This window comes from Trachypithecus francoisi, unplaced genomic scaffold (assembly GCF_009764315.1).
Source record: "Trachypithecus francoisi isolate TF-2019V2 unplaced genomic scaffold, Tfra_2.0 Contig01461, whole genome shotgun sequence".
NCBI lineage: Eukaryota > Metazoa > Chordata > Mammalia > Primates > Cercopithecidae > Trachypithecus > Trachypithecus francoisi.
In genome coordinates, this window is record NW_022681433.1 from 5,320,679 (window position 1) to 5,392,767 (window position 72,089).

The 72,089-nt window shown below is 36.3% G+C and overlaps 1 long non-coding RNA gene across 1 annotated transcript; it reads left to right on the forward strand.

The window, feature by feature from the left end:
- Positions 1 to 4,612: 4,612 nt before the first annotated feature.
- LOC117096450 lies at positions 4,613 to 26,586 on the forward strand. Its single transcript, XR_004442489.1, has 3 exons — positions 4,613 to 4,746; positions 13,697 to 13,819; positions 26,446 to 26,586. It is a non-coding gene; the product is annotated as an uncharacterized LOC117096450 (long non-coding RNA).
- Positions 26,587 to 72,089: the final 45,503 nt, after the last annotated feature.

The window sequence follows — 72,089 nt, forward strand, 5'->3', positions numbered from 1 at the left end:
GATTTTGATTTTGTGAATTTGCTGAGAATTGCTTTATGGTCAAGCATGTGGTGAGTTTTAGAGTATGTGCCATGTGCAGATGAGAATAATGGATATTCTGGTTTTGTTTGGAGAATTCTGTACATGTTTGTTTAGTCATTTTGGTCAAATGTTGAGTTTAGATCCCAAATATCTTGGTTAGTTATCTGCCTCATTGATCTATCTAACACTGTTAGTAGGGAATTTAAGTCTTCCACTATTATTAAGCAGTTATCTACGTGTATGCACAGGTCTCTAGAAACTTGTTTTATGAATATGGGTGTTTCAGTGTTGGATACACATACATTTAGAATAGTTAAGTCTTCTTGTTAAATTTAACCCTTTATTCAAAAAGGAAAGCATTGTTGATTTAAAGCATGTTTTGTCTGAAATAAGGATAGCAGCCCTGCTATTTTTGGCCTTTGCTTTGAGCCTATGAGTATCTTTGCATGTGAGATGGGTGTCTTGAAGATAGCATACCATTGGGTTTTGCTTCTTCATCCAGTGTGTCAGTCTGTGTCTTTCAAATGGGGCATTGATCTCATTTATGTTCAAGGTTTATACTGATGTGTGCAGATTTAACCTTGTCATTATCTTGTTAGCCAGTTGTTATGCAGACTTGTTTATGTGGTTGCTTCATAATCTTTGGTCCCAGATGGTTTCATAAAGAGCTGTGTGAAATTAACACCAGTTTTATCTATTCTACAAAGTAGAAGAGATGGTCTATGTACTATCTCTATGTCAATGGTCTATGTACTAAATTGCATTTTTGTCATGGCTGGCTACAGTCTCTTGTTTCCATGTTTACTATTCCCTTAAGGACCTCTTCTGAAGCAGGTCTCGTGGTAACAAATTCTGTTAGCATTTGCTTCTCTAAAACAAGTTTATTTCTCCTTCACTTATGAAGCTTATTTTGGCTGGATATGAAATTCTTGGTTGAAATTTATTTTCTTTCAGGATGCTGAACATAGGCACTCATTCTCTTCTGGCTTGTAGACTGCTGAAAGGCCCACTGTTAGCCTGATGGGGTTCCCTTTGTACATGACCTTTCCCCTTCTCTCTAGCTACCTTAAATATTTTTTCTTACTTACTGACCTTTAAGAATCTGATGACTATTTGTCTTGGGAATGGTCATTTTGTATAGTATCTCCCAGAGCTTTGCTGAATTTCTTCAATTTGAATGTTGACCTCTCTAGGGAGTTTTGGGAAGTTTTCTTGGACAATATCCTCAAATATTTTTTCCAAGTTGATTGCTCTCTTTCCTCTTTCAGGGATGCCACTGAGTTGTAGGTTTTGTTTGTTTACATAATCTCATATTTCTTGAAGGTTTTGTTAATGTTTTTTAAATGTTTTCTTTATTTTGGTCTGAGTTTATTCAAAGAACTGATCTTTGAGTTCTGAGATTCTTTCCTCAGCTTGGTCTATTATGATTTTATACTTATGATTGTATTATGAAATTCTTTTAGTGAGTTTTCAGCTCTATCAGATCAGTTTAGGTTCTTTCTTAAAAATGGCTATTGTGTCTTTCAGTTCTTATATTGTTTTCCTAGCTTCCTTAGATTTCTTGGGTTGGGTTTTAAGTTTCTCTTGAATCTTGATGATTTTCATTTCCATCCAGATTCTGGAAGTTCTGTCATTTCAGTGTGTTTGAGAACTATTTCTGGGGAAGTAGTGCAATCATTTGGAGGTAAGAACACACTCTGGTTTTTTAAGTTGCCAGAGTTCTTGCATTGGTTCTTTATCATCTGTGTGGGCTAATGATCCTGTAATCTTTCAAGTTGCTATACTTTGGATGGGGCTTATTGGTTTTATATTCTGTGATGCCCTTGTGCATTTGATTCTGGTATAAATTGGATTCAGTTGACTGGATTCATTTCTGGACAGTTTCACAGGGGGCTAAGGCTCAGATCAGCACTCTTGGGCTGCATGCTCTAACCCTGGGGACTGGAACCAGGCCCACAGCTTTGTTCTTTGACTCCTCAGGCATCCTGTTTCACCAGAGGGGCTGAAGTATTCCCAGTCCACTGGTAACAACCCTCTTAAGGTGTCATTCCGGCACAAGTACTTCACTGGGGAAGTGGCAGTGAGGCCTATGCTTTCAATCACCAATGAAGTGGTACAAGAAGGCTGTGAGCAAAAGCACACTGGAGAAGCAGTGTGAGGTGCTGTCAGCAGGTGCATGCTGGGAGTGGCTCATCTGCAGAAGCTCTCTGATGATTTAGTGGTATCTGCCAGTGAAGATATTATGGCAATGGCCACTGGGAAATGCCACAGTTGGAGATCTCAGACTGCACAACTGGGAGAGGCCAGCAGACAGGGGTCTGTCAGATCAGACTGTCCCCATCCCATGAGCAGACAGTCCTGTTCCACCCATGTCTTATAGGCAACAAAGGCCCAAGCTACCTAAAGGAGCATGGTATGGGTGTCCCCAGCCATGTTCCACTGCTGCCATTTCCATGCCACACCCCGTAGGCTCTACACCACTTAGAGTCCTGTCCCTGTCAACTCTCTAAGCAGCTCTCTCTGCCAACTCAAATGTTCATGTGGGTCATCAGTTCCCCTTCAGCTAGGATTCCAGAGGTCTGTGGTGATATTTGGCCACTCACGCCTATTTGACTCATACTTTCCCTAGGAGCTGCCCAGGGCACCAAGCACATCCTGGCACTCAGCAATCTTGTGCAGAGTTCCCAGCCTTCTCCCCTTTCAGGGCAGGATCTGTGGCCTTCCTCTATTTATTCCCAATGCCTTCCTTCTGAAAATCTGCTTGGAGTGTGCCAGTCTTCTTCATGGTCTGGTCTCTCAATAGGTTGGAGGAGCTATTCTTAGCAGCATGCAGTCAGCCATCTTGGCTCTTGTCCCAGTATTAATTTCTATTTTAAAAAATATTTCATGAAATATTATTTTGCTCTTTATCACTGATTTTGTTGGATTATGTGACATGTCTCACCTAAATCCTGCCTGTGTCTGAAAGTTTGGACAGGTAGAAGTTCCAGGAAAGAGATCTGGACAGCTAGTGACTTGCAGGATCACTGAAGGGTAGCAGCTTACGATAGTGGCCTTTGATGTACATGAATATAAATATATATTTTGACAACTGCTATGACCTCATGTATGCACTAGCAAAATTATAAAAATGTCCAATTCAAAAAAGTAGAAAAAGCCTAGCAGATTAAGCCTGAAGTATAAGAATGGTAATAATACACAAATGTAACAGGTGACACAGGTACAATAAAGATTAAGAAAATCCAAAATTGGTTCCTTAAGAACTCCTAAAATAGACATATCTAAGATTTAATTAACACAACTTCAAATTTCTTACAAAAAATACTAGTAAGTTGACTTCAGTAAAAATGTGTGTGTTTATATGTGATACATTCTGACCACGTATGATTATCCCCCAAAATACAAAAATGTAAAGATGACTTGACTTTTTAAAATGTTTGATATAATTTACTATAATGATGGAACAAAATAGAGTAATTCATCCTTTAGAGAATTGTCTCAAAAATATAATGAGATTTTTAATCTATCAGAATTAATAATAGAATCTAGCAATGCAAATTATAGTTAGAAATCATTACTATTGCAAATACTAGTTTTATATTTTTAAATTACAAATACATATTACAGATTGTGAAAATATATGTTGCAAATATTTAAATATCATATTCATTTTTAAAGCCCTTTCCCCATGATATTTTGTTTACAACTATTATCACTCTTCTTATTATAATATAGTTTATCAAGTTACAAATATTTCCTCCTACAGTATTATATGCTTCTTGAAACCAGGGAAAATGTAAAATTTATTGAATGTCTCCTGAGTCAGTTTTGTTTCCAATGCATTCTACATGTTCAATCAATGTTTCCTAAATGGAAATAAAATAGGAAACACACAGCAGTTCTGGAGTAAATGAAATATCCTTCAATAAAATAAGAAAGAATCTTATTCCTAGATTTGACACCTTAGCTTGAATCTTGGCCATTTATGGAGTGGACACACAGAGGAAGTGGACGTAGAGTAATAGATTTTGATGAAGAAGAAGAGAGGGTGAAATGATGATGTTGATTCTATTGGCTGCTAGACCAATAGTCTTTCAGTGGAGGGAACTCTCCACTGAAAGAATGCAGGAATGGAATAGACAGTAGCCAAGAAAAATACCATTTGTATCACAATTTAAACTACAATTTAGCCTGTTGGTTCCAGGGCAAAGCTATTGAAGGATAACTGCTACTTTGCTTTTACCTCCTTGGAGTTGATCTCAAAGGAAAAATGCTAATAAATGTTTACAGCTTTCAATATCAGTGAATCATTCAGTGTTAATCATAGCCAGGGAAAAATCAGTTATGTCTGAGGACACTGTCACATTAATTTGATAGCCAGCAATTGCTATTTATATAAGGTAACATTAAATATGAGAAGTGACATAAGTGGAATCAAAAGGAAATGAAACAATTTTTGAACAAGACTATGACTCAGTAGTGAACTAAAATCAATGAAGAGAAAGTAGAGGGTTTTTTTTGCCCCAGAGTAAATCTGATAAAATGAATATACTGTGAATTTTTCCTATTTTCCCATTTTATAGTGAGGTTTAGCTTATGTGACAGCAGCCCAGCACCAAATGTTCTCTGACACACTAAGGATTTTCTTGCCACAACACTGGACATTTTGAAGCCTAAGAACAAGGAAGTCTTATGAATGACTTTGTCACTACTCTTGACCACACAGTAAGATCCTTCCCTTCTTTTAAAATTTGTCTCAAACCTCTTTATTTTATGAAGGCTTTTATAATTGATTCCATAATCTCTCAGATTTTCATCTTTATGATAAAACTTCTTTCACGTTAGCACTGAATTGTCTACTTTTATATATCTCAGTCACTTTGTACTTACATATAGGTTTCTTTTTCTGGCTTTCCCACTGTATGATAGGGATTAAAACCTGTGTTTCCTTTAATAATGAGATACTAAAATAGAAAAGAGCAATAACTCACAGTACCCTAACAGCCTAAACAACTACTGTTACCATTTCTCTGATTCTGTGTGCTATCTATATGAACATCAGAGATACAGCTATCCACTCTCTTTTTCTCACTTAAGTACTTTGACCTGCTGTTAAATAGTCTGAATTTGTAAAATGATATTTAACAGATGCATCAGTATAGTTTGGATGTTTGTTTCCTCCAGATCTCATATTGAAATGTAATCCCCAGTGTTGAAAGTGCAGCCTAGTGGGAGGTAATTGGATCATGGGGTCAATTCCTCATGAATGGCCTAGTCCTCTCTCAGTGGTAATAAGTTCATAGTAATGAGTTCACTCAAGATCTGGTTGTTAAAAAGAGTCTGGGACCTCTCTCACTCTCTCTTGCTCCCTCTCTCACCATATAATACAATGGCTCCTCTCCGCCTTCCACCATGGGTAAAAGTTTCCTGAGGCCCCACTAGAAGCAGAACTGGCACCATGCTCCTTGTACAGTCCACAGAACTGTGAGCCAAATAAACCTCTTTTCTTTGTAAATTACCCAGCCTCAGGTATTCTTTTATAGCAACACAAAATGGAAGCAATGGAAATAAACAATGGAAATAACAAGTTTCTAGAATCTTCAAGTCAATATCCCAAAAGGCTAGAATCAGAGGAGAACTGATGGTAAAAAGAAACAAAGGGTGTAAGGAATCAGCACTGAATATACATTTGATATGCCAGTTTCTATTATAGGTGTTTTACAGATAGGATACCAGTTATATCATTGCAACAATCCCACTCAGTGAGCACTGTTGCTCACATTTTATACATGAAGCTGTGAGTACAAGTGGCCAAGTGTTTTGGACAGAGTCAGGCTGCTTGTAGCTGGCAGAGCCAGGAATTGCACCCACTATCATGTAGTTAGACTAAAAATGCTCATTTCCTTTCAAAACACTGTGTATCTCACAAAGGGAAATATTTTAATTTGTATTATAACTGAGAGAATATAATTGAGACTTTTGGAAGAGAGAGAATTAAAAATTAAGCTTTGGGGTTTGTTTGTAGTTATAAATACCACTTTCAGATTTTTTTTCACTTTATATTTCCTACTCAAAGATTTGTTAAAATATAAACTTTACCAAACACATACCCAATTCTTCCACTGGTAACGTTTTTATTTTTGTGTCGTTCCTGGTTTACATTTTCATGAAAATATATTTCATTCAAAACAAATATTGCTGTAAACCTGCATCATAATTAATAACTAATTTTCTTTACAGACTGTCATAATTTTAGAATCTGGCTTGATTTTCACTCGTTTTGCTCTTCTTTTTGCAAATCACCAGGAAAAAATACAGAAAATCAAATTGAATCAACATTGCTTTTATGTCTGCCACATTAACTACACTACAACTTTTTGAAGAGAACTCAGCAAAAAGATAACATGAAGATTAACACCAGAGTGTTACATACAGAAGATAGATCTTAGAGCCAACAGGCAACATTTGTTATTTCCATAAATACTTACATTTATCTAAATTCTAGAAAGAAAAAATGCAAATTAATGCAATAACTCTTGTCTCTTAGGAAGATATTTTCAAATGTGTTGTTACACTATCATTTATTCAGTGCTAACTTATTCACTAAATAAACTTCAGTGTTAACAAGCATAAATTAAATCAAGGTCTCTGACCTAGGATCTACCTATCAAGTCAAACTGTAACAAATCATAAAATGTAATCACATCTAAACTCTTCATTGTTATAGGAGTAAATGAAGTGGAGTAAATTAAGAGCAATGTGATTTATGTTTTCATTAAACAGAGCACTGGGGCAATTTGAGACAGTACTTTAGATAACTTTTTAATAGATTGTTAAATTTCATCACTGAAAAGAAATTGGAGATTATCTAATCTAATATCCTCGTTTCTTTGTGACTGTTGTTTTTACAGATGAGGAAAATGTCTGGAGAAGTTTATTATTTGCCTGAAGTTACAAAGACTTTTCTGTTAGGGATGGGACTATAATAAAAATCAGACCTTTTTTTCATTATAGGTATTTCTTTCATTAAATATATATAATATGCATTATGTAATGCATATTAAGGAAAATAGAAGTATCTGTATAATTTTTAGTTCTAATATGTTCTATCTTTTTTCGTTTTGTTTTTAAATTATGTGAAAAAATAGGATAAAATTAAAGTAAAAGTTACTCTGACCTTTAGTGCTGAGCCATGCCTCAATGAGGATATCACTGTAAGGCTGGAGTATAGATTAGGAATCAATGAGGCCAAGTTTAACCAAAGGTTTCCTGGACTATTTTGCATATTTCTCAACCAAGGGAAAGGAGGACAATATCAAAATTCGGAAGCCACATTGATAAGTCACTGTGTTTGGACAAACTGGAGAGAGTTGACATAAATGTGACTGGAGAGTAGATTTGGCTCAAGTAGTAAGGCTGGTATGGTAGGAAACTAACACAGTTATCTGCCTTACCTCAAATGTGTCTCCCTAGTTTATTAATCAGTAAGATTTACAGCAAACCTAAATATTTGTCACTGGTAAATACAGTGAAAGACTGGGATATGGTTTGGGTATTTGCCCCCTCCAGATCCCATGTTGAAATGCAATCACCAATGTTGGAAGTGGGGATGTGATTAGATCATGGGAATGGATGCCTCATGAATGGTTTAGCATCATTCCCATGGTGATAAGTGAGTTCTTGCTCAGTTAGTTCAGGCAAGTTCTGGTTGTTTAAAAGTGCATGGCATCTCCCTGCTCTCTCTCTTGGTCCAGCTTTCGCCACATACTATACTGGCTCCGTCTTTACCTTCCACCATGATTGTAAGTTTCCTGAGGCCTCAGCAGAAGCAGACACCTAAAGCATGCTTCCTGTACAGCCTAAAGAACCAATTAAACCTCTTTTCTTTTAAAAGTATTCAGTCTCAAGTATTTTTTTAATAGCAACACAAAATCAGCCTAGTGCAGACTGAGACAGGAGTTTTTGTCTTCCTCCAAAATATAAAGACTACAGCAACCACTACTACAGTTAATAATATAGCAGTAACAATATGAGTAATATTACATCAACAACAGGCTCTGAACTTGGAGCTTTCCTAAGGAGTTCTCATTTCCACAGTAGTGTTTTCAACATGTTTTTGACCATGGCTGCCTCTACCCATGTTTTCTGAGAACTAATGTGTTAATTTCATTCCTCAAAAACTCTGTTTTTTTTTATTTTCTTATCTTTATATTCTTTCTTTTTATTTTTTTAATAGTATTTTATAAAAACTATATTTTTTTAAAATAGACACATTTGTGTGTCTGACATTGTTCTAGGCCCTTCATAAATATTTAAGCTATAATTTATGTAATAACATTATAAAATAGGTCCTACTATTATTCTCATTTTGCAAGTGAGAAGAAAAACAGCATCCTGGAGATATAAAGAGATTTTTATCATGGTCCTCTAACTGGTGAGTGAGACCATTAAGATTTTAACCTAGGTTTAAAGTCATAGAAAGTTCACTAAAAGCACATCTTATTAAGCCAAAGTGGTTTTCTATTCTAGAACTGATACATCTTATAACTATTCTATAACTGATATATCTTTCTATTCTATGATTATTCTATATTCTATAACTCTTCTGCAACTGATATGTGTTTTGTATTCTTCACCTGATATATCTTAGTTTCTCATAAAAAAATTAAAAAGCACCAGACTTATAAAAAATTAGTATATATAATTTTAAGAGTGGTCCGTTGAGGGTTAAAAGTGGAACTTGTCAATCAAGAAAAATGACGAGACAAGTCTTAATCATTTTAGGAGGTTTATATGCCAAAGTTAAGGATGCATTCCCTCTAGACAGATCTATGCCTTTCTCCAAAGATGATTTTGAGGGCTCCAAATTTAAAGGGGAAAGGGCAAGATATTGAGAAGTACACAATTTTCATGTAAGATGGGGGTAGAAAAAAAATAGTCATTCGTGTGGCTCAGTGAATCTGAAACTTTTTACATAAAATGATGTATTAAGGTTCCTAGAGGGACAGAACAAATATATATGTGTATATATGTATATATATACACACATATATATAAAATCTTAATAAATTAACATGTATGGAGTTTGTTTATATATATATATATATATACACATATATAGGAGTTTATTAAGTAGTATTAACTCACAAGATCACAAAGTCCCACAATAGGCCATCTGCAAGCTGAGGAGCAAGGATGCCAGTCCGAGTCCCAAAGCTGAAGAACTTGGGAGTCCAAGGTTCAAGGGCAGGAAGCATCCAGCACGAGAGAAAAATGTAGGCTGGGAGGCTAAGACAGACTAGCCTTTTCACGTTTTTCTGTCCGTTTTATATTCTGGCCACCCTGGCAGCTGATTAGATTGTGCCCACGCAGATTAAGGATAGGTCTGCCTTTCCCAGCCTGCTGACGGAAAGGTTAATCTCCTTTGGCAACACCCTCACAGACGCACCTAGGATCAATATTTCGCATCCTTCGATCCAGTCAAGTTGAAACTCAGTACTAACCATCAGAGATGACATGGACAAATGAGACAGTAGAAAAATGTGAGGAATGTGTATTTTACGTAAGACAACATAGACAAAATGGGGCAGGGAAACAATCGGATATGCGTTTGTGTCTGGTGGGCAGAGGGGTGACTGCTCTCGTAAAGATAAACTATAAATTTACATTGCCATGGTGAAATTTTAATAGAAATACTTTAGAGTAAAGATCTTGCAGCTCGCTAAAAATTTCCTTGTGTACAAAACATGCGGGAGGCGTGGAGCTTTCCATCTTGTAGCCATCTTATTTACAAACAAATAAAGGGGGAGTTAGGTTTGTATGAGCCAGTTCCCAGCTTGACTTTTCCGTTTGGCTTAATGAATTTGGGGTCCTAAGATTTAATTTTCTTTCACAAACTCTAGATTATGTAATTAGTTCAGGAACACTGCATTTGGTTGTTGCATGAGGTTGCCAGAAGAGTAGATCATGCAGAAAATTGAATTTTACTATTTATTATGATAATTCTTTTATAAAAAGGCTGAATAAATTTCTTGATCTACTAGGGGAACTTGATAGGACTGGTTCATTCTTCAAGTTTGGGAATAAGAGTAGAGGAGGACTACATTGTTTTACAAAGTAGAGAGAAAAATGTGCAATTTCATGGGATATGTCAGAGTGAAGGTGTAAGAGATCAAACATACATCTCAGTCCTGGGCCCAGTACAAACACATTCCTCCATATATCTCAGTCCTGGGCCCAGTGCAAACATTCCTCCATTTGTCTCAACTTCCTGGGCCCAGTGCAAACACTCCTCCATTTGTCTCAACTTCCTGGGCCCAGTGCAAACATTCCTCCATTTGTCTCAACTTTAGAAAAACACCACCTGGAGAGTCCCCGATAAGGTCACAACCGTTTGTGGAGTGGTTTTACTGAAAGCACGGGAACCAATAAAAAACTGCTAAATGTATAACTTAAAATGTTAACCAATTGTAATGCTGTAACCCAAAGAATTCCCCTGTTTCTCTGTAACCTTACATATCCTGTTTACATCGGGCTATAAAAAGTGAGCACATGCATCGTTCGGGGCCCTCTTGTATGCTGTGGAGCAGAGGGACCAAGTTCGAACTTGCAGTAAAGATCCTTGCCGCTTGGCTTTGACTCTGGACTCTGGTGGTCTTCTTCGGGGAATAAACGGTCTGGGCATAACAAAGGATAGAGTGAAGAGACGAGCCAGCAAGTTTGTTGGAGTCTAGTTCTGTTTGATGTAAAGACCAAGAGAACCTGGATGCGGTAGCTCATGCCTGTAAACCCAACAATTTGGGAGGCCTTGGTGGGCCAATCATTAGAGGTCAGGAGTTCGAGACCAGCCTGGCCAATATGGTGAAACCCTGTCTCTACTAAAAATACAAAACTTAGCCTGGTGTGGTGGTGCGTGCCTGTAGTCCCAGCTACTCAGCAGGCTGAGGCAGGAGAAATGCCTGAACCCAGGAGGCGGAGGTTGCAGTGAACCAATCACCACTGCACTTCAGCCTGGGTAACAGAGGGAGACTCCACATCAAAAAAAAAAAAAGAAAAAAAAAAAAAAAGACCAAAAGAGGAGCCCAAGTATTAAAGTGTAAAGGTGGAAGAGTAGCAATGTCAAATAGGTTATATTGGACTGAAAGTTCTTTTCCATTCAATGTGCTGTGTGACTTCCTCCAGGAAACTCCAGCTTTGTATTAATGAATAGTCTTGCATTAGAGCTTTCTGTGTGCAGGTGGTTACCCTTGAAGGAGCTTTGTTGCACATCTGCACGCTTGGGGACAGAGAGAAACCACTCTCAATTGGAGTTCAGGGATCCTTTGCTGGCTTTTGGGCTTCCACAGGGAGTAGCACTGGTGTTTGTGCCATCTTGTCTCTATCTTGGGGATGAAGCAGATTGTCAGGATTTTTGTTTGTAGTGTTGCTGATTCAGTTGAACTAAAAAGCCACCTTCTAAAGGACAAAAATTACATAGTTTCCACAAGACTGTTCAAAATATTGTACCACATGGCTGTCACTCCATCACTCATTGACCTATTAAGTCAGGGAATGTATGAGAACGTTGACTATATATAATAATCAGTAAATTTATCAACTAGAATCTTGTTGCCATGTTTGTTCTAGAGAGAAATTATGTATATTGTGTATAAAACTTTGTCTTGGTTAAAATTATTTGTAACTATAGTTAAGTAAAAATGCACTCTTATTTCTAGGTTTCTGGATATATATTCTAATTAATCATATTTTATATTTCCCAGTATAAATTTTATAATCTGGCATAGAACATCACTCAAGTTTTCATATGAGTAAAGTTTTGAATTTAGAAATTATGATAGTTTATCATGTATGCCATCCAATTCCTGATGTAGGCATTGATAACAAATGGATTAATAATATTTATCTAGATATCATTTATCTTTGTGTCAAATCATAACTTATTGTTGTATATTTTTATCTTAAATATTTACTATCTGTCCTTTGCCAGCAGGGTCCCATTTAAATTCCATCAATGTGAGTAATGAAAATTTTGAAAGGCAGACAAAGAGAACCTGTTATAGGCTACAGGCATATACATGGGCTTTGGCAATGAAAGGATTGTCAATAGCTTCTAGGCATTATTCTCTGAATGGCCGGCAGTTGAGATGATCTGCGTTTGTCTCCTACCATTTTCTTCTCTCCTGAATTTTGTAACATTCCTTTCAGTGGTAATGTAAGCCTCTATTTTCCTACTTCTATTATCTAAGGTAGTTCCTTCTCCTGACCAAACCCAAATTGATACAGTATACTTACCTTGGCCTTAGCCATTCAATACTCACTCATTATTTCTCTATTTATATCATCAGTTAAATATAATTTTTCATATCCTCTATTTCTTAGCAAACGGCATAAGGAAATAATTATTTCTTCTGAGCAACAATTACAAGTTCTCTGTGGTTTGAATTACTCTTAATATATAAAATATAATTTTGTTTCTCTCTCCTTAACACTTAATACTTGGATATTTTCTTCTACCCACCCTCCAAATCCCCAATTTTGCCAAAACATTTGTCACCATAAACGTGAACATCTTTTTCATGATCAGGTATCTTCTGCAAGATAATGAACTGTATAGCAAACATATTTTTGACAAATACCTCATGATTTGAACATGTTAAATTATCAATGCTAAATGAATTTTCTTTTGGATTTAGATTTAAAATGACACTAGCATTTCTAACCATTTTAAAACAAGTTCTGATGGCATTTGAATCAACCTTTTGAAAAACAAAGCAGGTTTTTAATAAAGCATAAAGCCATGGGGTTTTGCATTGTTTAATGAACTATAGCACTTTCTAATTAGGTAATTACATGCTTATACAGAGGTCAGAATAAATAAGTTGATATATATTTACCAAACTGTGACAGTATCAATCTGTAGCAATAATTGATTTTACACATTCAAATAAATTTTAATAATAATTGAAAAAAATATTACAGCCTTTTAGAGCAGAAAAAGGTATAAAATATATGATCCAGATTCATTTTTTGACAAATATGTAATATATTATTTGGAAAAAAGACATTGTTACCACTAAGTACTATTGGCCCTGTTAATAATTTAAAAATGATCTTTCCCTCAGAAAGTTTTGTTATCTTCTTCTGCTGCTCTCTCTATATAATCCATGCCTGAACACAAAAAAATCCTGAAAATTCATACATATGCCAAAGAAATAATAAAAGAAGACATATATATTAAATATATCAAGTTTGATCTACTGTAGATTTTCCTTGGTAAATATTGTTAAATCAAGTTTAGCCTAAAGCTATCTTCTTACATATTTTAAGTTCAGCCTAAAGGTTTATCTGTACATCGTCAACTATAACCTAAATGGAGTTGTACACAAACCGTAGTCTACTCTTGTGCCAATTACCAAGTTTGGGTCAAAGGCGGCCAACTGTTCAAACCGTGTTCACATACGGAAAATGCCAACCTGTAACCAATTTGGCTGTTTCCTTACCTCACTACCATTGTCTGCATGTTTCTATCCTTTTTCTGTCCATAAATCTTCTACCATATGGCCATGCTGGAGTCTCTGAACCTACTCTGGCTCTGGAGGCTGCCCAATTCATGAATCGTTCTTTGCTCAATTAAACTCTGTTAAACTTAATTCAGCTAATGTTTTTATTTTAACAGATGGCATCAGAAGTGGGGTCTAAAGTAGAGCTTCTAACAACCCCCATGAGCACTGAGTGACCAAGCAAGGTACCCGCCAGGCCTATTCTGTCTGTTGCTCTCTCAGAGCAGCTGGCGATCATGGTAAGTTTTCTTTTGGATACTGAAGCTCCACAGATTTGTGCTTTGAGCTCTCTGAGTTTCCTTGAGCAAATGTATGATCCACACTGGGTTTGGAAGTCATAACAGAAATTGGACCGGGTCCAGGATTCAATTAGATCTGATAATTAACTGGCTTGAATCCAGTTAGAGATATCTTATATCTGATTGGATCAGAAAGAACCAGGTAGTAATTGGCAATATTGCAGGGGGTATAAAATTTGGCTTTTGTAAACTCACAGGGATTTTTATGTTCTATGCCTTTGTTTCATTTTTCTGGCATGCTGAGGTGGAGAAAAAAATCATTAGCTAAGTTGATCAAAAGAAACTGAGAGCCAAAGCCAATATCTGAGATAGAAATAGGATCTTTAATTACTTAAGAACTGAGTTCCTTCTGGCTTACACGTGCATAAATATTAGATCCTGGAAGCAGCAATGTCTTACAGACATGGCAGAATCTTACTAAAGACAAGTTACAGTGGAATGCTCCAAATAAACAACACTGCAGCAGAAACTTCTAAAAAGATTTCAATGTTTTTATTTAAAGAATTTGTAAAAGGCAAATAAAAAGTTTAAGTGACTAATAGATAAGAAAAATTAAATCTGCTAACCTTTTGTCTGAGTTACTAACCCATCTCAAGGGTGGAAAAAAAGCTATCCTAGATAAGGTGTTTATAAAAGGTAGACCTTAAGGTAAAATAGGCTTGCTTTGTTTTTCTGATCTATCCATGCTGAATCCAGGCATATAGACTGCTTTCTGGCCTTATTCCTTAATATACTCCACCCTTAACTCAAGTAATTTTAGTTAAAAAGCAATAGCTAAGTTAAAAAGTACACCCTATTAAACTAAAATATACCTTTCTGAGATTTAATTGGCTATCTTGAAACTCTTTTATAAATAAAATTTACATCTATGAAGGAAATCTCCAATTTTAAGGATGTTTGCCTATGTATGTTAGAAACTCTTACCATCTTTTAAATTTACATAATAAATCATACCTTTGTTTAAGGTGTTTTTCTGGCCATCCTGTCTTAAGTGAACTTTCATTTGAGCAGTTTTTTTTTTGTTTTTTTTTTCCCTTAGTTTGAGAAAATGATGATACAATATTTAGGCCTAAAATCTTAGCTCTGTACTTATGAAATTTAAATGTTTCTGTTCCGCTTAAGAGTTGTCCCTTTAGAAATGCAAATTTCTTGCCTAGTACACAATTGCTTAGGGTAATGAAACAGGTAACTGGATGATTGGAAGACTCAATGGGGAAAAGAAAAGCTGTTTAAAAGCCAGCAAATGAAAATCCTTTATGAAAGCTGTATGATCTGTTTCTGTGTGTTTGTATCTGTATATGTGTATGTGATATTTGGTAAATAAAGCTAGCTTTTAAACTGTTGGTAAAATATAAGTGGTTTCAAAATTATCAGTTGACTATAATTAGATGCATGCTTGATTTAACTGTGAACTTATGTCTTTGATTTAGAGTCTCTGGATTCATGGGTCTGGATAGGTGACAATGATAAAGTCTGGAGGCATGTTTTTAGTGCCTGTATCGGGGGCTACAAGCCAGAATCAAGCTCAATGTGGTCCCTTCTTCCTCTGTTTTCCCTATCTTGCTTCCTGGATATTTTGGGAAGGGTTGGTTTCTCCAGGTATGGTCTTAACAACTGTTTCCTCTCCTGATGGACTGAGACAAGGTTTGACCTTCCTAGTCCTCATGGATGTCACATGGTACTTGGGACCTAGAATGACTGGGGGAAGTCACTGGGGAGGCTACCTGTGTCATAGTATCATAAAGTTCTTTTCAGTAATTTAAAATCTTAGAGTCATATTTTGTTAAATTCAGTAACAGATAATCATAAAATGTCTGAGTCATCTGTAAGCTAATATACTGAGATATTCATTAATAAATATACATTTAAGTCTCTATAACTTGACATGTTATTTTTATACGGTATTGATATAGGAGTTAAGAAGGAATTACTTAGGCAGATAGCAAGGCCATGGGAGTTCTCAGTAAGGCTTTTCTTTTTAATGAAAAGCAGTCCCAAATTATTTTCCTTTCTAATGAAGAGCAGCCTGTAAAATCGAGCTGCAGACATAGTGCCAGCAGTTGTGCCAATCATGCTCAAGATGGTGGCTCCATCTTCCCTTCTCTTTGTCAGCCATGTGTACAGTGAGAAGCAGACAAGATGACTCTGATCAACTGGAAAGCCCATTTGCACTATTTTTCATAATTAGATTTTGGTTGGACCACCAGTTTCCCCACCTCTACCATCTCCTCCGTGCACTGTGTAGATGTCATACCTGATTGAACCAATCTGTGAGCTCTATGTAAATCAGACACTGAATTCTCCAGCCTGCCTATAATGTCTACTGCAGTCTGCTGCCCCCACCAAACCACTCTCCTCAGATGTTTTTCTCTCTCTCTCTCCCTCTCTTCCTCTCTCTCTCTCTCTCTCCTCTCTCTCACTAGGAGCTGCTCTCCTCTCTCCTTTCTGTTGTCTATTAAGCGTTCTACTCCTTAACCCACCCACATGCGTCCGTGTCCTGAATTCTTTCTCAGCACATGGCAATGAAACACAGGATATATACCCCAGACAACGTAACTGCTTCAGTATAGAAAAGCTAAGTGTGTTTAGACTGCTAATAAATAATAATTTGGATAACTATCTTTCTAAAAACTTACAAAATATTTTTTATCTACAGATACTGATATAAAACAGTCCAAAATTACTTCCCAGGATTATCACTGGGAATTATGGTTACTAAGAGTTAAAAACTACTAGATTTGAGAGAAACAATTCTTTTTTCAGAGTGTGTAAGCTAAGCAAAATATGTTTGATGAGGAAAGTTATAAAGGTATAAAAATGTGTGTTAAAAATTTTGTCTGGGCTGGGCACAGTGGCTCACGCCTGTAATCCCAGCACTTTGGGAGGCTGAGGCGGGTGGATCACGAGGTCAGGAGATCGAGACCATCCTGGCTGACACGGTGAAACCCCGTCTCTACTAAAAAATACAAAACAACTAGCTGGGCATGGTGGCGGGCACCTGTAGTCCCAGCTACTCGGGAGGCTGAGGCAGGAGAATGGCGTGAACCTGGGAGGTGGAGCTTGCAGTGAGCCGAGATCACGCCACTGCACTCCAACCTGGGCGACAAAGCAAGACTCCGTCTCAAAAAAAAAAAAAAAAAAATTTTTGTTTGAAGTTACTTAAAGATGTCACATTGAAGGAATAAAAAACAGATAAAAAAAGATGAATGGAGAAAGTTGGGGAAAAATGTAAAATAAAAGGTTTACAGAAATGTGTGGTTAAAAAATGACAGATTTGATAAATGTATTTATGAGGTTTTGTTAAAATCAGTTTTCATATTGATAATACACTAATAGGTTTTCCCTTTTTAACAAGAATTTTGTGTAGCATTAGCATGCCAGTATAATATTTTCATTCACCTTTTGAGTAAACTGAGGGAAAAAAAGAGTAAATAAGAACAGAGAGATTCTGTCTCATGCTGTCTTATGTCTTTTGATTGTTTAGAAAACTGAGTCCTCTTGATGAAAGACAAACAGGTTTTGTTTTTAAAAATCTTTTAATTATTACTTTGGTAAATGAATCACTGTTGTCTTATGGTGATCTCTGATCCTATTTTGGTCAAGTGCTTTAAACCTTTGATATATTTGACAGGCTTCCCAAAATCAAATTTCAACTTCAAAATTACGTCTTTTTTTACCTCCCACTTTGGGGTGCTCCAGAGGCCACCTGAAGCATCCGAAGGAGAAGTAAATGGGATTATTTTACATGTTATGTTACAAGGGAAGGATTGTCAAATAAGAAATAATATTTAACCTTCTTCAGGTTATATTTTAATGAATGTTATTCATATATGTCCCAAAATTGTATGGGATTTCTAAAATCCTAATGTGTATAATGTTTTGTCATTGTAGACCACAGAAATCACCAAATTTCCTTGTCAATTGTGTCATTAACTATGGCTATTCAAAGCCATTTTCACAGTTAATTGCTTAATTCTGATGCAGTTTCTGAAAACTTCACAAGTATGTAAAATCCTAGAATATGTTGTCTTTCAGGAGGTTCATGATAGGATGAAAAGAAACCTGAGAAGTACTCTTGAATACAGGTTTCTGAATAACTTTCGAATTATATCATTTGTACTGGGTAAGAAATCTCTGAAACTTTAATAAAAAGACTGACTGGTTGATCTAAATCAGCCAGTACTGAAGTTGCTTAGATACACAATTTGAATAAACTTCATTGTCTAGGTAAAATTACCCATGATAATCCATCATTTATCAGTGGTGTGCACTTAAATTGGGGAAACACCTTGTATTCAAGAGGACATAATTTGAATAAGCATGAACTCATGGAGAACTAGGGCAGCAGGCTTGTCCTTCTTGAGTCCTTAAAGCTTTTGTTATTAAGTGGTCTACATTCCATGACTCATCATGGAAAAGATAAAATGATTCTGATAAATGTATGTGTGTGTGTGTGTGTGTGTGTGTGTGTGTGGTGTGTGTGTGTGTGGTCTTCTAAAGTGCTAAAATAGTTTATGGCCAAAATGTTTGGTTTGTCAAACTCACATTCCCGGGAAGACATTCAAAACTTCAGGTACATTTGACTACCTGATGGGCCATTTAAATATTTATAGAAGGATTTAATCACTTGTCATCTCATTGCATGTTTTCTAGTTGTATAAAAGTTTCTCATGTAAGAAGGCTGATGTTATAACAGTAGCTCATTATGCCACAGTGTATTTTCACAAGGTAAAGAAAGCTCTTCATGGTTCACTGACTGAGGACAATAAACCCCTTCACAATCTAGAACCCAAAGACTGGATCTTCCCAGAGCATTAGAGAAAAGCTGCCCTTGCCATTCACATTGTAGCATAACTTTGGGACCTTGAACCTAGGGTTCATAATCTCACAACTCAGAAGGTCCCTCTATACTCTTGGAACTGTACACCCATTCAAACCCTTAAAATAAAACTAACCAGAGAAGTTTCTCCCCAGAAGAACATGGCATCCTTGATGTGGACAGCTTTATCCCAAGATCATGGATCAAGACTTTTCTACTATCATGAGACTCTTATCTTTCAATTTTTTTCTTTGCTTATGCCTCTTTGAACAATAGAAGTCAAAAGGGGGTCTGTTGTGTGGACTCGTAGAATATACTTTGTGAAAAATTTTGCAGCCAGCCTTATACATGGATAAACTTATGCCTTGATAGATAGAAGATGAAGACCCAATGTAAGTTAGAAATTTTACTGATACATATGTTGCCTCATAATCAGTCAGAAACAGAATGTTGGTCCACTCCTCTTATCCCACATCATAGGTCACAGAGAATATTGTCAGGAGACCTCCACTCTTTTAGAAGGGTTGCATTTGCATTTGTTAGGTCCTTTTTTCCACAATTTCCTTTTTGAGTATTCTCAACAATTTGTATATTTTATAAATTTCCTGAACACATAAAAATATCTATGAATTATAATTTTGCTATCCAAGGTAAACATTTTAGAAAGTAAGATTGAAAAAATATATATATATATACACACACATAAAATAAAATAGTTATTTTTCGGTGAAGATTTTAAAATTTTTTCTCAAACCCAGCAACTCATCAAACTAATATGTTTTGTAATTGTCATTATTTCTACCTAATTTATCTTATCCACACACTAATTTCATAGTTAAAATGTCAAAACTGACAAAAATGTATGACAAAATTAATATTAGCCAAATTTACTCTGGAAAATAATTGTGCTTCCCACTCTGTCTCTGCAAAGTTTCTTCTGCATTTAATATGCTTTAAACTGATTCAGTTTAAATGCCTCCCCCAAGAATAATTGCTATTCTACTCTGCTAGAATTAATATTTTTTTCCTGATATTTTTCCACCATAGAATATGTATGGTTGACATCTTTAGGTCGCCTCTATATTCTCTATTCCCCCCTTTTTCAGTTTTTTAATTCTTTACCAGACTGTAGAGAAAAAAAAAAAAAATTCTGGGCTCTCTACTCTGTTCTACTGGTCTATGTGTCTGTTTTTGTACCAGTACCATGCTGTTTTGGTTACTGTAGCCTTATAATATAGTTTTGTCACAGGATTCTTCGGGTATCACTTCACCAACTGGAAACCTCTGTGGCTGGTGCCTGCTGGCCCCTTCACTTCAGTTTTGCTTGCATCTACTCGTTCCACCCACTCACCCTGGCAGGCTGTGATTGGTTTGCACTACCTACTGGCCTGTATTCCACACATGCTAAGGGCAAAACAGGCATGGAGCAGCAAGGGGTGTATGAACAAGTGAGTGCAGGGTCCAGCCTCTGTGCATAGAAAGGCATGCTGGCTGCTGTGGTGGGGTGGGCAGCTCCAAGTGCTGGTACAGGTTCTGTAAGAGTTCAGACTGCTGGGATAAGTGGTTCCCCTGGCTAGGGCTGGTTTAAATACCCACACTGCGGGTGGGCATCAGCTGAGATTGGTCTGATTTTCCTTTCTTTCCAACAGGACAGCACTGAGTTCAATGCCTCACAACTGCTGTGTTCTGCCCCTCTCCTCAGTGTACAGAGCCACTCTTTGCACCACGCTGCTGCTACTGGGGGTGGGAGAGGGGTGGTGTTAGAGATTCAGGACTGTTTTCTCTATCTCTTCAGTGGCTCTTCTTGTGATATGACTTTCTATGACACCATTCTTGCATATGAAGCTGGGGGTGCCACCTTGTTACCACCAGCTAGAGGTAGAAGTCCATCTTCCCCACTGGCTGCTGCAATCACATGAAGGGGAGAGGGGTCTCCTTAGTACTAGGTGGGAGTAGGAATTCCTGCTCACCACAAAGCCCCCACTAACAGTGTGGTTGGGGTGACCTGTTTACTGTTAGTGGTGAAAATATTAACTCTCCACCTGGCCTGTGCTGTCAGTACCCTTTCAGAAAGAGTTGAGAGATTCTCATTGCTGCTGAGCGAAGGTAGAAGCTCATGTCAGTTGTGCCAACTAACATGGGGAATGGGGTTGCTGGCTCACTATTTGTCAGTAGCAATGTAAGTCCTGGCTTTCTACTTGGCTCTCTCTGAGAATCTTCTATTGGGGTTAGAGTACCTTGTCACAGCCTCTAAAATGTGGGTGTGTAACATCTCTATGCAGCCTTTAGCAGTGTAGGTAGGGAAGGGTTGGGCTCGTGTTTTTTCTGTGGCATGAGGCTGTAGTAGTGAGATTCTTGACTAAAAGTCTGTGGCCTTCATAGCCTGCCCTTTCTCTAGAGAAGGCAGGGATTTTTGTCTTCTTGTCTTTGCCTGTTGGTGATTCTGGGCTGTCAATTTTTTTGACTCCCAAGTTTGGGATATATGAATCAAAAATAAATCCTAGAGAATTCACCATGGTGTTGTGTCTTGGGCCTTGAAGTCCATGGCAAGTCTACCTTCTTCTGCTTACCTGCAGGAGTCTTCTTATGTTGGGTTTATATATGATCAAAGGGGTTTTAGCTTTTAATAGCAGGATAGAGAAAAATACATATGCAGATGCTCCTGGACTTACACTTTACATCCCCATAAACCCATAGTAAGTTGAAAATATCATAAGTCTAAAATACATTTAAAACACCTAACCTACCAAACATCACATCTTAGCCTAGCCTACCTTGAATGTGTCCAGAACACTGACAGCCTAACATTGGGCAAAATCAGCTGGCAACACAGTACTCTGTAGAGGCTCAGTTGTTTACGCTTGTGATTATGTGCCTGACTAGGAGCTGTGGCTCATTGATACTGCCCAGCATGACAAGAGAGTATATCATTTGTTTGGAAAGAAATCAAAATTCAAAGTACTATTTCTACTTAATGCATATCACTTTCACACAACAATAAAGATGAAAATTTATGAATCAACCTATCCAATGTCAGGAAGTGTTTGTACTCTGTCTCTTCAAAGGCAAACAACTTTTTGCTTTGTAATTATTTTGATTACTCATATATCTCCAATATCTGTAATGGTACCTGGCACAAGACAACTACTAATCTTGTTACAGTTAGTTAAATAATAGCTTTTTGTTAACTGAGTGATATAGTTGATCAATTATACAATTATATAATTTGTGAGTTGAATGGTGTTTTGTTATAATATTTATAAAGTATTAATTAGTATTGAGGACAAAATGCATTAGCTTCACTAAGCTGTAAAGAAATTCCTATACTGTACGTACTTACCCAATGTATCATTGGTTTCCAAGAGGAAATTAAGTAAACAAATAATGCATGAAATCCATCTGTAAGACTTCAGTGAAAGTTTAAAATATAAACAATGTGTTGAAAATAGTTCTTATACTTTGTGTCATTTTCTTTTTCCTCCTCAGATTTCTCTCTCTGTGTCTTTCTTTTCTTTTTTTTTTTTTTTTTTTTTTGAGATGGAGTCTCACTCTGTCGCCGGGGCTGGAGTGCAGTGGCCGGATCTCAGCTCACTGCAAGCTCCGCCTCCCGGGTTCACGCCATTCTCCTGCCTCAGCCTCCCGAGTAGCTGGGACTGCAGGCGCCCGCCACCTCGCCCGGCTAGTTTTTTGTATTTTTAGTAGAGACGGGGTTTCACCGTGTTAGCCAGGATGGTCTCGATCTCCTGACCTCGTGATCCGCCCGCCTCAGCCTCCCAAAGTGCTGGGATTACAGGCTTGAGCCACCGCGCCCGGCCTCTTTTCTTTTTTTTTTTTTGAAACGGAGTCTCTCTCTGTTGCCTGGCTGGAGTGCAGTGGTGTGATCTTGGCTCACTGCAACCTTCATCTCCCAGGGTCAAGTGATTCTCCTGCTTTAGCCTCCGAAGTAGCTGGGATTACAGGCACATGCCACCACACCCAGCTAATTTTTGTATTTTTGTTTTTAGTAGAGACAGGGTTTCACCATGTTGGCCAGGCTAGTCTTGAACTCCTGAGCTCAAGTGATCTGCCTGCCTTGACCTCCCTAAATGTGCTGGGACTACAGGCGTGAGCCACCGCACCTGGCCTCCTCCTCAGTTTTACACACTGTGGTAGACACCTCTGTATATGCTGATGGTGTCCCACATTCAGTGTTTGCCAATGATTTTCAGCTTCACATTCTTTCCCAAGGTTTGGAAGTACACATAAAATATGTAGTCCAGGAGAAAGTTAATCAAAAGAGCAAACCATAATAAAGAATGGGAAATACTGAATGAATGAAACATCCACAGACTTTTCAAAGATAAACTCTAGGGTGCATATTCACTGTTTTGGAGGGTCCCCAGTGGATGAGTTTTCACAGAAATGGTCAACTTGATAACTTTCTTTCTTTTCTTTTTCTTTTTCTTTTTCTTTTTCTTTTTCTTTCCTTCCTTCCTTCCTTTCTTTTTCTTTCTTTCTTCTTTTCTTTTTCCTTCTTTCTTCTTTCTTCCTTTCCTTTCCTTTTCTTTTTCTTTTCTTTTTTATCCTTCCTTCCTTCCTTCCCTCCCTCCGTCCTTCTTCCTTCCTTCCTTCCTTCCTTCCTTCCTTTCCTTTCCTTTCCTTTCCTTCCTCTTTCTTTATTCTTTTGACAGAGTTTTGCTCTTGTTGCCCAGGCTGAAGTGCAATGGCACATCTTGGCTCACAGCAATCTCTGCCCTCCTAGGTTCAAGTGATTCCCCTGCCTCATCCTCCCAAGTAGCTGGGACTACAGGCACGTGCCACCATGCCTGGCTCATTTTGTATTTTTAGCAGAGATGGGGTTTCTCCATGTTGGTCAGGCTGGTCTCAAGCTTCTGACCTCGGTTGATCCACCTGCCTGGGTTTCCCAAAGTGCTGGGATTACAGGCATGAGCCACCATGCCCGGCTAATAAAATACTCTTTAAGTGCTTTTGCTTTTTCCCTTTCTCCCTCTCTCTGCTCCCTTAATGTTACTTCTTGAAATTGCATCACAAATAAACCACCTTTGTCAAATCTTTGTCTCAGACTTTGTTTTGAGAAACCAAAATGTTTAGATACAGTCATCTTATTTATATATTTTATTTCACATATGAAGTATTTGTAAACTAAAATATTTCTGTTTATCTTCAGTGATAAAGTCATTCATATCTAGGACAGATTCAGGTGTAGTAGTTGTAACAGTTTGTACGAGAAATAATTATATGGTCAAATATCTTGAATATGTTTTCATCATGCATTTTGCTAAAGCATAAAGGACATGAGTTCCGGGTAAATACTGTGGTGACAGTCTTTTCTGTACTTCCTTGCCATTCAAATTACTGTCAATAAATGTGACAGCAAAGATAAAATTCATAAAAACATTTAGCCACAGTTTCTGATATGATGGAAGAAATGATGTGTAAGTTACCTTTATGTCCACAAAAACCAGCAAAGTGTCTGGCAGAAACATTGATGCTTAATAAGTGTCTGCTGTTGGATATTTTAAATCATGTTTACTATGTGGCAGCATTAATAGAGATGTAAATCATATCTGAGTTAATCATTTCATCTGTCTTGCATGTTGTAGTTCATTAGGTGATTATAATACTCATTCTGCAGTTCTTATGTATCATTTCTTCTCTGAATTTAAAAGCATTTGTTTCCACTAATAATTATTAATATATTATGGGCAGCAAATATAGCAACCTTAATAGAACTAATAATCTTTATGCCCCTTTTATGTCACCCATTCTCTACTCAACCTTAGCCAGAATTTTAGTTCATCTAAAAGGTCTGACTTGTGAGTTAACAATTAAGATTTTCGGCTGGGCGCGGTGGCTCAAGCCTGTAATCCCAGCACTTTGGGAGGCCGAGACGGGTGGATCACGAGGTCAGGAGATAGAGACCATCCTGGCTAACACGGTGAAACCCCGTCTCTACTAAAAAATACAAAAAACTAGCCGGGCGACGTGGCGGGCGCCTGTAGTCCCAGCTACTCGGGAGGCTGAGGCAGGAGAATGTCGTGAACCCGGAAGGCGGAGCTTGCAGTGAGCTGAGATCCGGTCACTGCACTCCAGCCTGGGCGACAGAGCGAGACTCCATCTCAAAAAAAAAAAAGAAAAAAAAAACAAAAAAAACAATTAAGATTTTCTTCCCTGGATGATCCACATCCCTGGTTACCACGATTTTGGGGGGCAAAATTTCTGAATTTTCTATTTATATTTTCAGTGGTCATGTAAGAAGCAAGAGTCACCCCAGTGAATCCTTTGCGTTCCAGAATACTCAGCCTTGTCCCATTATCGAACTATAAACTTATGCCCTCATACTGAGTAAATTAATTTATTCCAGTAAAGTAACTCATTTGTTTTCCTACAAGCCTATTAACATGGGAAGACCCAGATACAGCAGCTGCAGCTTTATGTTTAGTGAAACATTATGTCATCTCATGGTATTATCTCCCACCAGGGACCAGAAATTCGAAGCCAGAAGGGCATTAAGTTGTAGAGACAAGAAGCATATATTAGCCACATATGTCAATGGAAATCTTTCTGAGAAGGGCAATTTCTTGGAATTCCAGCAACCAGGAACACAGCAATATATAATGTCTCTTGGTTCCAAGTCTAGGTTACATTTGCAGAATAATGGCTAAATACCAGAGTGTCCTTTCCTAGCTCTTAAACTGAGACTTCGAGGATCCATTTCCATAATCTATCAGGGGAATGTCACCCTTTAAGTTAAGATGTGCAATCAATGCAAGTATCATGGAATGAATAACATTTCCTGTCTGTAACAAGGAGACATTTAAAATAATAATTTAAAAGTGGCTACCTAGTATGTTCAGGAACACCAAATTTCCAGTGCTAATGAGTTGCCTGATGCAGCAAACTGTGATAGAATGCCAAAATGTATCTCAATATTAATTGCACAAAGTAAAAATATCAACATGATGCCACAGGGATAAAGAAAATTGCAAGAGTCTGTCATAAGAATGAGATGTACAAGACTTCCATATTAATCTCTCATGCATACCTGTGAATATTAGGGATCTGTATATTTCTCTTAACTGAAAAACTGTGATACCATCAACTATTAATGCAAACGGAACAAACTATTGCCATGTATTAGGAGAAAATATATACTGTAAACTAAAAGCTGAAACAGGACTAGATAATATATCCTGAGAATAGGATCCAGAAGTTGCACTGCTCACCTATCAGATGGCAACAAGAATCCCAATGCTAGTGATAATCATGGGTCCTAAGAACCCCGAAAAGCTGGATTTACTAACATTTTCATATGTGGTACATGGGAATGGGGTTATATGAAAGAGGACACCCTGGATTATGCAGTTGGCAAGTATTTAAAATGTATGGGAGAAATGGTAACAGACTTATATGCTTGACTCAGGTACATGAAGAAAAATTAGATGACAATGCAGAACATTTCAGAGCTGGAAAGTGACTGTAGAGGTAGACAAAATTTCTCTAGCTACTGTTTTCTTGACACATTTTCCAAATATAAGGAAACAGCAAGTGGATGAACTTTTGTATTGAGTACTCTGACAGAAGCCTGCTCCTAGAGGGCACAGACAAAATCAGAGATTTTGTTATTTTCACAGGAGTTGAGCCAGAGAAATTGGAGTCTCTAGAGGTTAGGATTCAATGTGAAGCGATGTGTGAATAAATGACTTCAACACATGTATGAAAATGCAAGTTTTATTTATCTACTCAGGTATAATGAGACCAAAAGACCAGGAGACAACTGCCAAAGGTTGTATAACTCCAGATCCAAAGGGAAAGGGACATGACACTATGCGGGAGGCACCTGGAAAAGCACCAAGGTTGGTCAGGAGGAAGATGGACTGTACTGAAACTGCAGGCAAGACCTTTTATTTTGTTTTTTGCAGGAAAAAATGGGCAAGGTAGTATAAGCAGGCTTAGAATTGGCTAGTTGGAGCAATTTTGGCAGGCTCCGTTGTGTAGGAGCTCTTCGTAATTGTCTGGTATCTGGATCTGCGGTAATTAGGGCAAGGAAATCATGGCCCAGACTGTAAGAGCATGATTTTACAATGTGGTCGGGGATATGGGTTCTGGGTTAGTTTAGTTTGCCTATGAAAAGCATGTTTGCATGTGAGTTCTTTGTATCTTTGGGAATTGATAGTCTTAGGACAAGCAGTGCTCCCAGGATCAGCAAGTCCCTAATATGTGAAAACATTGAAAATACAAAAAATTTACAAAGCATAATTAATACAACCCACAGTTGGTTTTCCCCTTCTTTTTTTTTATTTTTGCCGTTATTTGAAATACAAGGTGGGATGCTAAGAATCTAAGTAGATAACCTTCTTAATTTCAATTAATAGTTGTTTTTAATAGAAGATTAAATGAAATAGAAGTGTTGGCTAATTGATTAATAAACTGGAAGACAAGAAAGTCAAAAAAATCCAGAATCCTTGTAGATAAAAATTCCATAGATTGTTTAGAAGAGAGTGTAAGAGCTATATAAGATACAAGAAAAAAAATTAATATATGTTAATGAAGTTCTAAAAGGAGAAAAGAGGAAAATAATATGACAGAAGAAATACAGAAAGTCACCAAGAATTCTCAAAGCTGAAGAAAGTTATTCAAGTACAGATTTGAGAACTTCAATAAACCTTAGTTGGAATATGCACAAAGTAAACCACAATGGGGCATATCAGGATAAACACAACCAACAACTTAAAGCAAAAGCAGCAGCCAGAAAAAAAATAATTTCCTTCAAAGCAACAATAATAATGATAAACTAATTTTTTTTTTTAAACAGAGTTTTATTCTTGTTACCCAGGCTGGCATGCACTGGCATGATCTCAGCTTGCTGCAACCTCCACCTCCCAAGTTCAAGCGATTCTTCTGAATCAGCCTCCCAAGTAGCTGGGATTACAGGCACCTGCCACCACACTGGGCTAATTTGGTATTTTTCATAGAGACCGGGTTTCACCATGTTGGTCATACTGATCTCGAACTCCTGATCTCAGGTGATCCACCTACTTCGGCCTCCCAAAGTACTGGGATTACAGGCATGAGCCGCCGCACCCAACCACAACAAATAAATTTTTAATAGCAATAATGACAGCTCAAAATTAATGGAAAAAGATCTTTAAAGGGCTTGGAGAAAAAATTGACAACAAAAACAAAGAATTCTTTGCTAATACACCAATACTAAAAGAAATACTAAAATGATTCTTTGTAAAAAAAAAAGTGTTTCAGACAAACCCATCAAATATCCAAAAGGTTAAATATATGGATAAAATTAAGTAAATATCAATTCAAAAGAATAGTGATAATTATAAGATAATGAATGCCTTTGGCTTTAAGTATTTACATATGATTAAAATGCAGAGTAATGACACAAGAAAAAGCATTGAGAATTCTAAGGTTATAGAAAAATCAAGGAGTTGTTAAAGTGATGGTTTCTATTGGGTTCTAATTATTCAGGAATATGTGATGCAATATCTAGTTTAACTTCTGGACCACAAAAGGTACAGAAATGTTTAATCAGCATATTAATAGAGGAAGGAAATAAATATATTTGATTAAATCAAAAGAGGAAACAAAAAGAGACAAAATACATATATAGCAGATGTATCAAATAGAAAACAAATAGATAAGATATAACCACAATATAGAACTCATTTCAAATGGAAATAGACAAAATACTTTAAGATAAATATTGCTAAACTGGTTAAATCTAACAACTATGCTCTAAAACATTAGACGCAAGGGATTTGACTGAATTAAACGCTCAATAACAACCATTTGTTTTACAAAAAGTAATAATAATGAAATTATAAAAAACCAGGAATAGGCACTTCATTAATGTGAATAGGATTATGTACAAAAATTATTCAGAAATCATTATTCTTGATGAATTAGTAAGAGCACTTCCCTAAAGATATGGAATGAGGAAAGGCTGTAATTGTCTTCATTTCACATTTCAATGGACAGCCTGGTCAGAACAATATGATGGTGAAAATAATTAAATTTATAATGATTAGAATGTAGGAAAATAAATTGGCATTATTCATGGAAGGTTGATGGTGTGTGTAGTAATCCAAAAAATTTTATGGATAAACTGTTAGAGATAAATACATTTTCATTATAACATAATTAAAATTAGAAATTTAGTATATCTGCAAAAAAAATTGAAAATTACAATTGGTATAATTTATAATTGCAACAATAAGCATCAGCAGCTAGGAATGAATTTAGTAAGTGATGAGTAAGACCTCTCTATTAAAAAATGCAAAGGAAGTACTACCTAATGGAGCGCTACATCATGTTCCTTGTTTGGAAGATTTAACTGTTTTTGAGAGATGGTCTTGTTCTGTTGCCCAGGCTGTAGTGCAGAGGCATAGTCATGGCTCACTGCAGCCTCACCCTCCTGGGCTCAAGTTATCCTCCCACCCTGGCCTCCCAAGTAACTAGAACTATAGGTGTGTGCCACCATACCCAGTTCTTTTTTTTTTTTCTTGGTAGAGGCAGGATCTCACTATATTGCCCACGCTGGTCTCAAATTCCTGGCCTCCCTCCTTAGCCTCACAAAGTGCTGGGATTATAGGCATGACATACCAAGCCCAGCAGAATTCAACGTTTTTAATGTATTACAGCTTCCAAAATCCTTCCATGCATTTAATGCACTTACAATTAGATTTATAGCATGTAATTTTTGGCTGGAAATGACAAATGGATATTTAAAATCATATGCAAATGTAAAGGTAAGAATAGTTATGACAATAATAAAGAAGAATGAATCTGTCAGCATGACAGTACGGATACAAGATTTTTAAAGCTATAGTTGTTAATATAATGTGGTAGTAACACAAACTAGACATGCTACCAAATGGAACATAATAATATCTAGAAACAGACCCTTTAAATACAGTCAGTTTATGACAGAGGAGATACATAAGCACAAAGGAGATACATAAGTACAATGGAGATACGTAAGTACAAAGGAGATAGCATTATATTTTATGTTGCTGTGGAAATTTGATGATGCTGTGGAAATTTGATGTTTAAATGGAAGTACAATGTAGTTGTTATATATGTATGTGTGTGTACATAGATAAATGCCTCTTTTACAGTCACACCATACACAAAAATCAATTTAGGATGAACTATAGATCTAAATATAAAATGTAAGTCTACAGTTTCTTGAAGATAACATAGACACGCTTCATGACATTGAGAGAGACAACCATTTCTTAAATACTATAAAAAATACTTACCTAAAAGTAAAAAAAAGTGATAAACTGGAAAATATTAAGAGTTTTTTTTTCCTTTAAAACAAACCATTACTTGAGTGAATAAAAAGCTATTATATGGGAAAAGATATTTTCAATGTATACACATGAAAAAAGACAGATAATATAGGATAGATAGACATATAGACAGACAGCAAAACAGACAGATACATACTACCTAGGGAGACAGATTCCTATACGTAAAAAATATTCCCTGGAGATAATTTTGTCCTTGCTTTTTCATACAGTCTTTCCTGATGTGGTCTATGTGATTAATAACATATTCTTTTGTTTGATTTTCCCCATCATTAAATGGCAGCACCCAAAAAAAAACTGTAGAGACCGACAAGCCAATAGAAACATGAACAAAAATGTAATCAGGCACTTCAGAAAAGGAAATGCCTAACTGGCCAATAATAAATGAAGTTTCTCAACATTTTCAGTGGGGAGATGAGAGTACATGTGCCTCTCCCTGAGAAAAATAAAACCAGTCAATAAGCAAAGTATATTAAAACTGTGAATTCATTTCTTAAGATCAGTGGAATCCTTTATCACAGAGCAATAAATTGCCCTTTGGTGAGTACTAAATGATAGTGGGTTTATGCAAAAGCTAATTTAGATAATTAATTCTACCACATAAGTGTTAGATACACACTTTTTTGGCACAGAGCAATAGACAAATACATATTAGTCTGTAAAATCTGTTTTATAACGCATCTTAATCAAGTACTGTGTGCTTGATAGGATGCAATAGCATCAGAGCAGATTCAGGCATCTGAGAACCAATTTTTTATGTGATTAAACAACCTTAAAACTCCCAGAGCATTTTAATAATCAAGAATGTTTTTTAAAAAAACATTAGCATAATAAAAATGATCTTAGTGGAAAATACTAATATGAGAATGTAATGGATGCAAGACACTGTTCTGAGAGCTTTACATGTATTAATTTACTTAATACAATCATACTATGAAGTTGGTCACATTACATTTTCTGTTTTCCAGATAACAGTGTTGAGGCAGAGAAGTTTCATAATCTGCCCAAGATCATTGCATTTACAAGTGACGAACCCACTGCACAAATTTTGGCAATATGTTTCACATTAATTAGCATTTACTATCTGCATTTTAGAGTTGATTCTGTTTTATTGCTCTGCATTTATTTTCTCATCTTATTTCATTTGCAATCTGTTCACTAATATACCACGAATTTTGAATACTAATAATTAAATTAACAATGACTGGTAGTTTAAATGTCGGCTTACTGAAAAGGAAATTGGAAATGACTTTGTGTAACTTTTTATATTTCTGAACATTTTATACTTTCACTAAAGTAATGCAAATTCCATTAGCAGTAGAATAACACCTCACAAATCTTTCTACATATAAACCAAAGAGAGAATATATTAAAGTATCTTACATTTTACCATCGCCAAATAAAAGCTGTTTGTAATAGGTTCACGTAGTCTCATTAATTTTTAGACTCCAGTGGGAATAAAATTTGTAGATCATTAAATTTTTACTTCTTTTCTCTGAAATATCTCTAAATTGTTGTTTCTTCGTCTATGAAAAGTAATATTATTTTACATTTTCACACAATATTTACAAAAATGCTACATTTTATAGCTATTCTCTCAATATGCCTGAATTTTAACCAAGAAAACAATTTCTGAAGATTTCATTACCTCAAAAATATTTGACAGACTTGCTCTTTATGATAAGTAGAATGATGAAGAGGATGATAATTTTATTAACCAAAACTGTTTTTTTTTTTTTTTTTTTGCAGATGACAGAAACTTCACTGGCTTTGGCAAAGCAGAAATGTATTAGCTTACAAGGTAAATGGGGGAATTAAGTAACCAAATTTGGGGAAGAGTAAGGATGCAGCTAAGCCTTAGCATCAAAGGGACAAGAATTTCAGACACCATGGGAATCTACCTCTCTCTTTCATCTACCTATGTCTTTGATGTTGTTTAGAAATCTCTTATTCTGGCATGTGTTTTCCACATGTTAATGATCATATAACTAAGAACTCTCAGACCTCATGACTCACAGCATTTGTTACTTTGGAAGCACCCCATTTCGGTTTTAAAATACTCAGAAAATCTATATGATGTTCCTACCTGGGTCTGCTGCTCAGCTTTGGGCAATGAATCCATGCATGTAATGGTGTCATGTGTTAAAAATGGAAGATCCCGGGCCGGGCGCGGTGGCTCAAGCCTGTAATCCCAGCACTTTGGGAGGCCGAGACGGGTGGATCACGAGGTCAGGAGATCGAGACCATCCTGGCTAACACGGTGAAACCCCGTCTCTACTAAAAAATACAAAAAACTAGCCGGCTGAGTTGTCGGGCGCCTGTAGTCCCAGCTACTCGGGAGGCTGGGGCAGGAGAATGGCATAAACCCGGGAGGCGGAGCTTGCAGTGAGCTGAGATCCGGCCACTGCACTCCAGCCTGGGCGACAGAGGGAGACTCCGTCTCAAAAAAAAAAAAGGAAGAACCCATGAGAACCATAGAACTGGAATGATATAATACAGAATGTCTAGGCTGGGCGTGATGACTCACGCCTGTAATCTCAGCACTTTGGGAGGCCAAGGCGAGCAGATCACCTGAAATCGGGAGTTTGAGACCCGCCTGACCAACATGATAAAACCCCATCTCTACTAAAAATACAAAAATTAGCCAGGCGTGGTAGCTCATGCCTGTAATCCCAGCTACTCGGGAGGCTGAGGCAGGAGAATCGCTTGAACACGGGAGGTGGAGGTTGTGGTGGGCCGAGATCGTGCCATTGTACTCCAGCGTGGGCAACAAGAGCAAAACTCTGTCTCAATTAAAAAAAAAAAAAAGAATGTCTAAAAAGATGAGAACTGCACTTCCCAGTACAAGAATAGGGTCGCCGGGCTGACAAAACAATGATATTCTATTGTGAATTAACATTGATGACGGTAAAGGTGGGTAGTAGAGCAATACTTAGTTCATGTTATTATGATTGTTATTGAGAAAAATGCCCTGGAAGAATTTGTTCCTAACTACTTTAAGGTAGTTAAAACCTAGTTTGGAGGCAAAAATATGTGAAAATATTACATAAAGTCTCCATATTTTTCAGTGCAAGAATATTGATTTAAATACATGGAATAAAGTAACCACTGAGACATCCCCAAATAAGGTTAAAATTCAAAAAAATCATATTAATTTTAAAAAGTTCAAGTTTTAAAAAAATCCTATACCATGATTTTGTTTTTATTGCCTTTTGGTTAATACTTTGTGGATAAATATTGAGATATTATGCTAATATTCTCTTCTCTCTCATCTACCCACCATTCATAGAATCCACTAATCCACTGATGACTCCCATCTCTATTTACTACCACTATAGTGACTGCCAAATAGAAATTATATCATCCTTCCTAAATGTGTTCCTACAGTTGCTACTTTCTTTTTCACTAAGAAAAGTAGTATATACACACTACTTTTATTCCACTAATCAAAGTAGTGTGTATATGTAAAATATATACACACATATATACACACAAACACACAAAAACATTTAGTCTAATAGATTTCTGTTTTGTTCATTGGGGTCTAGTCTGGTACTCTCATTGTTTATTTGATGTTAACATTTTTCTAAATTTAGCCAATAAGAGCCCTGTCAAGCTGCCTCCTGCATTCTCTTCATGTTCCATTACTCTTTGAGCATTTCCTTATGCCTTGTTTTTTCACTCAATACAGTCTGCAAGCTTATTTTGTTCTTTTCTTGTCCCCATTTTGAAATCAGCCATTTCTGCAAGACTGCCTGCTCTTTTCAGTAGAGGATGGTATTTAGATACCAATACCCAGAAACTAGATGTGCTCAGTGCTTCTATGCCCTCCCATTAGACAGAACTGAGAAATATGTACAAATAGATAGATATGCAGATATACAATTTGATTCTTACTGTTCTTGGTTGTTGTATTTGTGAATCCACTTCCTTGCTAAAATTTGTTTGAAACCCCAAAATCAATACTCCTGATGCTTTTGCTGTATTCATGGACATGCTCAATGTGACAAACAAATTGAGGCACCCCATGAAGGTGTTCCCAGTTGAGATCATCTAAGACAATTTTCTCCCTTCTTGTTTCCATACTATAAACAAGTGTCCCCTTTGTGATCTGTTTAGTGCTACATTTTTCACATCTTGATTTTTTGGTGATTTTGCTATTTAAAATGGACCCCTAGGGTAGTGCTGAAGTGCTGTCTAATGTTCCTAAGCACAAGAAGCCTGTGATATGACTTACAGAGAAAATATGTGTTAGATTAACTCCATTCAGGCATGAGCTATAGTGCTGTTGTTGACTATAAATCAACAATATATATTCAATAAAGTGTCTTTAAGCAGAAACATACCTAAAACAAGGTTATGTAATGATCAGTTGATTAAAACGTGACCAGAGCCTCACAGGAACCCAACTCTATATTATCCCTAAAAATAATGGTTTTAGTTTTTGCTGATTCCATATTCACAGCCATTTTTATAGAACATAATACTTCAAATAATAAAAGTCTACTATGTATAGGCATATGCACACATACATATATAACCATTTCTATTTATCTGTGTGTATTTGTGTCTGTGTATGTGTAAATAAAGGTCACAAGTTCATATCAATATTTATAATTTCAATCGAACACATTGGGGTTCTTTTCAACTGTCTTCCTTTGCCATAATTATGAATCTATTTTCAGGCAATGATAAACCTGATTCCCACACCCTCAATATACTTGCAATAAGTACAAAGTACAATAAGTATACATTGTGAATACTTATGTATACTTACAAATATTATGGCATCTCTTTGGCCATATGCTTCATAGGCCCTATCTTGTCTATGCACCTGTCTGCTTCCTTGGCTTCAGAGCATTGCCTCCAAGTCCTCTACAGCACAACTCCCCCCTCAGCATCCAACCTTATGATGTACTGAGATATTGTGTTGCCCCTCTCGCCTCACTACCTGTGCTGGGCTTTGAGGCTGATATCATTGCACCTATAAACCCCAGGAGTGGAGGGAAGGTAAGAAGGAAAAGGGTGATGTTAAAATAATGATTAAAAAGGAGATAGGATGACAAGAACATGCAGTGAATATTTAGGGCATGTTTACCTCTAAGGGAGCATAATTTTACAAAGTTTCTGTTACAAACAACAAGTGTATTTAATCTGTCAATTATAAAGATGCTAACATATATGAAAATTTTGAAGCAATGTCAAAAACTAGAGTGAATATCGAAGGGTAAAAATATCATAGAATGCATGCAATTGTACATATATGCTAGTTAAGCTCCCTATAAGTACTATATATAGGATTGCAGTGACACATGAGGCAACCGCCAGACCTAAGACTTAGTTGCTTACTTCAGTGGATCATAATATGTTAATCAAATGTTGGTGATTTTTAGTAATTATTTGAAATTTTGATTAAAATATTTATCTGAGTGAAGTCTCACAGATAGCTGTTAAAGTAGACACAAACACTACATAAAACATATATTGTGCATGTGAGAAAACTGCACATGTGTAACACATAAATCTGTCAAAAATGTGAATTACGTAGCAGACTTTATAAAACTGCTACAAATTACAGGTGGCTAATACTTCAATATATCTTTAATTACTTTATATTGTATTAATAGTGAAAAAGAGAAATTTTAAAATAACCTATCTTGTTTCTTACATTATTTAAAACTACTATATTATTACAAATCAGGTAACATAAGTGCTGGAGGTCCAATTTATTTGTGTGTTTCTAATTGTCATCATTAATTAAATGTTTGAAGTCAAATGCATATATACAGCCAAATCCAGAGATTCTTAGAAAATGAAAAGCTTGGCCGGGCGCGGTGGCTCAAGCCTGTAATCCCAGCACTTTGGGAGGCCGAGACGGGCGGATCACGAGGTCAGGAGATCGAGACCATACTGGCTAACACGGTGAAACCCCCGTCTCTACTAAAAATACAAAAACTAGCCGGCGAGGTGGCGGGCGCCTGTAGTCCCAGCTACTCGGGAGGCTGAGGCAGGAGAATGGCGTAAACCCGGGAGGCGGAGCTTGCAGTGAGCTGAGATCTGGCCACTGCACTCCAGTACGGGCGACAGAGCGAGACTCCGCCTCAAAAAAAAAAAAAAAAAAAAAAAAGGAAAATGAAAAGCTTAGTGATCTAGTAATTTGGATGGATAAATCAATTGCTTAGAAAGGAAAATGAAGCCTTAAGGCAATTCTTGAAAAAATGCAAGACAAACAAGCAAACGAACGGCTTTTTATTCATACAGATGTGTGTGTGTGTGTGATTGATTTTACCTCCTTGATTTTTTTTTCAAGGCCTTGGTGAAGTATAAACCAGCATATATATACATGCCTTCTTTTTTATAGTAGAAACACGCCTACATTTTCATGAATCGTACAAAATGTTGAGACACAAGAAAGAAATTGTGGAAAAGAGTGATACTACATTGGATTCATTAAATGAAACTCCGGGCATTTATTTCAAAATGGCATTGAGAGCAAGTGCATAGTCTGCCATAATTTGAAACTTTTTATTTTGCATGTCATAATTTTAAAAATAATGTGACATTAGTATTCATATTTTCTCAGGATATATGAGCTATAGTGAAAAATTAAACAGGGTTAAATAATTATTTGGAGAAAATAAAGCACTTAGTGAAAGATTAATATTCATTCATACAAAACATCTAAAATCTTAGCATATTTTCAGATAATTCTACTCTGCCTAATGCTGGAAGAAAGTGATATCATTTTAAGGATATGTAAAAATCTCTACCTTTATAGTTAGAATACATTGAGTTTCTGTTCTTTGGAAAAACTTCTCGTATTTAGCATACTGGTAGTACTAGTGTTAATGTTAACAGAAATTATAAAAGTAACAGAAATTAATGAGCACTTAGCATGTTCTAAGCACTTTGCTAAGTACTGTATATTATTACCTCATTTGATCCTCATGATAACATTAAATGAATCTTATTATGGCTCGCATTTTACAGATGAGGCAATTGGAACAGCAGGGTTAAACTGACTTGTCCAACCTGCTAGTATGTGGTGGAAGTCTGGTTTTAAACCCATTAAATAGGTCTCAAGAGTCTGTGTAGGATGCCATTCTGCCATTCCTTCTCTTCATATCTTTGAAATGTATGATGAATTATAATCATTTAAAAAAAAACATGTAACCCACTTTATATCATACATATTTTCTTAAAATTTTAAATAGCTTAATTTTTTCACAAACTGTATTACATTTTTGATACATTAGGACTGCAGGATTGCTAATGAAGCAACAATAAAGTTTCCCTGAAAAGGGTAGATTTTTCCTTTATGAGTTATCCTTTTCGTTTTTGAGTTGATATCTAGAGGATCTGTTTAAAACAAAACACGTCAAAGATCATGATAAAACTCACAAGCTAGTCGTATCAATATAGTAATAGCTACTCAGAGCCCTCACTGTTTAAAAGAAAATGAAAAGAGTGATGCACTTAGCTCATGGTGGTGCTTTAGCTAGACTTGAAATGCAATAGAACAACAAAGTTTTATTACTAAAGTGAAAAGATTTGAGGCTATCTCAAAAAATCCTGGGAAACATTTAAAATGTCAAGATTTTGTGATCATAAAGGCATTACTGTTGACTTATAAAGTTGAGCAATTGCATCCAAACTATTACCCACCCTCACCTTTGGTAGTTTCTACAGGCATTTGATAGGAACCCTACAGCTTTGAACAGGCAAGACTTTCTTTGAGAAATACCAGTTTTACATTGCTATTCACTCATCTCAGTTTGTTCTTAGAGAAAGTTGAAGATCATTTACTTTGTTCTTAAGTTTTCTATAGATGTCCATGCATTCCACCATTATTTTGACCAGAAACAATTTGTAAGTGCTCAGCTTTTTCATTTCTTCATTACCTTCATTCCGAAATAAGGAGAGTCCTAAAAGATGAGTTACATATTTATATAAGCTTCTTGGTAAAAATTTATGATTGATGGGCACCAGTAAGCCATAGACCAGGCCTATGAACTCCAGGCACCCCAGCTCATTCTGTAGTTGAAATTCTAGAATATCACTTTACCAACCAACTTTTATCATTTTATTTGTGTGTGTGTGTGTGTGTGTGTGTGTGTGTGTGGTGTGTGTGTGTGTGTGTATGTGTGTGCACCCTCACATGTCTGCCAACTTTTTAATCTCCTCAAAAGCATTGCTATCAAGTTGGCTCAAAGCATCTGTTACTTTAAGTAGCAGAAGAGCTCAGCCAGGATTCCAGTTACGTGCTTCAAAATGTACCAATCTTGTTTCATTTACTCTCCCAGTAAACCTCTCTCTACCACCACTGGATTAATTTAAAATGAGTCAAAGATATTATATTACATAATCTGAAAGTATCCATTTCTAAGATACAAGAATTCTTTCCTATCATGTACAATCTTGTCAGTGTTTTTAAATTTCTCTTTTATAATTGCGGTGTTTGTGTTCAGTTGATATGTGTTTTATGTCTTTTTAAATCTATGCATTTGTAAAGTTAAGCCAAATCATTGGTTTTATAATATTTTCTACATTCTAGAGTCTGCTAACTGCATCTGTCTTGTATGTTTGACAATTTCCTTCATTTCTTTGTGTTTCCTACAAATTGGAAGCTAGAACTAAGTGCTTAAGATTCAGATTTGATTGTTCTAGACAAGAATTATTCATAGATGCTGATGTGTACTACCTATGGCATTACATCAGGATGTATAGAATGTCCTATTATATCTGTTTTTGTAATTTTATCATTAGTCGGTTCAGTTGGGGACAGCCTGATCCGTTAAAAGTTCTTCATCAGCTTTTTATTTTATGGTTTTAGCAGCCAAAAAATAATTTTTAACTCATGGTTTTATTAGGGTTTCCCAAATAGTAATATTCAAATTTGATTATTATGTCTGAATATATTTAGCTGGAATTCTATTTAAAAATTCCTTCATTAGTTATTCAGTAGCAGAGAGTCAGAATAAATACTTGACTATTTTTCTTTATTTGTCAGTGTTCAGAATAATAAGTTGGCACCCTAGCAACCAGAGAAGTTGAGAATAAGAATGTTTAAAGTATTATTAGGAACTAATGGATTTTAAAAAATTAATGTGCTTCCATTCATTGCACATTATTATTATATTTTTTTGATGCTTAACTAGTCCTGTATTTGTTCATTTGGAGTCTTCTCAGATTGTCTCACAACTCCATCGTGGTCTGAGTGAACATATATTGCACATTCTTTTACAGCTGTTGAGATGTGTTTTATGATTCAGAATGCTAATATCTTGGTGAATGTTTTATGTGATCCTGAAAGGAATGTGTATGCTGGTGTTGTTTGATGAACGATTCTATAGGTGCCAAAGAGCCATTTGAGGGATGGAGCTGTTGACTTCAACGATGTCCTTACTGATTTTCTGCCTGTTGGATCTGCCAATTACTGATAGAGGGGTGGTGATATATTATTCTCTAATAGTGGATTTAGCTAGTCGCTCTATCAGTTAACTTTGCTGTGTCAATTCTATTAGCTTTTGCATCACTTATTTTGATGTTCTGTTGTTAGATACACTCACATTAAGGATTTTTATGTCTTCTTCAAGAATTGATGCCTTTATCATTATGTAATGCCCCTGTATATCCCTGATAATTTTCCTTAGTCTTTTCACCCTTGTCCAAAATTAATATAGCCACAATACCTTTCTTTTTATTAGCGTTGGCATGGTGTATCTTTCTCCATACCTTTACTTTAGTATGTGTGTTTTTATTTAAACTGAGTTTCTTGTAGATAGCATATAGTTGGGATTTGTTTTTTAATTCATTCTGACAATCTGTCTTTTAATTGATGTATTTAGAAAATTGATATTTAAGGTGATTATTGGTATAGTTGTATTAATATCTGTCACATCAATTTTTTTGCTGCCCTTAGTCCTTTTCTTTGACTCTGATTTCTCTGCTTTTAGTTGAGCATTTTATGAGTTCAGATGATTTCATTTCCTCTCTACCCTTAGCATGTAAATTGTATATGTATTTTTTAACTTTTTAAAGTTGTTGCCCTTCAGTTTGCAATATACATGTACAGTTAATTCAAGTCCTCTTTCATATTACAGTATAATACTTTATGGGTAGAACAAATATAGGAGATGATTCCCAATTCCTCCCTCTTCTCCCTTACAACATTGAGGTGATTCTTATTTCACTTATCTATAAACTATAATCACTGAATACTAGGTTGCTATTATTACAACAGAACTGTTGTTTGTTACATTATTTAAGCATAATAAACGTATTTTATTTTTACCTTATTTTATTCCTTCTCTAATGCTTTTCTTCCCCCTACATATATCTGAATTTCTGACTTGTGTCATTTTCATTCTTTCTGAAAAATGTATTTTAATATTTCTTGCAAGGCAAACCTACTGGCTAAAAATTCACTCAATTTTCGTTTGTCTGAGAAAGTCTTTATTTAGAGATTGTTTTGTGGGATACAGAATCTTAGAATTCTTTTCTCATTCAACACCTTAAAATATTTTACTCCTTTTTTTCTTGCTTGCATATTTTTTGAGGAAATATCTGGTGTAATTCTTATCCTTTATCTTTTATTGGTAAAGTGTTCTTCTTCTCTAGAGTCTTTCAATATTTTCTCTTTGTTTTTGATTTTCTGCAGTTTGAATATGATATGGTGAAGTGTAAGTTTTTTAGTATTTATCTTCCTTGCCCATATCTGACCTTTCTGGATCTGTAGTTGCTATTTATTATTAATTTGGGGGTATTGTCTGTCATTACTGATTCAAATATATTATTTTTTTTTGTTCTTTTCCCTCTTCTCCCTCTAGTATTCTCATTATGAGTGTGTTATGACGTTTGTAATTGCCCTATCGTTTTTTGATATTTTATCCTGTATTTTTAATTATTTTTTCACTTTGCATTTCAGTTTTGAAATTTTCTATTGGCGTTTCTTCAGCTTCATTCTTTCTTTCTTTCTCTGTGTCCTCATAGCCCAACACAGGTTAGGTTGCCAACATCAAATGACAAGGATGAGGTACAGTAGAAGGAAAGTGACTTTGTTTTCCAAAGCTAGCAGTGGGAAATGGTTCAGGCTCCTGTCTTAATGAAGCCACTTCAAAATTTTCAGGCAAAATACTAGGGTATAAGAAGGGGAAGTTTGGCCTAGAGGGCATGCAAAGAGGCAAGGTAGTGCAGGTCTACGTGATTTGTTCTGGTAACTTGAGTTATTCACCCATCTTGTGAATGGGCTAGTGCCGTCTTGGGCTCAGCCAGGTTGTAAATGACTCACAGCCTTACAATAATTTTCTGGTGGGGAATAATTCCATAGGCACTTGGATAGTCCCAAGATTCAGTCTCTGGTAATTCTAAGTAAACATAATTAGATAAGCTAGCAATGCGAGGGAGTGCCTGGTGGAAAGAAGGAAAGTAAAGGTTGTTATTTAATTACTAAAAAGTTAATACAAAGGCCCACAGAAGGAAAAGGAAAAAAAAAAAAACACACACAAACCTAAAAATAGGGTAGTCTTACATCCTGTCTTAATGAGCCCATCAAAGACATTCTGCATTGTTTTGTATTTCCTCTTGATTCTTTCTTAGTGTTTCCATCCCTCTGTCTACATTATTCATTATTGTCATATCTGCCTCAGAATAAATAAGTAACCCCGTAACTATTTACCTAAAATACTGTTGGTCAATTTAGTTTCTCATCGACATTCTGACCAAGAAGAATGGGGCAGAAACATTTATCTTGAAATATATTAGGTAGATTTTAGAATCTTTTCTGTTTTATCATCACAACTGCCAAAATTAGAAAGAAGTGACTAGAATCGTTGTGAACTATACTCATATATTCCAGTAACACTTTTCATTTTCTTCTTAGACAAATATTTAAAAAGTAAGAAGAAGGAAACCTACTGAAGGCTGGAAATTTTATACGTTTATATATTTGGTTTTTATAAAACATAAATTATTTGATAGATTTTAAAAAGCCCTGAATCTCAGATAGATTACATAGCTTTGCCAATATCATGAAGGATCAAGAAGGAAAGAGAAGTCTTCTAGCTTCAGAACACAAGTTTCCTTCAATGAACTGCAAACTGCCAATAAACTATTGGAGGGTCTCCGTAAGTAGACTTTCTCTTGCACTACATATTTTATGTCTAATGGCTGATTGGTGGGTAGAACAGCATAGGAGAAGTTGCAAACATTCCACAGAAGGTTGTCAGGCTATCAGTGGTTTTGAGGGGCAGAGTAAGGAAAACACAGGACTTTGTAGGTATAAAAGCAGCATTTCCCAAGTGTAGACATAGCTCTAGGGAGTTGCTACCACTGTCTTCAGGATTCAGTTCAACTTTGAGCTGGCTGACTTACGTATAGGAAAATATTTATTCACTAACATGAGCATGCTATGCCTTCTATCCCCTGTGAGTTATCCTTTGTGTTTTTATTCTACAATTAGAAATTGATTTTTTTTTCCTGAAAGAATCATTTGAAAAAAGCTTTTCTTTACATATATTTATGAACTAACCTAGAAAGAGGTATTTCTAAAAATGCATCAAAAATTAATAACACCTGCTGCGAATCATGTGTGTCAAGGGGTAGGCACAACTTCTTTTTTTTTTTTTTTTTTTTTGAGACGGAGTCTCGCTCTGTCGCCCGGGCTGGAGTGCAGTGGCCGGATCTCAGCTCACTGCAAGCTCTGCCTCCCGGGTTTACGCCATTCTCCTGCCTCAGCCTCCCGAGTAGCTGGGACTACAGGCACCCGCCACCTTGCCCGGCTAGTGTTTTGTATTTTTTTTTTTTTTTAGTAGAGACGGGGTTTCACCGTGTTAGCCAGGATGGTCTCGATCTCCTGACCTCGTGATCCGCCCGTCTCGGCCTCCCAAAGTGCTGGGATTACAGGCTTGAGCCACCGTGCCCGGCCACAACTTCTTATAGATAAGTAAAGACATACATGGAATAGGCCCAGTGCAGTGGCTCACCCCTGTAATCCGAGCACTTTGGGAGGCCAAGGCGGGTAGATCACAAGGTCAGAAGATTGAGACCATCCTGGCTAACACGGTGAAACCCCATCTCTGCTAAAAATACAAAAAATTAGCCAGGCGTGGTGGTGCGCACCTGTAGTCCCCACTACTTGGGAGGCTGAGGCAGGAAAATCACTTGAACCCGGGAGGCAAGGGTTGCAGTGAGCAGAGATCACACCACTGCACTCCAGCCTGGGTGACAGAGTGAGACTCTGTCTCAAAAAAAAAAAAAAAAAAAAAAAAAAAATGGAATAATCACACTGTTAAGTTTTCTAATTTGCAATGGATATAAAATACATGAGGATATAAAATGTACTCTTAAGTTCATTCTTAGGCATTAAAGAACATGCCAACTCCTTTATAAGAAATTACACATTTGTCATAATAAGTATTTTTATAATAGCTTTTAATAAAATATGTATCTAGTACAATTATCATCATCATCATCATCATAAGAAAACAGTACATTGATTGGGTGACTAGTATGACTGGACTTATGACTTAATAGATTGCCTCATTTAACAGTCATTCCAGATACCTGCAAATAATCAAAGATACCTAATAATACAAGTCTAAGAAAATGTGATCCTACCAATAACCTACAACCCCCCACTTCCCACTCAAGTGGCAGCCGGAGAGGACAATGGTGTTCTATGAGCACATCTTCCCACCTACCCACACCCAGGCCTCTGCTGGTTGGCTCGATTGTGGATTTGTGATTCAGTGACATTCAATCAAACACTAGCATGCTATATTTTGCTCAGATATAAGCTGGAATAGTCCATTTCTTTGTCTCAAAAATTGAACCATAAACTATGAAGAGAGAAAAAGAGTTCCTACTGAGAACAGTAGCTCAACAGTCATAAGAAAAACTGGAAAACCTATTTTAGGTTGTATATAATCCAAAGTAAGTTTAAACTAGCAATGAATAAGAGTTATAGGATGGATAAAGAGTAAATGAGAAAAACAGTTGGAGATAGATTAAAAAGGAGAATATACACAAAGAATAATCAAATCCCAAAAGGAAACGTTTCACATAAGCCTAACAGTTCATGACTCAAAGTTGCCTTGGGTTAAGAGTGAGCCTCTTGCTCATCCTGTCAACTGAAGATGACTGAAACTGCGATTTCCTCCCAGCGATCTTGTGCTTTTATTGTCCCTTTATGATGAAATGATTATTTTAAAAGACAATTCCACCCTTACTCCGCTGTAAGGAGTAGATAGTTTTACTTTTACTTTACAAAAAAGAGATAATAATTTTGAGTGTAAACAAAGTTTTCCAAGGTCATGCAGAGTGTCTACTGCCCTCCATAATTCTGCACACTAACCTATTACATGCTGTTGGTTTCCTATTATCAACTTTTCTTACTCTTCTTTTTGCAACATTGATTTAGACAGTTGAAAATGAACTACAGTTTTTCAACAAGATGTTACTCAAATTTAATCAACCATTGCTTATAGAAAAAAAGAAGTGTAAGTGCTTGTTGAAAGTAGGGCACACAATTTTAGCTGAATTATTATATTGTATTAATTTCACATAGTATATTTAACAAGGATATCTCAATGACAGTGCTGCTAAGCATAAGTAAAATGTATAGATATTGTTATACTTACAAGTGATAAAGCAGAACTACTTAAATCCTAGTGTGAAGGGCTCATTTAGATATGTCTTTGTATTAAAAGAATGTTGAACCTCAAAGATTGGAACGAATCCAAAGCAACCTCCAAGAGTGGAACTAATCCACTGAAGCCTAGACCAGAAGGATTTCATGGTAAAACATGATATTGTTGTAATTACAGAGTTTCTCAACCTGGACACTATTAATATTTTGGACCAGTAACACTTTGTTGAAGGAAGCTGTCCTGTTCATTGCAGAATGCTTAGCAGAATTCCTGGCCTCTACACTTTTGATTCCAGTAACAATACCCTGGGGTAAAATTGCTCCTGGTTTAAAACCACTCTGTCTGATGCGTTTTCATACCAATCTACCCTGTGCATTTGCATGAGTCCTAGAAAAAGAAGAGTATGCAAGTTAAAACTAATAGCTCTGTTTTTGTTTTTGTTTTTTTGAAGGGACAGTGGATAGTCATTGAGACATATGTTCTGCTTATGGGGAGAGTAACTTGAGCAACGTTACCCACTTCTATGTGGAAACACAGGGTTATTTAGTACGTTGAAATTCCAGACATAACTATCTGTTCAGTGGCAGTGGTCCCTATAAGACAACAACTTCACTGTTCATTTTGTGCTAGTAGAATGGAACTTCATGGACCTTGGAGAAGCATACTCCAAACACTACAAATGTTGGTCATACTTTGGAGAGATGATAACACAGCAGATGCTAAAATCTAGATATCTTTTGTGAATATGAGGCATATCTACTGGGAACACATCATCATAATTTGTTGAGGAAAACATTGAAGATGGTGGCGATAAGCAGTTGGAGAAAAAGAAAAATATCAACATGAAAGGTACCATTGTTTTCTTCTTCTTTGTAACTTTTTACTTTTTGTGCATATGGCTATCACAGAGATTTAAAAATTAATCATTGAAAATCTGTATATCAAAATGATACCTCCACTCCCATGTTTATGGCAGCACTATTCACAATAGCCAAGATAAAGAATCGACCTGTGAGCATCAACACAGAAATGGATAAAGAAAATGTGTTATATACACAGTGGGATACCGTTAAGCCTAAAAACGAAGGAAATCTTGTCATTTACAGCAACATGGGTGAGCCTGGGGGGCATTATGTTCAGTGAAATAAGTCAGGCACAGAAAGATAAATACCACCTGTTCTCACTCATATGTGGGAGCTGAAAGAAGCTCAGCTCATAAAAGAAGAGGGTAGAATTGTTTAGTATTAGAGGCTGGGAATGGTAGGGAGGAGGAGAAGATAGCTAGAAGTTGGTTAACAGATACCAAATTGTCTAGATGGAGAGAAAGTTCCAGGGTGCTGTAGCACTGTAGGGTGACTATAGTTAACCATAATCTACTATATTCAAATAGCAGGAAGGGAGAACTTTGAATGTTCCCAACACAGAGAAATGATAAATGTTTGAAGTGCTGGACATTCTCACTACTCTGAGTTGATTATTACACATTGCACATGCACATCAAAACATCACTCTGTATCCCATAAATATGTTCAGTATTACAAGGCAACTCAAAATAAGAAAAAATGAAATCTTGATTTATTATTATCTAGTTTCAGTATTTTACCACTTCCCCCAAAATGCAAAAACAATTTAGTACTATTTATCAGCCTCCTATTGTCTTGTATTTTACTATACATTTTATAAATCCCATACCACATGTATTTTCTCCCTAATATTGATTTACATATACCTACACACATCCATACTTCCACCTGGGATTCCTTTTAGTCCTTTAGTATTCATTTTAGAGAAGATCTGCAAGTTGTGAATTCTTTTAGCATCATTAAAGTATGCTTTTTCATTTTGAGGGATATTTTCACAGAGTATAGATTTTGAGGGGTTTATGTCTAATTTTAATATTTTGAAGGTATCATTCTCTTCCAGCTTCCATAGTTTTTGACAAAAATTTAAACATCAGTCTTGATTTTCCTTTGAAGATACTATGACTTTTTTCTAACTGCTTTAAAATGTTTCCCTTTGTCTTTGGTATTCAGCAATTTGACTAGGACATATCTAGACGTGGTCATCTTTATATTTATCCAGATGGGTTTTATTGTGCTTTATGAATTTTTTCTGATTTGAAAAATTCTAGACAAATACTTTACCAACTAGTGTTCTTATTCCATGCTCTTCTTTCTGAGCAATAACTATAATTCAAACTATTTTATCATGTTCCAAATATCTCTTACTTTCTTTTTGTTGTTGTTTTCTTCCCTGCTTCAGTATGTAAAATTTTTATTGACTTGTCTTTGGGTTCACTAATTCTTTATTCTTTTGTACCTAATTTTTAATATTATTAATTTTTTAATTTTAAATTTTAATATTATTAAAAAATAGTATTAAAATTTTAATATTATTTTAATATTTTAAATTTTATTAACTATATAAGCAGAGTTATTTTAAATACTTTTTATTTCAATTCCATTAGCTAGATTATCTCTTGATCTCCTTTACTTTATAGTTTTTCTCCAAACTTTAGTTACCTACTTTCATGATTATTTTAAAATTTTATTTTAGGTTCAAGGGTACATGAACAGGTTTGTTATTTAGGTAAACAGCATGTCATGAAGGTTTGATGTACAGATTATTTTGTCACGTAGGTAATAAGCATAGTACCCAATAGGCAGTTTTCTATCCTCTCCCTCCTCCCACTGTCCTCACTCAAATAGGCCTTGGTGTCTAACCTTCTTTTTTGTGTCCATGTGTTCTGAATGGTTAGCTTCCACTTATAAATGAGAACACGTGGTATTTTGTTTTCTGTTCCTACATTAGTATGCTTAGGATAATGGTCTCCTGCAGCCTACATGTTTCTGAAAAGTACATGATTTCATTCTTTTTTATAACTGCATACTATTCCATGGTGTATATTTATCGCTTTTTCTTTATCCAGTACACTATTAATGGTCATCTAGGTTGATACCATGTCTTTGCTGTTGTGATTAATGCTGCAGTGAACATATGCATAAATGTGTCTTCATGGTGGAATGATTTATATTCCTTTCGGTATATACCTAATAATGGAATTGTTGGATCAATTGGTAATTCTGTGTTAAGTTCTTTGAGAGATCTCCAAACTGCTTTCTGCAATGGCTAAACTAATTTACGTTCTCAGCAGCAGTGTCTAAGTGCTCACTTTTCTCCACAACCTTAGCTGCATCTGTTATTTTTTGACTTTTTAATAATAGCCCTTCTGACAGGTGTGAGATGGTATCTCACTGTGGTTTTGATTTGCATTTCTCTAATGATTAGTGACGTTAAGAATTTTTTATATGCTTGTTGGTCACATGTATGTCTTCTTTTGAGTACTGTCTTTGCCCATTCTTTAATGGGGTTGTTTTTTGCTTGTTAATTTGTTAAGATTTTTATTGATTCTGGATATTACACCTTTTTTTGAATGCATAGTTTGCAAGTATTTTTTTTTGGCCATTCTGTAGGCTGTGTGTTTATGTATTTGTCTATTCTTGCATTGCTATAAAGAACTACCTGAGACAGTAATTTTTAAAGAAAACACGTTTAATTGACTTACAGTTCTGCAGACTGTACAGAAAACATGGCTGGGGAGGTCTCAGGAAACTTACAATCATGGTGGAACGTGAAGAGGAAGAAGGCACATCTTACACAGCAGAAGCAGGAAGAAGAGAGTGAAGAGGTAAGTGCTACACACTTTTAAACTACCAGATCTCATAAGAACTCACTGTCATGAGAAGAACAAGGCAGACATTTGCCCCTATAATCCAATCACCTCCCACCAGGCCCCTCCTCCAAAATTGAGAAAACTATAATTTGACATGAGAATTGGGTGGGGACACAGAGTCAAACCATATCATTCTGTTGATAGTTTCTTTTGCTATGCTTAAAGTCTTTAATTAGGTCTCATGTGTCCATTTTTGTTGTTGTTTTTACAATTGCTTTTTGTATCTTTGTCATGAAATCTTTGCTAGGGCTTATGCCCAGAATGGTATTTCCTAGATTATCTTCCAGCATTTTAATAGTTTTATGTTTTACATTTAAGTATTCAATCCATCTTGAATTGATTTTTGTCTATGGTATAAGGAAGGGGTCCAGTTTCAATCTTCTGCATATGGCTAGTCAGTTATCCCACATTATTTATCATATAGGGACTCCGTTCCCCATTGCTTGTTTTTGTCAACTTTGTCAAAGGTAATCTAAATGGTTGTAGGCATGTGGCATTATTTCTGAGCTCTCTATTCTGTTCCATTGATCTACATGTCTGTTTTTGTACCAAACCCATGCTGTTTGGTTACTGTAGCCTTGTAGTATAGTTTAAAGTTGGGTAACAGGATGCTTCCAACTTTCTTCTGTTTTGCTTATTATTGCCTTTGCTATTTGGGCTCCTTTTTTCAGTTCTATATGAATTTTGAAACAGTTTTTTCCCTAGTTCTGTGAAAAATGTCCTCAGTAGTTTGATTGGAATAGCATTGAGTCTCTATATTGCTATGGACATTATGGCCATTTTAACAATATTGACTCTTCTTATCCATAAGCATGGGGTGATTTTCCATTTGTTGTAATTCTCATTGTAAACACCTTTCACCTCCCTGGTTAGCTGTATTCCTGGGATTTTATTCTTTTTATGGCCATTGTGAATGCGATTGTGTTCTTGATTTGACTCTCAGCTTGGAATATTGTTGCTGCATAGGAATGCTACTTCTTGTACACTAATTTTGAATCCTGAAACATTGTGGAAATTGTTTATCAAATCAAGGAGGTTTTGGGTAGGTACTATGTGGTTTTCTAGGTATAGAATCATATCGTCTGCAAAAGGGGATTATTTGACTTTCTAATCATCCTATTTGGATGCCTTTTTTCTTTTCTTTTGGCCAATTATTCTGCTTAGGACTTCCAGTAGTTTGTTTAATAAAAATAATAAGAGAGGGCATTCTTGTCTTGTTTTAGTTTTCAAGGGGAATGCTTCCAGCTTTTGCCCATTCAGGATGATGTTGGCTGTGAATTTTTCATAAGTGGCTCTTATTATTTGAGTATGTGCCTTTGATGCTAACTTTGTTGAGAGTTTTTAACATGAAGGGACATTGAATTTTATCAAAAGTCCTTTCTGCATCTATTGAGATGATCATGTGATTTTTGTTTCCAGTTTTGTTTATATAATTAATTACATTGATTGATTTGCCTATATTGAACCAACCTTGCCTCCCAAGAATAAAGCCTAAGAGATTGTGGTCATTTAGCTTTTCGATGTGCTACTGAATTCAGTTTGCTAATATTTTATTGAAGATTTTTACATCTTTGTTCATCAAGAATATTGGCTTATAGTTTTCTTTATTTGTTGTTTGTCTGCCAAGTTTTAGTATCAGAAGGATGCTAGGCTCATAGAATGAATTAGAGAGGAATTCCTCCTCCTTAATGTTTTGGAATGTTCTCAGTAGGGATTCTACCAGGTCTTCTTAATATGTCTGGTAGAATTCAGCTGTGAATTCATCTGGTCCTGGGATTTTTCTGGTTGGTAGGCTTTTTATTACTGATTTAATTTCAGAACTCATTATTGGTCTGTTCAGGGTTTTAATTTCTTCTTGGTACAATCTTGGGAGATTGTATGTTTTCAGGAATTTATCAGTTTCTTGTAGGTTTTCTATCTGGTGTGCATTTAGGTGTTCATAGTAGTTTCTGGGGGCGTTTTGTATTTCTGTAGGGTTAGTGGTAGTGTTCCTTTTGTCATTTCTGATTTTGTTTATTTGGATCTTCTCCCTTTTTTCTTTATTATTCTGACTAGGGGTCTATCTATCTGATCTATTCCTCCAAAGGATCAATTCCTATATTTGTTGAATTTTTGTACAGTTTTCTGCTTCTCAATATCCTTCCATTCAGCTCTGATTTTTGTTACTCCTTGTCTTCTACTAGCTTGGAGGTTGCTTGTTCTTCTTTCTCTAGTTCTTCTAAGTGTACTGTGAGATTGTTAATTGGAGGTCTTTCTAACTTTTTGATGTGGCATTTAACACTCTAAACACCCCTCTTAACACTGTTTTTGCTGTGTCTCAGAGATTCTGGTATGTTGTATCTTTATTCTTCTTAATTTCAAAGAATTTCTTGATTTACGTTTTGACTTTATTGTTTATCCAAAGGTCATTCAAAAGCAGAGCTTTTAAAAACTTTCCATGTAATTTTATGGTTTTGAGGGGTTTTTTAGTAATAATTTATATTTTTATTGTGCTGTGGTTTGAGAGTGTGATTTGTACGATTTTAGTTTTTGTTTGTTTGCTTGTTTTTAATTTCCTGAGGATTGTTTTATGGCTAATTGTTTTCTATTTTACAATGTGTGTATGTGCAGATGAGTAGAATATATATTCCGGTGTTGTTTGGTGGAGAGTTCTGCAGATGTCTATTGGGTCCATTTGGTCAATGTTGAGTTTGAATCCTGTGAGCTTTTGTGAGTTTTCTGCCTCAGTGATCTGTGTAATACTGTCAGTGGGGTGTTGAACTCTACCACTATTATTGTCCAGTTATCTAAGTCTCCTCATAGGTCTCTAAGAACTTGCTTTATGAATCTGGATTCTTCTGTGTTGGTTGCATATACATTTACAATAGTAACATCTTTTTGTTGTATTGAACCCTTCACTATTATGTAATGTCTTCCTTTATCTTTTTTGATCATTGCTGCTTTAAAGTGTGTTTTAACTGAAGTTAGACTATCAACCCCTGCTATTTTCTGTTTTCCATTGGCTTGGTAGATTTTTCTTCATCCCTTTACTTGGAGCCTATGGATCCATGTGAGATGTGTCTCTTGAAGACAGCATACAGTTGGATCATGCTTCTTCACTTTTATTTTTATTATTTTTTTTAGGCTGAAGTGCAGTGGCATGATCTCAACTCACTGCATCCTCTACCTCCTGGGTTCAAGTGATCCTCCTGCCTCAGCCTCCCTAGTAGCTGGGACTGTAGATGAGCACCACCATGTCCAGGGCTAATTTTTGTATTTTTAGTAGAGACGGGGTTTCACCATGTTGGCCAGGCTGGTCTCAAATTCTTGATTCACCTGCATCGGCTTCCCAAAGTGCTGGAATTACAGGCATGAGCCATCTGCCTGGCCAGGGTCTTGCTCTTTATCCAACTTGCTACTCTGTGACTTCGTTGGGGTACTTAGCCCGTTCACTTTCAAGGTTAATATTGGTATTTGCTGATTTGACCCTGTCATTGTGCTGTTAGCTGGTTATCATGCAGTTTTATTTGTGTGGTTGCTTTACAGTGTCAATGATCTATGTTTTTAGTGTGCTTTTGCAGTGGCCAGTAACAGACTTTCCTTTCTATATTTGGCACTTGCTTCAGGATCTCTTATAGAGAATGTCTGGTGGTAATGAATTATCTTGGCATTTGCTTTCTTAATAGTATCTTATTTCTCCTTCACTAATGAAGCTTAGTTTGGCTAGATATGAGATTCTTGGTTGAAATTTATTTTCCTTAAGAAGGCTGAATATACACTCCTAATCTCTTCTGGCTTGTAGGATTTCTGCTAAATGGTCTGCTGTTAGCCTAATGATGTTTCCTTTGTAGGTGATCTGCCTCTTGTCTCTAGCTTCCTTTAACATTTTTCCTTTTGTTTTGACTTTGAAGAAGCTGATGACCATGTGTCTTGTGGATGGTCTTCTTGTATAGAATATCACAGGGGTTTTCTGCATTTCCTGAATTTGAATGTTGGCCTCTGTAGCGATATTGGGGAAGTCTTCATTGATGATATCCTGAAATATGTTTCCAACTTGCTTGCTTTCTCCTCCTCTCTTTCAGGGATGCCAATGAGTCACAGATTTGGTCTCTACATAATCCCATATTTATCAGAGGTTTTGTTTATTCTTTTGTATTCTTATTGTTGTCTGACTGAGTTCAGAGATATAGCCTTTGAGCTCTGAGATTCTTTCTTCAGCTTGGCCTATTCTGCTGTTAATACTTGTAATTATATTAAGGTATTCTTTAGTGTGTTTTTTAGCTCTATTAGTTCAGTTTGGTTCTTTCGTATAATGGCCATTTTGTCTTTCAGCTGTTGTCTTGTTTTATTGTGATTGTTAGATTCCTTGGATTGGGTTTTGACTTTCTCCTGAATCTTAGTAATCTTCATTCTTATCCATATTTTGAATTCTTTCTCTGTCATTTCCACCATTTCAGCCTGGTTAAGAACCCTTCCTTGGGAATTAGTACAGTTATTTGGAGGAAAGAAAACACTGGCTTTTTTAGTTGTCAGAGTTTTTGCACCAGTTCTTTCCCATCTGTGTGGGCTGATGCTCCTTTAACTGTGGTGTAATTGAGTGCAATCAGTTGACTCCTTTTCTGAATGTTTTTCTTTAGGGTCGAGGAGGCTTTGTGCAGGGTCTTTGTTGTTGAAATCTTGTCCTTGTTTTCACAGGTGGGTATATTAGCAAGTATTTTTGGAGTTGGAGTTTGGCCTATGATCCAGTAGGTGGCACTGAAGTGTAATGGCCAGTAGGTGGGCTCTTGCTCCACCACGTGGCTCCTGTGATTGCAGCCATGCTCCCTCTCAGTGCTCTGAAAGCGTGGACTCCTTTTCCCACTCCAGTGCTGGCTAAAGGTCTGGCCTTGGTACTCCTGGGCTGCACACTGCTGCTAGGGGCGAACTAAGGCTTTATTTTCCCTCCCCAGCTTGAAGGAAGCAGGGGAACGGACCTTGGCAGTGGCTGTGGCAGAGGGCCTTTCACTTGCCTCTTGGGGCTCTATCCTAGAGACATGCAGAGCCACTACTAATTGGACAGCTGGGCTTGGGATTGGGGCAGCTGCATTGTGAAATCACTCCTGGAGGCCCTGCCTGGTGATGAGCAACGGTGGCAGGAGACTCGCAGAGGAGACAGACTGGCCTCCTCTCCTTAGGGCAGCTGCAGCTTCCTGGACTTGTGGATTAAGCACTCAAGGTCTCTGCCCCTTCCCCAGTCCAAGGGCAGCAAGGGCAGTACCGCTGCAGTGCCAGTGGCAGAGGTGCTTTCAGTTGTCCCTGGGAGCCCTACCTCAGAAACGCAAGCCACTGTTACTGAGAATGTTCAGCCATGGGGTAGGGTGGCTACACTGCTAGCCCAAGCTGGAGGCTTCACTTGGTGAAAAGTGGGAGGTCAAGGGCTCACCAGGAGGAACAACTGGGCTCCTCTCCCTATCATGACTTTGTTGTGCTATGAGTGTGAGTGAAGAAATCCTCGGAGCTTTTGATCCCCAGGCACCCTAGAACCAATGGCTGCAGTTGCGGCAATGGGGGAAGACAAGCTCCCTTGCGTGCCCTCAGAATAGGGGCAGAATCCATGGGGCTGTTTGTTCTTTCCCCAGTCTGAGTGCAGTAAGTGTAGTAAATGCAGTAAGGGCTGCCATGACGGTGGCAGAGAGAATGTCAATTGCTTCTGGGAGCCCCACCTCAGGAAAATATAGAGCCAACAGCAGTGGGAATTCTCACCCAGGGCAGGACAACTGCTCTGCAGTCCCCAACCAGGGGCCTTGCCTGGTGAACAGAGGTGGGTGGAGACTTACAGGGAAGAGAGACCGGACTCTTCTCCATATGGTGGTGGTGGTGTGCTGGAGGGGCCAATGTAAGGACCAAGTCCTTTGTTCTTTCCCCCAGCCTGAAGGCAGAAAGGAACATACCACTGCAACTGCAATAGCAGAAGGCTTATGGATTGTCTTTTGGATTTTTCTCCTCAGAGAAACACAGAGCCATCACTGACAAAGTGTTTATGTGGGGGCAGGGTGGTTGTGCTGGGGGCCAAGGTTAAGAGGCGCTGCCCAGTGAGGAGTAGCAGGGGTGAGGACCCATGTGGAAAACAGTCCAGCTGCTTTTCTGCAAGTCTGTACACTGTGCTTGGGGTCTGCATTAGTGTCCAATCACTGTACTCACTCCCAAGCCTGAAGGCAACAGGTGTGAGGGCTGTGGAGCAGCAAAAATAGCAGCCTGCCCGTCCCCTCCAGGAGTTCCATACCAGGGAAGTGCAGAGCTGTTCCTCGAGAGCCCAGGTGGGGCTTTTGTGTCCATGCTAGGATCCCAGGCCAGTCTGGCAACAGGTAGTGTAGAAGGGCCCCACAGTCCATCCACTGCTTAGCCCCATGGATTCTGCCCCTATTCTGAGGGCATGCAAGGGAGCCTGTCTTCCCCCGTTGCCGCAGCTGCAGCCATTGGTACCAGGGTGCCTGGGGATCAAAAGCTCTGAGGATTTCCTGTGTGCCTAGTGGCAGCTCTGCCCACACTCCATGCAACTGTCTGTGTCAGTCCAGAGGCCCTGGTGGGGCACAGGTGTCATGGGGGATCTCCTGGGCTCAGGGTTGCAAAGGTCTATGGCAGAAGTGTGGCTTCCTGGGGACTCTCACTTACTCCCCATTTTCCCATGGTGAGGGCCATCTCCCGGCTCTGTGCCACTTCTGAGTGAATAATTGTCCTGTCTCATTCTTCTGTTCTCTGTGTGTTGAGTTGTTTCCTTGATGAATCCCAATGTGTCCACCTGGATGGTCCAGTTGAAGAGCTAGTGTCCACTCACCACTCTTTCTTCTCTGTGTGAGAGTGGCACACAGCAGCTGCTTCTAGTCAGTCATCTTGGAAGGAGCTCATCTTTATTTATTTTTTTATATGCCTACAGTGGAAGATGTGGAAGATACATTAAAGATTATCTGAACTGTACTATCTTCCCCCAAAGATTGTTAATTATTCTCTGGCAAGTTCTTAAATCCAGGCAATCTTTTATTTATTTATGTATTTTTTTTTCAGACGAGGTCTTGTTCTGTCACTGAGGCTGCAGTGCAGCGGTATGATCACAATTCATTGCAGTCTGTCCTCCCAGGCTCAATGGTCCTCCTGCCTCTCAGCCTCCTGAGTAGCTGAGGCTACAGGCTCATACCACCAACTCGCTAATTATTGTATTTTTTGCAGAGATGAGGTTTTGCCATGTTGCCCACCCTGGTCTCGAACTCCTGGACTGAAATGATCTGCCCACCCCAGCCTCCCAAAGTGCTGGGATTGCAGGCGTGAGCCATTGCATCCAGCCACGTGCCTCTTTATTTTTTCAAGGGTTGGTGTCAGGTTTTTTGAAGGTACATTATTTCAGCTTTCCCCTTACACCTAGAAGAGACATGACCCTTACTCCTAGGAACTAGGTCTTACCTTTACAGTGTGTTTCTACTGGAATCTCTAGTTAAATCTGACTGTTCATCAAATTGTCTTCACTATAGCTGGACCAGTGTCATCTTCTATCTTCCTAATACTGTCTGGCCTCTGTGATTTATTCTATGATTTCCAGCTTCTAGCTGCTATTCTATGCTTGGCCTTCTAGAATCTCTTCTTATGTATACACATCTCAGTAGTTGGCCGAAAACCCAAGAAAAATTTAGGGGACACTTTATGGCTCCTTTTTTATGTCCCCCTCCCTGTGGAATCCTGACTCTTGATTCAACCACGTCAACACCCCTCAGCTCTAATCTCTGAGGTCTCCTCTGCCTAGTGAAATTGACATTCATCTTGGGTTCTGTGTAGCAGCTTAGTAATTGGTAAATGCTCTTTGGGGAAAGCTGGAATATGTGTGATCTTAACTTTCTATGTTTCCTTCTTTCAAAGACCATAATCCACATTGGTTGCCTTCCAATGCCTGCAGTCACTGTGTATATTTTAGCTGTTATATCATTTAGGAAAATCTTATATCCAAGCCATTTAAAATCTTAATCTTATATGGTTTGAACAAATATGGTGTTTGCATGTTCTCACTCATAAGTGGGAGTTGAACAATGAGAACACATGGACACAGGGAGGGGACCATCACACAGCAGAGCCTGTCAGGGGTCAGGGGCTAGGGGAGGGATAGCATTAGGAGAAATACCTAATGTTGATGACGGGTTGATGGGTGTAGCAAACCATCATGGCATGTGTATACGTATGTAACAAACCTGCATGTTCTGCACATGTATCCCAGGATTTAAAGTATAATAATAAATATGTGTGTGTATATATGTGTATATATATGTGTGTGTGTGTGTATATGTGTGTGTGTGTGTGTGTGTGTATATATATATTCCTAGAAAAAAATGGTGTTCAAGGGAAATGGATAAATACAAAAAATATAAAAGTACACAATATATAATGCTAATAAAACATTCTTTGGCATATGACTTGGGGTTTTAATATATTCAATCCAATCTCCATTTATTTTTATATCTTGAGAATTACATGAGATTAAAATTCAGAACTATGACTCTAAGGTCATATAAATCTTTAATAAAATTAAATAATATCTAGTAGATTATACTTCTTAAGCTATACATGCATCTCACTGATACTGTATTAGAGAAGGACTTTAAATAAAAACATATTCTTAAAAAGTAACCATCTTTGTATTAGGACACTGAGAACATGAATCACTGTCTTTTTCTCCTCTAAGGCATGCATCCATCAACCCAGGATTTTTACTCTCCCCACTCAGTACTATCAGACATTATCCTACAACACTCTGATGAAGAAATATAAAATGTGTTTCTATTTTGAAGGGAGAAAAGGAAACTCAAAGGAGCTAGTTTGCTTGTGTATAATATCACATCTAGTTAGTGATGAATAAAATACGAAAACATGCATGTTTTTAAATTTTCATTGTAGAACTCTTTTTAATCTGCAAACTGCTTGTATTTAACAGATGTTTTGTGTCTGTGTCTGTGTGTTTGTCGTGCGTGTGTGTTTGTGTGTGTGAAAGAGAGATAAGAGACAGAGACACACAAAACACACAGAGACATGAAGGTGGAGAATACAAGGCTTTATCATTAACCAACTAACTTGAGAAAATTATCTAAGCAGTAGATCCCCAAAGACTACTATTAAACTAGGTTTTATAGGAGACTTTCTTTTGAATCTCTGGCCCCCAATCTAAGCAGGAGTGCCAGAATGCTGCTTCAGGAATCTTCCATAAGAAGAAAGTCTGCAGTTGTAAGTCACTGAGGCTTGTTTTTAATAAGTGGAGTTACCTCCTCAATTATGAGCTATTTTTTTGTTCATTTTTCCTTTGTGGTATTACAAACTTTGTGTTTTATCCTAATGACAAGAATATCTTGAATAAGATATTTTTTGACCCTTTTTTTTTCTCCGTGAGGCATAAATGAGCTAGAAAATAATCTAAACTCCCCATCTCTGATTTGAGTGTGTGTATGTGTGTATATATATATTATTTGAGTATATATATAGTGTGCATATACACACGCACCTTATTGAGATATAATCCACATACCATACAGTTCATATATTTAAATGGTACTATTCAGTAGTTTTTAGTATCTGTGGCTTTTATTGTTTTATTTATTTACTTTTTTGAGATGGAATCTCACTCTGTCACCCAGGCTGGAGTGCAGTGGCATGATCTCGACTCACTGTAGACTCTGCCTCCTGGGTTCAAGTGATTCTCCTGCCTCAGCCTCTCAAGTAGTTGGGAATACCGGCATGTGCAGTCACACCTGGCTTTTTTTTTTTTTTTTTTTTTTTAAGTACATACAGGGGTTTCACCGTGTTGCCCAGGCTGGTTTTGAACGCCTGAGCTCAGGCGATCTGCCCACCTCGGCCTCCCAAAGTGCTAGGATTGCAGGCTCGAGTATATTCTCAGAGGTGTACAAACAAAATCACAATCAATTTTAGCACATTTCATTGCCCAAAAAATAAACCTTCTACGCATTAGCAGTTACTCCCCATTTAACACTCAACATCAGCCCCAGCTCTAGGCAAGAGCAAATCTACTTCCTGTCTTATATTTTTCCTTTCTGGATATTTCATATGAGTAGAATCTTACAATATATGCTGTTTTGCCACTGGCTTCTTTCACTTAGCATAATGTTTTCAAGCTTCGTCTATCTTGTAGCATGCATCAGTACTTCATTTCCTTTTATTGAATAATATTCCATTGTGTGGCTACATCACATTTTTAATCAGTTGTTCAGTTGATAAACATTTGAGTTGATTCCACTTTTCGACTATTATAAGTAATGCTGTTATGAATATTTATACACAAATATTTGCGAGCACTTGTGTTTCTATTCCTATTGAGAATAGATATTTAGAAGTGGAATTACTGATATATAAGGTAACTATATTTTTAATTTCTGCAGAATTGCCAGACTTTTCTAAAGTGACTGAATCATTTTATATTCCCACCAGCAGTGTATGAGAGTTCCAATTTTGTACATCTTCTCCAACACATTTATTGTTATTTGTCTTTTTGATTATAGCCATTCTAGTATGCCCAGTGGTATCTCACTGTGGTTTTGATTTATATTACTCTGATGGTTACTATTGTGGGGCACTTTTTTAGTTGCTTTTTGACTCTGTATATCTCATTGAGGAAATATTTATTCAGATCTTTTGCCTATTTTAAAATTTGATATATATCTACTTTTTTATTGAGTTGTAAGTAAGTTATGTGTATATTTTAGATACAAATCCCTTAGCAGATACAAGATATGCAAATATTTTCTGCCATTCTGTTGTGTTTTTCACTTTTGGGATTGTGTCCTTTGGAGCACAAGATGATACCTATGTTTACAAGTTGCATTTTATACATGATCTATGTATGAATATAAGATGCTAAGGGAGTGAAATATTTCTCCTATAGAATTGAGAGGTAAGAACTAAGAATTTCATGGCATTCAAGTCAGAATACAAAAGTTAATAGTTGTTCATCACAAAACATGGATGTAATAACCTTCAAAATTAATATAGTATAATCCATTATGGCTAAAGTGCAGAATGATATTTCAAACCTAAAAATGTATGTATATGTTTATGATTAATATATGATACAGTAAATATAGATGTGTGTATATATATACATCACACATACACATGCACACACACACACAAACATATGAGTTGACCATAGACCCATATAGTATTAATTGAGAATTAGCTGACACAAAGAGACAAAGGACTAAAAACACACAGCAAGAAGCCTTATATGTCTATGCTAGAGATAATCTCACTAGGTGTCTTTGTCAAGACCAACACAATTTTATGAAGTCAAGAAAGCTGTTTACTAAAGTGAATTTATTTGCTTGTTTTCTAGGTTTAAGTAACGGCTTTTCTTTCCCAGCTCTGATTTATTTGAGTTCAAGGACTTCAGTATTCAATTTGAAGGAGTGGAAATAAACCAGGAAAGAACAAGGAGCAAGAAAGCCTCGATTTCTTATCCTTTTAAGGTACCTTTATTCTGTTAGCTTTATTATTATTAGAGGCATGTGGATTTAAATTTGCCTAATAATGTAGTTAGGTACCAGCTGATTGTCAGATACTACTACCTTGAATTAATTGCTTCTAATACTGATTGATATTCAGCTTACAGAAAGAAATATGTAAAGAAGTATATGTCGGCCATTATTTTTCTCATATATTATAAAATATATAATTTGATTAACTCCTACTAACCAAGATCAGGTTATCCAGACTATAATTCATTGGCAGGTACATATTTTTTTTTTAACTGAATTGTATCTCTGAAGTATCATGCCTACATTGAGGGTTATTATAAGACAGGCCTAATATGTGCGTCTGCCTGTGTTCTGGAAAGAGCTTTAAGTAGAGATGTGCTGGTCAACATGTGACAACTAGCTTCCTAGGGGACAAAAATCCCTTCTATGTAGCATTTGCCAATTCCCATGGTGTAAATTCTTCCCCAGTGGCTGATATCACAATATCAATGTGACCTCACCGGACTCAAAGTTGAGAAGACATGCTCACAAATGTATCACATTGCATGGTTAAAGCTAGAGCAAATCAGCTCCTGAATATCATTACCTGCAGAAGTGAGCATACTTCTCTAGAACGACGCCTTCTTTTACCTTGTGGATGAGAGCAACTTGCATCCTGGATCAAATTGTATTTACCGTGTTTGTGCTACAAAGCTTAGAGCCAAACTGAAAGCTAATTTAAAATAATATATGTATTATTTAAAATAATATATGTTTTCAAGTTTTTGTTGCCTCATTTCTAGGTCTATTTGATCTTAACTCAGTCCTTGTTTTATTTTTTGTTTTGTTTTGTTTTCAGAGACAGGGTCTCACTCTGTAGCCCAGGCTGGAGTACAGTGGCATGAACATGTCTCACTGCAACTTCAAACTCCTGGGCTTGAGCAATCCTCCTCCCTCAGTCTCCCCAGTAGCTGGGACTATAGTTGTGCCCCACTGTGCCTGGCCTTGTTTTTATTTCTTTTATTCCTATTTTTAAAGTTCATTCCATCTTTTAAAATTTATAAGCTATATCAATTATTTTCTGGAATGAGTCATAATAGACTTAAAGAAATAAATGAAAAATCCTCGGACAATTTCAGACACAGAGTGGGAATTAAAAATGAAGTACTAAAATATGTCATGGCTGAAAGTGAAAGAAAAAGAGGTTGCGTATTAACTCCACTTCCACCTAGGCAGGAGCAATTTGCTGCCCTCTCTGGCCCTCAGTATTCTTATCTGTGTAGTTAGGTATGTCAGGAAAAGCTCTTATTCAAATTATCCATAATTTTGTCACTTCAAAAGCCACTGGTTCATTGTAAAACTAGATTGCATTGATATTTAACACCGTTTAAATAAACTATGTAGTTCATGCTATGTTCAAATGATTTTAATATACTCAATTTTAAGTTTTGCAGACTGCTATTGGCTCACTGGTGTTGACAGGCAAACTTGTAGCTACATATTATTAGCTCTTTATAAAATGACATTTCATCTGTAGGCAGAGTAAAAAATTTTGAATTTTATGCATGAAAAGATTGATAGCTGGCACAATTATTAATTTCTGCAGGCTTCCTGTTGGTGGTATATGATTTGGAAAAGACATTTGCATTTACACGCTAATAAAAAAATGATTCTTTCCTGTCGGTTAATTTTGGAAAGCAAAATACTTTAAGCAATTCTACTTTAATAGTCCTAGTTCCCAGGGATATGTTAGCAATTCATATGAGCAGAGGGCTATGGCATGGTAGAAAGTGTTCTGGGATTGTCAGAACTTGTGCTTGAATTACAGCTATGCTTTGATCACCACTTGACCTTGGAGAAGGTATGAAATAATCTAAATATTAATTTTATGTTGTAAAATGGGTAAATCCATTCAATTTTCAGGACTGATTTGGAGATCAAATGAATTAATAGAGTTAATATTCTTAGCATACTTCTAACTTGGCAAATGCAGATACTTGTGACAATTCCCTCACTGGTCATTTCACAGGTTCTTTAGTGCACAATTGCTCAGTCATATTCAAGGGCTTATTTTAAATCAAATGGCAAGGAAATCAAGTGTTTCTTCCCAAATTCCTCAGTGCATGACTTATTTCACTAGAAGAAATTTAGGTAAAATATTCCAGTGATGGGTATTTCAGTGAGGAAAAAACATCAAATAATTGTTATAATAGGCAAGGCCTACAAATATTCTAAATTAAAAAGGTTGCTTAGTTCTGTTTTTTTCTACTGCTTAACTACATGAATATCACATTTTTAATAATCTCACTTCTGGAAAATATAGTGACTTACTTCAAAATTTCCAAATAATTGCCTTACATTCTGATTCCATATTGTAAGAAGACATAATATAGATGTTCTTAGAAGTTAGATACAAGGAAAAAAGAATGAAAGATAATCCTTTATAATTTTGTGTGAATCATGTTCAAAATTGTTCAAAATAAATCTTACTGTGGAAGATACTGTTATCACCTTATTTTAAAAATGTGTTGAAGAAGGAAAGTGTCAGATAGTGAACTTGTGATAATATCATTTAAATGCATTTATGGGGCATAAAATATGCCTAATAAAAAAAGTAAAGTTACCGGATTTTTACTTTCAATTAGAAGCAATTGAATTTAAATTCCAGGTAAAGAAAGCGTAAACAGTGCAATGTTTGTCAGTTAAAAGACCATAATAATTAAGTTTGAAATTGATTTCCCATATGCCTGTTCCAAAACATACAACTTAGAAATTACCATGGACTATATAGTGTGAAATAATATGAAAACACAATAGGGCTGAGCACGGTGACTCACACCTGTAATCCCAGCACTCAGGGAGGCTGGGGCGGGCGGATCACCTGGGGTCAGGAGTTCGAGATGAGCCTGACCAACATGGAGAAATTCCGTCTCTACTGAGAATACAAACTTAGCCAGGCCTGGTGGCACATGCCTGTAATCCCAGCTAGTCAGGAGGCTGAGGCAGGAGAATCGCTTGAACAGGGGAGGCGAAGGTTGCAGTGAGCCGAGATCGTGCCATTGCACTCCAGTCTGGGCAACAAGAGTGAAATTTCGTCTAAAAAACAAACAAAAAACAATAAAGTATCTTTTTTAAAAATATAAATAAAATTTATGAATATAGAGGGCTAATTACTACCTTTATCTTGCAGTATAATGTATGTTAGCATATAAGACAATATTTACATATGGATTTTATCGCTCATAATTATTACTAATAGTATATAGTAACATCTATACATTATTAATGCAAAATAGATTCTGTTTTAAAACTCTCAATAGCCAGTATGTCTGTTTCCAAATACATATTCATATATTTGATCTCTGATTTTCAACCTGAGTGTTCGAGTACCCTTCAATGTGTAGAGAAAGGAACAAAATTACTCCCATCGCTCCCATGTTCTTAATTTTAATTGAGCCTCTGGTCAGATACCAGTCTACTGGTACTTTAGGTTATGGGGTGCCTGGGGTATTACCTGGTTTATTTCAACTAAGAACACATATCATGCTGTATCTCCCACGTACCCAGGAACGCAGCTGGAAATGCTATGGGAATGCAGGGGAACTATGTGGGACCCTTGTGGGCCTCTGCATCCTTCCCCTCTACCATTTCAGAACTGCATGAACTGAGCAGCTTCGCTCCTACTCTGACTGATACTTAATTTGTTGTTTTCTTCTAGGGCAATTACACCAGTAATTTCTGTCACCCAAATTTTGTTTAAAGATTGGAGAAGACAGCACCTTACTTTTCTTATCACTGTGACAATGTCTGTAAGATCCATTTGCAAGCTGTACAAAGGCAAAAAGATATCATTATTAAATGTTTGTTTATACCATATAGCCCAAAATGTGTATGTAACTTTATGTACAAATGTGTTTATTCTTTGATGAGCTTGTCTCAGTGCCAGCTGTCACTAAAAGAACGAGAAAAGAGGAAATAGTGGGTAGGATACAATTGAGGGCTTCACATTTAAGGATTGTTCCTATCTGCTTTCAGAACAGCTTTTCTCAAAGAGAATGTGGAGACTAGAAAATAACCGGCAAATTTATGCTTGTAAAATAGTTTCTTTTTTGTTTATTTTGTCTGTTTGATCATAAACAAGAGCACGGCATGTGAAATACCTTCTACCAGTGGTTACATAATTAAATAGTCAGCTATTCAAAAGAGTATGGAATATTGACTTGAAAGACACTTTTCACCAAGCACTGTTCTAGACATGAGAAAGATGGTAAAAAAGTAACGTAGGCACATGTTCTGCTTTCACAGAGCTAACACTGTAATGGGATGTAGCTCTGCAGCTGAACTTTGGATTGAGATGAACCTTCTACAGTATGCCCCATGCTGAATTTAAGTACTTTTGACCTGACTGACCAGTATGTTTAGTTAAAATTCTGTGATATGGTTTAGATTCGTGTCTCCACCCAAATCTCATGTCGAATTGTAATCCTCAATGTTGGAGGAGGGACTGGGTGGGAGGTGACTGGATCATGGGGGTGGATTACCCCATTGCTGTCCTGTGATAGTGACTGAGTTCTCATGAGATCTGGTTGTTTAAAAGTGTGTCTCTTTCTTCCTCCTGCTGCTGCCATATAAGACATACCTCCTTCCTGTTCGCTTTCCCCGTGATTGTAAGAACTGATGGCAATCCTACTCAAACTATTCGGAAAAATAGAGGAGGAAGGAATACCTCCAAATTCATTCTAAAAGGCCAGTATTACCCTGATACCAAAACTAGACAAACACAAAAAAGGAAAACTACAGGCAAATATATATCTGATAAGTATTGATGCAAAAATCCTCAACAAAATACTAGCAAACTGAATTCATAGACATATTAGAAAGGTCATTTATCATGACCAAGTGGGATTTGTATCTATGATACAATGATGGTTCAACATATGTAAATCAGTGTGATACATCATATCACCAGAATGAAGGATAAAAACCATGTGATTATTTCAATTGATGCTGAAATAACGTTGGATAAAATTCAATATCCCTTCATGATAAAAAAAAAAAAAACCCTCCAAAAACTGGGTATAAAGGGAAAATATTTCAACATAATAAAATCCACTTATGACAGACCCACAGCTGGCATCATACTGAATGGAGAGAAACTGAAAGCCTTTCTTCTAAGATCTGGAACATGACAAAGATGCCCACTTTCAACTGTTATTCAACATAGTATTGGAATTTCTATCTAGAGGAATCAGACAAGAGAAAGAAATAAAGGACATCCAAATTGGAAAGGAAGAAGTCAAATTACCCTTGTTTGGAAATGATATGATCTTATATTTGGAAAACCCTAAAGACTTCATAAGAAACATATTAGAGCTGATAACCATATTCAGTAAATTTGCAGGATACAAAATCAACATATACAACTCAGTAGCATTTCTATATGCCAACAGTGATCAATCTGAAAAAGAAAGAAACATCATCCCATTTACAATAGCCACAATTAAAATTAAATGCCTAGAAGTCATTTTAAACAAAGGGTGAAAGATCTCTGTAATGAAAACCAGAAAACAGTGATGAAAGAAATTGAAGAGGACACCAAAAAACTGACACAGATTCCATGTTCATGGATTAGAAGCATCAATATTGTTAAAATATCCAGAGGCTGAGAAGGATAGTAGGGGGTTTGGTAGGTGGTAGGGATGGTTGAGGGATACAAAAAAAAAGAAAGAATGAATGAAACCTAAGATTTGACAGCAAAACAGGATGTCTGTAGTCAATATTAAATTCTATATTAAAAAATAACTAAAAGAGTTTAATTGGATTGTTTGTAATGCAAAGGATAAATGCTTCAAGAGATGGGTACCCATTTTCCATGATATGATTATGATACATTGCATACCTATATCAAAGTATCTCAGGTATCCCATAAATATATATGCTTACTACAGACAAACAAAAATTAAAAAGAAAAGAAATCTTAAAGTGCATACAACAGTATCTGACACATATCAAACAAGTTGTAAATTCCAGCTATTGTTTTTACTGTTATGACTTTAAAGTATAATGATTATAGATTTTTACTTACTTTCTTCTGTTAACAGATAAATAAGGCATAGTTTATGGTAAGTAAGAGAGACATGGATTTATATATTTATATCATCTCATGCAATGTGGCATTCTGAAAATGTGGTACTAAAATTTATAGGCAAATAATCTACCTGGGCCTCATATTTATTATTATTAGATAGAAAATAATATTCATTAAGCAAGAGAAAACAACCATGACGGAAAACAATTACAGATAATGAGATGATTAAGGACCTACTTATTTTGCGCCACCTGAGGCATTGTAGAGAGTTTTAATAGTTGGATACTGGGTCTTGAACTTAGGAGAAAAAGACTTAAGTTGTAAGAGTAGAAATACTAGCTCTATCCTTTTGCAATTGTTTGAACTAGAACATGGTTATTCATTTCTGAATCTCAGTTTTATACTCTTAAAAATAGATGGAACAGATAACTAATGAGATACTATATGTGAAGTTGGCTAGCACTGCACCTGCGGCTTTAGTTATATCCTTTGTCTTTCCATTTCATTCCTCCTCTTCTCTTTCCCATACCCTGTAGTGTAACCATCACTGGCGTTGGAGACAAAAATAGTATGTTTTAAATCCTGATTCTATCACTTATTAATAATGTGACCATTACTTAAACTCCAGGAAATTTTGTTTTATCAGCAACTATAAAGTAAACATGTAACCATGTGTTGGTTTTTCCAGGATTAAGTAAAGATTTAATTATTGTTTATTATTTATTACTATGATTTTAGTAATATGCCAGGAAAATACAAGGTGATTGTACAATGGTAACTTTCTTTTTTTCTTTTTATCATTTCTATTTTGTATATGTATATTTTCTTATTTATTTTTAAATAAGAAATATTTCACAATGTATTTTACATTTTAAATATTTGAGAAAATATAAAAAACACTCTTCAGGATTCTACATAAGATCTTGATTTTAGTGTTTGTCTATTATATACTTTTGTGTGGGTTTTCTATTATTGATGCTGGCAAAACTTGTCCAAATGTGGCTTTCTACTAGTAAATGAAGGCAACATAAAATGTTATGCATGACTCACTTGGCTAACACACTTTCTCATTTGTTTGAATAAAAAGAAAAACCCTTCAGCGAGATTAAAATGTTGATTAGAGTGATATATAACGATTTCTGAATTCCCAATTTATGTGATCCGTTCTTCTAATCCTTTCTTTAAATGCCTCCAAGCTTTGAACACCATAAAATGTACTTTAAAAAGCAATCAATACCAAATAATTATTTTATTTTAATATTGATGAATAATATTTCTAATATCATATAAATCAGAAAAATTAGTTTTTTTTAATTCAGCAACTCATTCTGTTAAGCTTGTTATTTTTTTCTTCACCTATAAAGCATACATAATATCTTCCCTTGGTTACCTCTTTGGATTAGTGGAATGATGAAATAATCCATATATATTTTTCCCATAAATTAGTAAGTTGTTGCTAGTAATACTCCAAGAAAATATGAAAATAGAAGCAATTAACACATTAAAAGTTAAGTTATTCTGTTGTATAGCTGATCAGATATCTGTTGTTATTAAATATACGTGAGCCAGCAGAGTTTTTAATGCTTTTTTTAACTCTAAAAGTATATTTTCCAGAAAAACTACCAGCTATGTGAGTTTTAGAATATTAAAGATATTCTGGGAAAAAGAAATGTGAACGCTTGTTGAAAAATAAGATTTTGGGAGTTCGCTGTCAAAAAAAACTTAAAATTCCAAAGTGTCTACGAGTTGTATAGTACTAAATCTATCCTTGTTTTTTTCAAAATGTTATCAATAACCATGCAGCTGGGAACTGCACAAGCTAAATTAAATCAATGTATTGGAAGAAAAGGAGTTGATGATGGCAGTAATCACTGAGTATTTAAGTGATGTAAAGGCTGAGAAGCAAATAAAAAGTGTTGGGGGGCCGGGAGAGAAAAAATAAATCATAGATAGCAGATAGTTTATAACTAGGGCAAGCCAGTAGCTTTAATGAACATTTTCTATAAAATAGCAATGACAAGTGATGCTTAAAATGTTGTGCATACAATTAATTATTGCTGCTTCTCTTTTTTACCCAGTGGATAATATACTGAATTTGTAATTTTATTATTTCAAACTAATAGGTTTTGTACATAATTATGATAAATTCCTTTAAGGTTTTTCATGAGATGTCAGTACTAGTTATGATCAAGAGCTATAAAATGACTGCAATATAGGTTGGTTTCAAGTGTAATTTCTAAACTAGCCAATGTTTGTTTTCAAGAATAATTGATTATTAAATTCTAAGGCAATTACTTGTTAACCATTAAAAATAAAATTAAATTATATATTCAAACTCAGGAAGCTAGAGAAAGTCTTTTTTTTTTTTTTTTGAGACGAGTCTCATTCTGTTGCTCAGGCTGGAGTGCAGTGGTGCAATCTCGGTTCACTTTAATCTCCACTTCCCAGGTTCAAGAGATTCTTTTGGCTCAGCCTCTTGAGTAGCTGGGACTACAGATGTGTGCCACCACAACTGGCTAATATTTGTGTTTGTAGTAGAGACGGGGTTTCACTATGTTGGCCAGACTGGTCTCAAACTCCTAACTTCAAGTAATCCGCCTGCCTCAGCCTCCCAAAGTGCTGTTATTACAGGCGTGAGTCACTGCACCTTGTGGAGAAAAGAGTTTTTAATTAAGAAATTTAGTATCTCTCTACTAAAAAATACAAAAAACTAGCTGGGCGAGGTGGCGGGCGCCTGTAGTCCCAGCTACAGGGGAGGCTGAGGCAGGAGAATGGTGTAAACCTGGGAGGCGGAGCTTGCAGTGAGCTGAGATCCGGCCACTGCACTCCAGCCTGGGTGACAGAGCAAGACTCCGTCTCAAAAAAAAAAAAAAAAAAGAAATATCAAAAGTAAACAATATATTTCTAAATAATATATAAGGAACTAAGTGAAGCACAAGAGAAACTAGAAAATATTTTTAATTAAATAATATTAAAAATGTAATCTCAAAGTTTCTATGGTACAACAAAGCAGTGCTTTGTAATAAATGTAGATAGATTTTAAACACTTTTAAACGCAAAGCAAACCCTAAATACATAGAAAAAATAAGAATAAAGAAAATTAAGAAATATGATTCCATGAAAGAACAATAAAATTGATAAACTCATAGCTGGATAGATCACAAATTACCAGTTTTATTAATAAAAAGAAGGAACATTATAAAAGATAGCATAGGCATTAAAATGATTATTAAAAAATTTGAAAACTAATTATTGGACAATGAATTTAACAACTTAGATGAAAAAAAACTTAAAAAACACAAGCAAAACTGACACAATATTAAAGAGAAAATGAAAGTATCTCTATGTCTCTTAAGGAAATTGAATGTGTTATAAAAGTCCTTTCAATAAAGTAAACTTGAGAGGTGCTTCAAGATGGCTGACTACAGGCATCTGGTACTAGCCTCCTCTTCAAAGACAAACCAAATAATGAATAGATAATAACATTTTGAGTACATCACTTAAGAAAAAAATGCTGGAATTCAACAAAGGAATGACAGGAAACACCTAAGGTGAAAAAGGAGAGACAAATGAGCCAGGCTACTTGAGCTGTATTGGCTAGGAGACTGAAAAGGCTCCCCAGCGTGCAGAAAGGGTAAGTGAGTGACTCCCATGGCAGTCTACATTCCCACAGCAGACCCCTGCAATCCCAGCCATGGAAGAGCTCCTCAACTTACGATCCACATAGGTTTTGAAACTAGGTGGAGCGCTGACTGTGCAACAGCATTACTCCAGAGAAAGAACACACGTTCTTTTGAAATAACCGAATCAGACAAATATTAAGAGGAATGAAAAAGGAAGGGCAGTGTCTATGTGACATAGGGAACAACATAGAGCAACCAAATATTTAAATTGTCAGAGTCCCAGAAGGCAGAAGGGAAACTAAAGTGGGAGAAAAACTTACTAATTTTAACATATCTCAAGTCTAACAAGAAATTTAGACATTCAGATACAGGAAGCTCAGAGATCCCCAAACTGATATAATATAAAAAGTTGTTCTTTACAGCACGTTGTAGTCAAACTATCAAAAGTGAAAGACAAAGTAAGAATTCTTTTTTAAATTCTACAAGAAAAAGTATCTAGTCACTTATAATGGAACCCCCATCAGATTATGTGAGTTTATCAGTAGAAAATTTATAGACCAGGGGAGAACTAAATAATGTATTGAAAGTGCTGAAAGACAAAAACTGCCTGCATGGGATACTAGACCCAGCAAAGCTACTTTTCATAAATGAAGGACAAATAAAGTTTTTCTCTGACTACAGACTAGTCAGAGACTAGACTGGGACCCACAAGAAATGCTTGAGGGATCTGTACATGTAGAAGTAAAAGGATTATATCACAAAAACACATGAAAGTATAAAAGCCACTGGGGCAAAAAAACAAACAAACAAAAACACTCAAATGAGGAAGAGAAAGAACTCAGATGTTACCGGCACAGAGAAACACCAAACCAAAAAAATAAACAATAAAAAAGAAAGGAACAAAAAGACAAACAACTAGGGATGAAGAAAACAACCAGGTATCAATTAATGAAATGATAAGAATAAGTCCTCACATATCAATAAGAACCTTGAATATAAATGGATTAAGCTGCCTACTTTGAAGATATAGACTGACTGAATGGATCAAAGAAAATAATATGACCCAACTATATGCTGCCTATAAGACACTCATCATACCTGCAAAAGCACATGTAGAATAAAATCAAAGGGATGAAAAAAGATATTCCATGCTGAGAGAAACTGAAAGTGAGTAAGAGTAGCTACACTTATATCAGATAAAACAGATTTTAAGTCAAAAACAGTAAAAAGAGACAAAGAAGGTCATACATAATGTTAAAGACATTAGTTCAGCAAGAGGATACAATTTTAACCATACATGAACCCAACACTGGGGCATCCAGATACGTAAAGCAAATATTAGATCTAAAGGGAGCGATAGACTCTAGTACTATATGTATTTGGGGACTTTACCACATAACTCTCAGAATTAGACAGATGATTTAGACAGAAAATTAACAAAGAAATACTGGATTTAAACTGCCCCAAAGGACCTAACAGGTTGTTATAGGGCATTTCATTTAACAGCTACATAATTTCATCAGCACATGGAACATTCTTCAGATAGTTTACATTTTAGATGGGTCAAGGAAAAAATTAAGGAGAAAATTTTTAAAACATTTTTGAAACAAATGAAAACCAAAATACAACATACCAAACCCAATGGGATACAGCAAAAAGCAGCATTTAGAGTAATGTTTATAGCAATAAATACCTACATCAAAAAAGTAGGAAGATTTTATATAATCTTACAGTTCTTCTCAAGAAACTACAAAACAAGAAAAAAACAAAGCCAAAGTTAATAGAAGGAAAGAAATAGTAAAGACCAGAGCAGAACTAAATGCAAAAGAGACTAAGAAACAACACAAGTTATCAACAAATGAAAAGTTGGGGTTTTTCAAAAAATTACATAAAATCGATAAACCACTAGCTATACTAACGAAAAAATAAAGACTCAAACAAACAATATCAGAAATTGAAAATGAGACATTATAACTGATGCCACAGAAATACAAAAGATTATCAGGGACTATTATGAACAACTATAAACTAAAAAACTGAAAATAAAAACTACAGGAAATTGATAAATTCCTGGGTATATACAACCTACCAAGATTAAATCAGGAAGAAACAGAAAACCTGAACAGAATTATGAGTAATGATACTGACTCAGCATTAAAAGTGTCCCGACAAATAAAAGTCTAGCATCAGATGCCTTCACTGCCAAATTCAACCAAACTTCCAAAGAAGAACTAACACCAATTCTCCTCAAAGTATTTTTGAAAACATATAGAGGATGGAATTCTCCCTAACTTAATTCTAAGAGGCCAGCATTACCCTGATACCAAAACCAGACAAAAATACAACAACAACAAAAATTACAGGCTAATATTCCTGATCAACATAGACACGAAAATCTTCAATAAAATATGAGAAAACTAAATCCAGCAGCACATCAAAAAGATAATACAATATGATCATGTAGAATTTCTGCCAGGGATACAAGGATGGTTTGACCTATGCAAATCAATAAA